Consider the following 61330-nt stretch of genomic DNA (forward strand, 5'->3'; position numbering starts at 1 on the left):
TATTATAGTTTTTATATATTTTTCCCCACCACCCCCTATTATTTTTTATCTTATAGAAGTAATTAGCCAGTCAAAACAATTTGTCAACATTAATGCCACTTTATTAGTAGCCTACTATCTTATATTCATTCATATCACTACAACCAACATCTTGAAGTGTGCCTGTTCCAACGTCTGCCTTGTCATTGGTTAACACTCTGGGGTCGACGGCGGCGCGGGCGCCGCAAACTCTTTATTTTTCAATCACTCCACAAAGAGACTTAAATTACTCTGCTGATTTTTGACATACAGATATGATTTATACATCATTTAAAACGTTACAGTGTCTAGTTTTTTTCTGTCCACTCCCAATAAAAACAGAATGTTGTGCTTTTCGCAAAATTATGAAAATAAACATGATGCGCGTTTTGTTCTCTCTCCCTCAGTGAAGTCCTTTCAGAAACGCGTCAGAAAAATAAACTGTAACTTAACGAATACTTGTCGTAGAGACAAAAGATAAATGTATACATAATGTTTGGAATGTCTCCTTTTAAATGATGTAAGTGAGATTGAAAACAGATATTGTCATTCGGTGTAAACTGTATGAGAAGGTGGAGAAGGACCGTATTTCTCCAGTTACCTCATTATCTGTAATGAGAAGAGATCGCCACACCCCCGCGCCATTGAAGTGAACGAGCAGAAACATCCATATGCATGACTCGTGCCTTCTGCAGTCAATGGTTACGCAATCCACAATCCAGTCTCTCCATTCCTTGTTGTTCCATCCGATTGCACCAAACATGACATCAAAATCCTTATTTACTTGCGTATGTGTGTCAGTATCTCCAGACGCGAGTGTTTTCTTTGTCTTCCGTCAAACAGTTGACGCGACGGGAACGCACATACACAAACACGCGAGTAAGGAAACTCGACGCGCTTTTTGGTATTCTTATAAAATACGCGATTACAAACAGTACAATCCTTATTTAGTTGCGTCTAAGCGCATATCTCCGCACGCATGTTTATTAAACACAGGATCACTCGCGTGTGCACACATTCACTGCATTCATGATCAACACGTGAGGTAATGGCGGCGACTGTAAACAAACATTGATAGGTTTATCACGCGTGTCCCTTGTTGTGTTTCTAATGATTACAAAAACACAAATAACAGTCCAGACACCGATAGGCAGTTGTTCTTTTGAGCTTTTTACTGCACAAAAGTAAACCCCTTTTGCTGGCCAACCAAACACTAACCCTGTGTTGAAGTGTGTTCACTTTACGATGGCCAAACAGTACCTTTACCATGATTAGGCTACTATGGTTTTTAAAAGGTTACTTATACTTGTGAAATTAATAGAAAATATTTCAATAGAAATATATATATAATGTGTGTGTGTATTTACATTATATTGAAAAGTAAACCTTATCATTACTACAGAGAAAGTTACATTCCTGTTGAACATCCCAACAAGGCTCATGTGGCTCATTATTCAACTCTTTTGTCTCTCAGCTGTCAATCACTGATTATTCAGGAGCTTTCCCGCCTCCACGAATACAGCCTTTCCCAAGCAAAAGTGTCTTAGAAATTGTAAATAAAAATCTTGCTTTATGTGAATGAGTAGGCCACATGATTTTCACATCATTTTGAAGAAAAAACTCTAGACTACTAGATCCTGTTTTGAAAAGTCTTGGGAAAACATGTTTAGAAGGAGTTTTGTGGAGTTATATCAGTGACTTAAAAATTTAGCTTTTTCAAAAACCACGCATTAACATTTTTCTCTCAAAAATACAAACATGTACATACATCAGAGCCGGACAGTAACGGAGTACATTTACTTGAGTACAGTACTTGAGTACAATTTTGAGGGATCTGTACTTTACTCGAGTATTATTTTTTTGGAGTACTCATGACTTTACTCAAGTACATTTGAGAAGCAAATATTTTACTCTTTACTCCACTACATTTCTATCCATAACCGTAAGTACCCGTTACTTTTTCTTAAAAAAAAATCTCAGAAACCCTCAATTTGTTGTTTACCTCTCTTAAACGTGATTGGATTGTGCAGGCGCAACTGATTGGGACAGCCTATCAGCAATCACCTTCAGCTTTCCGCCAAAGTCACCATGGTCAGATTTAGATAAGAGACGAAACCACTCACGAAACATTGGATGAAGACGCAGCAGGTCCATTCTGGGAATGTGTCAACCCGTGGCCCCACCTCGCCAGACTATTTAAATTTTCTGAACAAGTTAATGATTTTTTTCTTTTCTAGTGTTTGCTGTGTTTACCAAAACAAAACTTCAGCGGCCGGAATCACTGGTGAGCCCGGATTATTGTTGTTCAAAATGAATTACTCTTCAAAACATCACACTCTTACTTGATCTGGACAAACTCAGCATCACAAGACAGGTTTAAGACTCCAGTTTCGACATTTGACTACTGTTTATGATTAAACTGGTTTGCAATAACATTAATTTCTTAATTTATGCCAGGAGTCCAAAATAATGAATATGTAACGCTCGTTATTTTGAATAGAAATCATCATTCGTAAAACATTTATTCTGTTCTTCTCCGGTTTATTTGTGTTCAAATAGATAAAATATACAGAATCCGCCGGGGCTATTAGTACAATGGTGAGCATATTTGGGAAAATAATGATTAATTATCACATGTTAGTAAAATATTTAGTCTTAAAGAATAACAGTTCTATTAATTTTCCACTGATATGCGATCTGAAAAGCTCAAACAGTGAACAGAGCGATTTGTGTCTCCTCTTCCTGATTTGCATCAGAGCTCTATCATTTGCTGTACAGCTGTCAATCATCTCACATGGTTCAATGTGCACTGTGGCATTAGTAATGCAACATTTAGAAAATTTACTCTTGTACTCTTGATACTCAAGTACTTTTAAAAACAAGTACTTTTGTACTTTTACTTAAAGGGATACTTCACCGATTTAGCATTCAGCTTTGTATCTGTAGAAACCCGGCAGTATTACTGAATGACCATGTTTCCCTCCCTCATTTCCCCCTGAGAGGAGAGATATCTGCATTTTGGTTCTGCAAAAAAGTCCTCCGATGATGCAAAAATCGTCATATTACATCATCGGAGGACTTTTTTGCAGAACCAAAATGCAGATATCTCTCCTCTCAGGGGGAAATGAGGGAGGGAAACATGGTCATTCAGTAATACTGCCGGGTTTCTACAGATACAAAGCTGAATGCTAAATCGGTGAAGTATCCCTTTAAGTAGACCTGATTGATGACCTCAGAGCTCTATCATTTGCTGTACAGCTGTCAATCATCTCACATGGTTCAACGTGCACTGTGGCATTAGTAATGCAACATTTAGAAAATTTACTCTTGTACTCTTGATACTCAAGTACTTTTAAAAACAAGTACTTTTGTACTTTTACTTAAGTAGACATCTGACTATAGTACTTTTACTTTTACTTGAGTAAAATTTAGCAAGGGGTAACTGTACTTTTACTTAAGTACTGAAGCTGTGTACTCTGTCCGCCTCTGACATACATGTTGATTATATAATATTGTAGCCCAGTTTGTGATGAACACAGTGTTATGAGACGTTTGCCATTAATATGTTTTTAAGCAACTGAAAAAAGCACAAATGTCAGTGCATGTCAAAACTTCCCCAGGGCCCTAAAAACCCCTTAGACCCCAGAGGGTTAAGGTAAAGTTTTTCTATACATCTTAAGTGAATGGAGGACATATTTTAAAATTATTGTATTGATCCCAAGTTACAAATAACAAACAATTTAGGATTTGTTGTAAGAGAAAGGTTTCCAGAAAATATGCTTGGAAAATCATTGATAGGACTTAGCGGTGTAACGGTACACAAAATTCACGGTTCTGTATTTACTTCTGTACCGAAATTGTACAGAACCATAACTTAAATACAGTAACGGAGAACAAATGCAAATCATACAACCACTTGCAGTTTATTATTAACATTTGTAACATTAAGTGGCAGTTTCCCAGACAGGGCTTATCCTAGTCCCAGACTAAAATGTATGGTTGAGCTGTCTTAAAAATGTCAGTACAAGGTTTTTTTTTAAATGAACACATCAATGGCTTTGTTTTGTCTTAAGTTGCACACTGTAATATTTTTGTAAGGTATGTTTGTAAAAATTACTTTAATGTCCTGATATAACTAAGGCCAAGTCCTGGATTAATCTAAACCCTGTCCGGGAAACCCTGTTCCAAGAGTTTACATACATTACAAACAGATAACATGTTTTAAACACAATTTTAAAGGTGACGTAAAATGTAAAACTGTATTTACGTAGGCATAGATGAATAATAAGAGTTGTGTACATGGTAATGACATATCATGAGTAGGGTTGGGTATCGTTTGAATTTGAACGATTCCGATTCAAATTCCGATTCCTTGTTTCGATTCCGGTTCCTATCGATTCCGATTCTTTTAAGAGGCAGGGTCAAAAATGTTTAGGATATTTTAAATGAGCTAGCTAACCAATGGTCTTTCTGAAGGAAATAGTCTGACCTTCTCCATAAATTTTAATTTTATAAACTTTTGACTTTTTATGAACTTTACTATTAATTTCTCACATGGCTGTTTTCAACAATATAAATATCAAATCTATGAACTTGAATATAAATATTATGAATTATGAATATATTTTTACAGGGGTACACTTTCCACAAGAGAGCTTTATTTTTAAAAACCTCATGAAAACACATGAGTGTATGATGCTGCTGCAGGTACTTGAACATGTTACCGTGCTCCCACTGATGGGCTAACTAACATTCGCACTCTTAGCTCATAAATTGTCTATGAAAAAATAGATGGGCTAATTTGTTAGCTCAATGTTGGTGCAAGGCATTCTTTTCAGGGCTCGCAAAATCGCTAGCCCGACGTCCCGGGGCTATTGCGAATTCCTGTCGGGTTATCATCTTGCCAAATGCATCTTGCAAAATGCGGTGCCAAGCTGGGGGTCATAGACAGAGGAAGAGGCAGCGGAGGACGGTCGGCGCAGCGCGTCAAAGATGGGGCACACATTTATTTCTACTCAATGAACGAGGTGCTTTATTACGTTCAACGTGCACCCTCCTATGCACGAAACAGACGCTTCTTCATTGGTGTTCAGCGGTTTCTTTATCCGGTCGGCGGACTGTGAATCGAAACTAGGAATCGAATTTTAAACTTTTGAACGATTACGGGGAAAATCGCAAAGCTAGTCCCGGTTCCAATCGATTCTCGATTCCCAAGCCAGATCATGAGTGTCAAACACTTTTGTCAGGAGTTTATATTTTAGATAAAACCACACAAGCATGTTTAAATGATCTATTAGAGAATCTACATGAACTGAAAATATATTTGTAACAGTAAAAAAAAACCTATGTTGATATTGACATTGTATATGAAGGAAGCGAATGTCGTCTGGATGTGATGTCTATCTCTTTGTCTCTTCCATTAAATGGCTGCCCTGTGATTGGTAATGTTCAGATAAAGCAGCTGTATTATTAAGATTCCCTTCCTTCATCACATGGGGAACAAAATCTTCATTATCTATTTTTCACATGCTTGTAAAGAAAGACTTAAAGGAATGGTCTACTCATTTTCAATATTAAAATATGTTATTACCTTAACTAAGAATTGTTGATACATCCCTCTATCATCTGTGTGCGTGCACGTAAGCTCTGGAGCGCGCTGCGACGCTTCGATAACATTTAGCTTAGCCCCATTCATTCAATGGTACCATTTAGAGATAAAGTTAGAAGTGACCAAACACAGCAACGTTTTTCCTATTTAAGACGAGTAGTTTACGAGCAAGCTTGGTGGTACAAAACAAAACGCAGCGCTTTTCCAAGGGGATTCAAAAGAGGAGCTACACCCCATGGCGCAATAGCACTTTTGGGAGCACTTCGACTTGGCGCAGTAACACCCTCACTCTCCCATTATGAGAGTGAGAAGGGGAGCGGACTTTTCAGGCGAGTTGAAGTACTCCCCAAAGTGCCACCACGCCACAAAATATAGTTCCTCTTTTAAATCCACTTAGAAAAGCGTTACGTTTTATTTTGTACCACCAAACTTGCTCGTATAACTACTCGTCTTAAATAGGAAAAACGTTGATGTGTTTGGTCACTTCTAACTTTATCTCTAAATGGTACCATTGAATGAATGGGGCTAAGCTAAATGCTATCGAAGCGTCGCAGCCCGCTCCAGCGCTTACGTGCACTCACACAGATGATAGAGGGATGTATCAACAATTCTTAGTTAAGGTAATAACATATTTAAATATTGAAAATGAGTAGACTATTCCTTTAACAAAACAAAGTTACCGGGTTGTTCTGTTTCACGTTTTAAGTGGTGGGAGTTGCACTGGGGACTCTATTATAGCACTTCAACATCATTAAAGGGAGGGTTTTCATGATATGTCCTCTTAGAATTTTTATAGTGTGCTCTCTAAAACTCAAACTTTTTAATTCTGTGTATTTCATGACTTTTACCCTTATTATTGTTTTTTGTTTTAGATATTACATCACTGCTATGCTGTGATTAAATTTCCTGAAGATAACACTGTTGATGTTGTGCCTTCCACATGGCTTGATATTACAAATGAGGTACTACCTCTAACCCTTCTAATAGTTTAAACAATTGTAAATGTGTCATTAGTCGACAGTGTATGGCTGTTGAACTAAGCAGATACTATATATATATATATATATATATATATATATATATATATATATATATATATATATATATATATATTTTTTTTTTTTTAATTGAGTTCTTATTCTTAACAGACTGTATATTGTTTTTGGCCACGTAAAAACTTCACAGCCAAGGTAAAACGAAGAGATGTACCTGACACTAAACTTTGGTCGAAGCATGTTGCCTCTATTCTGGGATATGCAGGTAAAAAGTGTTTGTTTGTAGTTTGCTATACTTTTGTGGTTTATAAAATGATTAGGCTTTTACTGATGCTTTTTTATTTCCAGACACATATGAAGAAGCTAGGTGCAAAGCAAATCAAGCGACCGTGACTTCAAACTTAGAGAGTGAGGATGAAGATCTTTTTCATAGAAAAAGAAGACCACCATCACGATACCGGAGATCACTGACTAGTGGCAAGTACAATCTTTATTATTTTTAAATACAGTGTTATGATTATAGACTGTAAGAAATATGGATGTAGTGTCTGTGAAGTCACCTATAGGTTTGTGAAGAGCTTTTTTTAAACCAATAGTTGGGGGAGCCTGCTATTTTAAATTTTAAAAGCCCTTTTGTTAACTTCATTTAAAATGTTGGAAGTGCTATGATCTGCATGCAGCCTTTAGATATATTTGTAATAAGCTGTTATTTAAAACCCCCCAACCTAAAAAATGAACTAAGACCTGGTGTGTCCACATATGTGGACATCACATTTTTTGTTGTTTGCACCACAGTACTTAATTAGTGTAACTGGAACATGTTGTACACAAACGTGGACAATTACACTGCTGCATTTTCAAAGAAAAATATTTGGTTATTATATTTATCGGTTCTTCCTAACCCCAAATAGCTGGAAGAAAACTAAAATGCAAGCCAAACCACAGCTCAGGTCTTAGGAGGTTAAATGTGTTTCTATCAGAAAATGAGTTGCCAGTGTGTGCAGAAACATCCTGTAATTATACAAATCTATCTTTTGTTCTTTGTGTAATATCCTTTAAACTGCAACAGTCACACAAAACAGGCTGTTGGGGATCCCCTATCAATGTGATGTCACATTGATTACACCTGAACCATAACCACTAACAGACTCCACCTTATAAGTACGTAGTTCAGCCTTCTGCCAGAGACGCATGTTTTGATGTAGTCCAAAGCATATGTGTAAGCGCTACCCCATACTTTGCATACGGGTCGGGTAACAGAAACTTTCTTAGCAATTAAAGAAACAAACAAAAAAAAACAGCAAATTTTTTATTGCAGCCCCAAATACACATCGTATAATGAAAGATCTGTGGTGTATTTTGAGCGGAAACTTTAGAGACTAGGATTCCTTTAAAATTATATTTATCATAAAACTTTTTTTTAACTAGATGATGATGATGACGACGACAGTGTTCCACCTACACAAAAAATGGCACGTATTCCAAGCAGACCCACACGTGAGTTAATTGTTTTGATGAGCTTAGTTATCCATTGCATAATGTAAAGTGTCATTGACTTAAACCTATATGTTATGATTTTTTAACTAGATTATGAAGACACACCAACATCCAAGTCTTGCATTGCAAGCCCACCTATATGTAAGTAAATTGATAGGATGAGCTTAGTTTTTCACAGAATACTTTAAAGCGTAACTAAACCCCTGGTCAGAGCCTGATTCCACCCACTGGCAATATTTGAAAAATGCAAGAAAAGTGGGCAGATCCCAACGGAGATAGAGGGGACGAACTAAGCTCGTACCAAGTGTGTGGTGAGATCGTAACATGGGTGTGGTGAGCTTGAACCTGCTTACTTCACGAGATATGTTTTGGACCCAACATCCAATAGAAAAATTCAACTGCAGTAGCCACCGTTCAACCTAAAGAGGGCAGCACTCAGACGTTTATACACCATATTGTAGTATTGAAACACTTTATATCCAAATGTCAAAAAACTTACTAAAATCAATGAACAGCACTAATAAAGCATCATTCTTACAGATCATTAACTAAAAAAAGTTGGTTTAGGGTTTAGTTACTCTTTAAAAGAAACATTGACTTAAAATCTAATGTTACATTCCTACAATTTAGTCAAACCAAGAACCGAGTTATTCAGTGACAAAGGTAAACAAACAGAGGATTGTGAGTATACTTTAATTCTTTGCAAGCATATGTTGGCATTGCATCTCATGTACTGTAGTTGCTTGTAAACAATTTTTTTATATAGGTAGATTCACGGGTACCTCACAGACTGAGAATGAAGAGGATGTACATGTTCAAGGTAATAGAGAGATACATCTTAAGATTATAATAGCAATTTTAGTATATTGAGATGATTTTTATACACAACAAAGTGATGCATTTCATAATAGTTTAATGAGAGACAATAGCCGCTTTTGCACTATCGGGCATGTGCGAGCCAGGGCTTCAAACGGGCCTCACGGAGCCAATAGCCTCAGACCTCCAGCTGTGTAGCCAAAATCACGACGCGTTTGCATTGTCAAGCCAATAGCGCCGCAGCGCTTCAGAAAACCCAGCTTACCCCTTACTGGATGTAACGTCACACAACTCCGCCTGTTTTACCGTGAGGAAGTCACTTCAATCTGACAGGAGACGGGAGTTAGATCGCATCATCATACAACACACATAATGAAAAATGACTGAGGCGGCTGTTTGCACGGTGAAAGCCAAGATGAGAAGATAGAAATGTTTGCGTCATCCGCGGTGTTACTCTTGGAAGTTTATGTTGGCTGCATACGAGCGATCTCACGACGAGACAATATCAGATCAATAATCAATAGTAAACTATGAAGTGGTAATTACAAATAAAGCGTTCATCTACCTAATGTGCTATTATACTATAGCCTATACACAATATTTTAAAGAATATAACGAGTCCTAGTTTTACATTTATGTAAAATAATCTTATTTTAAAATATGCACGTGTCTAAATATGTAACGTTACGTTTGTAATTATAGTTCTATGGCGATGTAAATACTTACACATTATAAGAGGTGTGATATCTTTAATCATGAAAACATTAATAGTTGAGCATCACATGAAACACAAGGTAACTGTCTAATAGCTATTTCAATAATGTGTCAATCAATAAATACTTTTGTCTATAAGGAACTGCCTCGAATAGCTGAACATCACTTTACTTGCATCGCAAAAATCAAAACGTTTGAAAAATCATTAGAAAATGTACTCGTTAAGAATCAACTCTGAATATACACATGTATTCAGGTCCGTAGCCAGCCTATTGAAAGGGGGGGTTATTTTTTTCAAAAAGTTGACCTTTTTTGCAGTTTTTCACCTCCTTTTGTATTTAATTATAAGCAGGACCATACGCAGGATTTTAAAAATACTGAGGTCCATATATGTATTTTTCTAGGGCATGCACCCTAGGAAAAAATATTTCTCTGCTCTACATATATGAATTTCAAAAAACATCAGAAAACCAAAGAATCAAATAACACATGGTTTTGTGTATATAGATTTTAAACCATGTCAGTATGCAGAAGATTTGTGTTGGTCATTATAGGAATGCATTGTAATAATTATTTTACCATCCTGGGCACAATGGGCTGTCAGTAAAGTAAACATAGGCTTACTGAATATAGGATCATTTTAGTGAATTATCTGAAGGCCATCAATAATTAGTTTTTTAAATGAATTCAAAATATGCACACACTTATTATACACTTGATATGCTTAAATACAACATCAGTAATGCAGGAAACTAGAATTGTATAAATGGGTTGGCAGAGACTACTTTAGGGGGTCCTTATCCCATGAAAGAAAACTGTAATTATTAAAAAAAGCATAAATGAATCTACGATTACTTCATGTTACCCCACATTAGATAAATATTCTTCTTGCCCTGCATGCATTATACTAACTGTGTAAAATGTAAACATAATGCAAGCCTTAATTTTAAATTTCTCACATCTGATTTAATGTCTATTAATGAAGCAAAAGGCTTCTTGTTAACTGCAGTAACTTTAGTAAAAGTTGTTCAGAAAAATCAAAATTCCACGACAAACCTTAAACTTACTTTTAATAGCAGAGCTCAACACTATAGGTTACAGTCAGGACCAGTGAGTGACTTTCTCTTCTTTTGTTGTTTAATTAACTTTAATGACTTCAACAGGTACTGTTTATTGGGCTTAAAGACCGAATGCAATAAAATGTTTAAGCCAAAAGATGAATATGGGCTCATTTAAACTCCGTGCACGCGCATTACCGGTGGATGAAGCGTTGTACCGCACACGTGATGCGTCGCGTTTTCAAGTTCAAGCTTCGCAGCAGTTCAGTACAACAAAGTGAATCTAATCATACAGTAAAAAAGATATCTTATCGAATTAAAGAGTGGCGTTGAATTTTGTTAATAAACCCGCTGAATAATGGGAAGTGAATTACTGGAGGGAGTTAAAGCAACGCATTAAATTTGGACACCCATATGTGCTCAGCTGCAGTAATGTTTGTCACCTTGACAATCAGTGCGTTTCATGTTTCACATCATTAAACTGCTGTATAATAGTCAGCGTTTGATTACTTACATCTTTCTTGCACTTCCACTAACTGCGCATCTGACCCCTGTGTTGCACCTCTGTATGCCTGGTCTGATTTTATTGGTCATCTCGGAATAATTTTGACTTTATCTTACTTAATGGGATGCAGCTCAGACCAGTTGGCTTGTGACACCACACTACCGCGAGATCTATTTAAAAGCATACGGAGTCATTTACTATTGAATCAGTCTCGCGGTGCTAAGACGTCACATGCCGATCGGTCTGCGCAGCGCAGCCAGAAGTCAAGCGAGCGCTGAGCGTTGAGTCAAATAAAACGAGCATCAGAAAATGACAGAAATCATGCGTCCAGCTTCAATAATTTATCGAATTAATTTGAAACAGGAACCCAGAATATTTGTCACAAGCATTGATTTAAACAATGATGACAATAATCAAGCGAAAAAACAACTTAAATTCTGGACCTTTTGGCAGTGAGGGGGGGTTCGTTCGAACCACCCGAACCCCCCCTGCCTACGGGCTTGGTATTTAAAAAGCTATGTTACAGTGGTTAAGTTAATGATGGTTATATTTACCATTTTGTGGCATCTTACCAGTTCTGTGTTTCAGATGTGATTAATAAGCAATCATTTTCAATAAACTGACAAGCAGCCGTAGTAATAACGCGGTACTTTATTTACATATGAAGTTTATATCAGTGCACAAACAGTGTATTTAAAGACATCTCCTCTGGACTGATTTCAACATCCATGGCTCCTGTCGTCTCATCATCATCATCATCTTCGTTTCATCACCTACTCTTGCATTTGTTGCTGTGTCATCTCTCATATACAAAATAAAATCTCCTGGATGACAAACTGAAAGCTTTACGTTGGCATTTTTCTGTAAAACGGACACAAAAGAAAGCAGCACATGTGACGTTTTGTATAAAGGGTTTGTAAATACACATAGGCTACAGTATACCCACCTATAAAGTTTGCTACATTCATATAAGAGTTTAATTAATCTCCAAAATACCAGAAAGCATGACTATGACTATAATAAGACCATGGTTACTTTTTCTAAGGGCTGACTAAAAAATTCAACAGAGATGACACTATAACACAAAAAACACAACAAACACCCATGTAAGACACTTCTGCAATCGTTATTTGTATTTTAAGTGTTTTGTATGCAAACGTAATGTAGCATTTGTATTTGTATTTTAAGTGTTTTGTATGCAAACGTTATGTAGCATGTTAACTCACCGACTGTAGATACCATCGTGACTCGATCGCTTTAATACATGGAGTGATGGACGATGAAATGATGATTCAACACACATCTTTAATTTCTCAGCACTGTTGCACTTTAAACACTTTGTTCTGTGCCCGAAACTTTATAAACTTCACCCGAACCGGTAGCGGTGTGCGCCGGATCCTTAGCATGGCGAGTTCGGCGTTGTAACGCGTGTTTTTTTTTTTACATATGCAGATCATTTTCTTCAGTCCGAAGTACAAACATAGCAGGCATCTTCCGTGAAACAGTAAATTACTGGTGATCCCGGTTATTTTTAAAGTTTTAAATCTGCAGACAGATGGATGCGCATCTTGCCAGAGACTCAGATAAACTCCGCCTTTGACCTTTACCACTCCCCTAGCCCCGAGAAGCCCGCTTTGGCCCAACGATTTCGGCGGGCCAGAAAAGCGGGGCCTTAAGCACCAACGAAGCACCAGTGAAGCACGATCATGCCCCGGAAGTGACAATGCAAACGCGACAGGCCTTGGCAGGCACTGGCACGCCCGCTTGAAGCCCGATAGTGCAAACACGGCTAATCATTCTGAGTACACAAGCTCTGCACAAGTGTAAAGCATAAGAAAGTTTCATTGTCAATAAGGAATTACATATTTGGCTCACTTGTAGCCTCATAACTGGAAGTAGCTTATTCTCTCTAAAGACTAACTTATACAGGCAGAGAAGATTGTATTTATTTCGGGTCTTATGCCTAGCGTACACCAAAGGATTTTCACAGTCCCAGACTTAAGACCGGCAGTGTTTAGGAATCTAACTGGAGTCTTGGCGCGCTCCCGTCATCTCGATCGTTAACTGTGAGGTGAAAATCTGCAGTCGGCGACCCGATTTATGCCAGTCTTTCTTTAGTCTTTCATATCAAACATGTTTGATATTATCGCAAGTTCCAGCATAGTCTCATGACGTAAAACAATCAACAACCAATAAACTCGTTCTCTGGAAACAGGAAGCCATCAGTCACAACAAAGAAACATGTCGACGGACGTGGAAACACAAAGAGCACGAAGTAGGCGATAATGGCCCGTGGATAAAGAGGAGCGCATTTATGAGTGGTGGGCAGAGCAGCCGTGTCTTTTTGATGTAAACTGCCATTCATACCACGACAGAGTGGAAAAAGAAAAGAAGTGGAGCGATATTGCCTGTGTGTGTTAACATGCTAACTCTACAACTCTATTGAATGGCATAACGTGCTAATGTTTTCTGGTATGTGCTTACATTCTTCACACCGCAAGCATGAGCAACGCGTAAGCGGCGCGTGTTTTTTCCGGCGCCCATGTTAACAAGTTAAAGCACAAGCACGTACACCGCACGCGTGCGGCCATACATGTGACGCCATAAATGTCATAAATGTGTGTTTCAAACAGTCATGACTTTGAGCAATGTAAAAGAAAGCAATGAAATATTTAAAAACACCAGAAGACTGCGCTGTCATTCACTCTCTGCCCAGCAAATGAGTCCTCATATAGCTTAATACTGTTCAGAGAAACAGATAACGTACATTTAAATCTTATGCTTAAACTGTTGACGGGAAACACGATCGACTGCTTCATGCTATCACTGAGTGATTTTTTTTATTTTATCTTAAAACTTAAGAGAAACAGATTTAATAATGTGCCAAGGGCTTTTTATGTCTATAATTGTGTATTGTGTCTATATCTGTCATTACACGAACCAGAACAGCACGAAAACAACGTGGGCCAAACAAATCACAGCTACACAAACCACACTGACAGTCAAAAACCGTCCCGAAGAGGCCCCGCTCACCAATGCATACAAAACAAAGCAATGTGAACTTGAGATTTTTATACTGTTATTAAAGTTTTTCTCAGTCGCTTTGGTATATTACTCGAATCATACTCACAATTTGCAAAACAGTAAGTGCATTTCTCAAAACAATTCGGACAAGCAGCAAAACACCATGAACAACCCGCAAAAGCCACTCTCTTACTCAAAATTCATCTCTCAAATATCTGTGTCAATGAACATGTCATTGCCATCAGATGACAAGTCAATGTGTCATTGTGTATGGATAAGACAGTCAAATTGTTTAGTCACGTTGTCAATATAACAGTTTACTCTGAAGTGATTTCCTGATGTAAACTATCGCTAAAGTTTTGACGACAAGTATTGTAAATTGTAATTTACACCTTAGTGTAAGTTATGTGGGAGTTTGATTTCAAGAGACTAAACAAAATTTACATTTACGCTGTTACTGTTTGTACTGTAATTCATTGACAAACCATGTCATTGCCATACAGAAAGGAAAAGACAGCATTGCATAGCCCAAAGAAAAAAAGTACACTCTTAAAACGAATGTGTTAAATTAACACATCTTGTGTCTAGTTAAGGACAACACACCTAGTGTGTTGTCCTTAATTTAACACATCTCTGTGTTATTTTTAGAACACACTTTGTGTTGTTTTAACACATCTTGTGTTGTCCCTTTTATTTATATGAACTCTAAATCAGCAAGAAATGACACATAATGTGTTAAAAACAACACATAATGTGTTAAATAGTTTAACACAAAGCAATGTGTTAAAATTAAAACATCCACAATTTTGCAAGTAAAGACTTATACTATGAACTGATGCCTAAATGTTGTGGGGGGTAAGACTATTCAACAGAGACCCATTATAATACATTTTGATCAACATGACATAATCGATAATGTAGGAAAAAGCAGAGAATTGTACATAATCATTTGCATTGATGTACCAAAGCATTTGCAACTTGTTCAAAGAAATAAGAAACTGCTTTTTTGATGTGCACAAGTGACACAATGATGTGAGAAATGAAAAAGTAGTTTTGAGAATTTCAATTCTGATCTGAGAATTGTACCAAAGCGACTGAGAAAAACTGTAAATTGCACAGTATGCGCTGCAAACGCAGCTGGTGTGAAAGCACAATGGACATGCGCATAGATTTTTGTTAAATCACTGCTGAGCATGATGATAAAAAGCTAAAATAATCTTGTTGTAGTCTTGTAAATAGTGTCACTACAAGATTCAGTGTTTGTAAATTCTTTAGTCTGAGACTAAAAACTGTGAACCCAAGTCTTTAGATGTGAGCTGATAATCTTATAAAGTCTTTTCTAAATCTTTTCAAAGTCTTTAGGTGTACACAAAGCATTAAGCGGCACAGACAATGGTCTTTTAGGCACAGCTTACCTTACATCAGGGTATTGTAAAGTTCTCTCTATCAAAAAATACTGCCCCTGCTAAAAAAAAACAATAAAACCATTACAGAAAATTCTAATGGTTTCCATAAAAATACCAATAGGAACCATTAGCTTTTACTGTAGTGTGTTTTGGGCCATATTCCATTAGAACCAATAAAATTCAGAGTAAAACCATTAGAATTTTCTGTAATGGTGCCTATTGTTTTTTTTTCAGCAGGGGTCAAACAGTGTTTGAGGTCCTGTTTCATTTTTAAGTAATACCTGTGACGAGTCAGACAAGGTTGGATCCATTTGCAAATCTTTATTAGTATCACACAGCAGTTTAGACAAAGGCAATGCAATGTAGCGGTAAAACTGGTATGTAAACACAGATACGGCTTGGGGCAGGCAGATAGTAATCGTAATCGTTAACACAGTCCAGAATCGGGGCAGGCGGAAAGCAATCGTAAATGTAAACACAGTCCAATATCGGGGCAGGCAGAGATCATTCGTAAACGGGTAAACAGTCCAAGGTCAAGGCAGGCAGCTAAACATCAATAATCCAAAAGGCAGTCCAAAAGTAATCACCAGGGAAACAAACACAGGGAAAACAGGGAAATAACGCTCAGTAGTGCTGCACGGGGCAAAACAAGACTTCGCAAAGAGCGTTTGTGTGTGTCCCAGGTATATAGGCAGGATAATGAGTAACAGGTGGAGTGTAATCAGCGGAGCGTGGGGCATAGTGGGAAATGTAGTTCCAGTTAGAAGTCAGGTGAATGTAATGTTTGAACACCGGGGACGTTAGCGCTGACATCCGTAAAAGAACCCCCCCCTGCGAGCGGCTCCAGACGCGGGACGGGTTTTTCCTCGGACGGCCACGGGGGCGAGGGGCCGGCTTATCCGGATGAGACCTGTGGAAGACAGTTATGAGATTGGGATCCAGGATGTCCTTAGCGTCCTCCCACGATCTCTCCTCCGGGCCGCACCCCTCCCAGTCTACCAGGTACTGGATGTTGGATCCCCGGCGTCTGGAGTCTAAGAGCTCGTGTACCAGGAAGGCTTCCTCACCATCCACGATGAGTGGGGGGGGGTCTTGTTGAGCCGGACTCTACAGCCGTCCCTGGATTCTCGGCGGGTTTGAGCAGGGAAACATGAAAAGTGGGGGAGATACGATAATTAGCAGGCAGTTGGAGACGAAAAGACACAGGATTAATTTGTTTTATGATTTTGAATGGACCTACATACCTGGGACTTAGTTTCTTGCATGGTAGTCGAAGCCGGATGTCTTTGGTGGAGAGCCATGCGAATTGACCTGGTTTGTATGAAGGTTGTGGTCGTCTGGACTGATCTGCCTGTTCCTTGGATCTTCTGACTGCACGTGAAAGATGAACGTAGGCTTGTCTCCAGGTTTCTTGACTCTTGTTAAACCAATCATCCACAGCGGGGACTTCTGATGGCTTGTCATCCCACGGAAGCATAGGTGGTTGGAACCCCAGTATACATTGGAATGGAGAGAGACCTGTAGCAGTTTTAGGAATTCTGTGCGTACTCGGCCCAAGGTAAGAAGCGACACCACTCATTCTGATTTTGATGACAGTATAATCTGAGGAATTTGGTGAGTTCTTGGTTAGCACGTTCTGCCTGTCCATTAGACTGTGGATGATATCCGGATGTAAGGCTTATGTTGACGTTGAGTGTTTTAAAGAAGGCTTTCCATACCCTAGATGTGAATTGGGGTCCACGGTCCGACACAATGTCCTCAAGGAGTCCGTAATATCTGAAAACGTGACGTACCAGTTGTTCGGCTGTTTCTAGGGCTGACGGGAGTTTGGGCATGGGGACAAATCTGCAGGCTTTAGAAAAGCGGTCCACGACTGTAAGGATTATGGTATTACCTTTGGAGAGGGGTAAATCAGTGACGAAATCCACAGCAATATGAGACCAGGGCCTTTTGGGTATTTCCAGGGGCTGAAGAAGACCTGCCGGAGCTTGGTGGAGAGATTTATTAGCTGCGCATGTGATACAAGCATTGACAAACGTGGAAACATCCTCATGCATAGATTGCCACCAAAATTTGTTTCTCAGTTTTTGTAGTGTAGTGTTAATACCTGGATGTCCTGAGCTGGGAGAGGTGTGTACCCATTGGATGAGGTGTCGTCTGAATTTGGGTGGAACAAATGTTCGATCAACGGGGCACCCACTGGGTGGTGGTTTCTGAGCATTGGCTTGGTTAATTTCCTGAACTACATTCCAATGCACGGGTGCAACAATAAGGGTGGGTGGGATGATGGGCTCAGGTTTGGTGGGTTGTGGAACAGAGTCGTATTGACGAGACAGGGCATCAGCTTTCGAGTTCTTTCACCCTGGACGGTAAGTGATTATGAACCGAAAGCGAGTAAAGAACAGGGCCCACCTAGCCTGTCTGGTGTTGAGACGCTTTGCTGATTGCAGATATTCAAGGTTGCGATGGTCAGTAAAGATGGTGACTGTGTGTTTGGCACCCTCTAGCCAATGCCGCCATTCTTCTAGCGCTGCCTTCATCGCTAGAAGCTCACGATTACCCACATCATAATTGCGTTCAGCTGCATTCAGTTTTCTGGAAAAATATGCACAGGGAAAAAGTTTATTGGGTTCACCTTGCCTTTGTGATAGTATAGCGCCAATGCCTGAGTTGGATGCATCTACTTCCACAATGAACGGACGATCAGGATCAGGATGATGCAAGATGGGAGCTGACGTGAACATGAATTTAAGGTCTTCGAATGCTCTTTTTGCATCGGGACACCACGACAACTTGTGATTGGTTTTCCGTACCAGGGAAGTTAAAGGGGCTGCGATGGAACTGAAATTTCTGATAAAGCGTCTGTAGAAGTTTGCGAAGCCCAGGAAACGCTGGAGGTCTTTTACTGATTGGGGTTGCGGCCAGTTTAATACTGCATGTACCTTTCGTTCATCCATAGCTACCCCTTCGGGACTAATGACATACCCCAGAAATGAAATGGATGTGGAATGGAACTCACATTTCTCTGCCTTGGCGTAAAGTTGGTGTTGTATGAGTCGCTGTAGTACAGTTCTGACGTGTTGGATGTGTTGTTCTCTGGAATCGGAATAAATCAGTATGTCATCGATGTACACAATGACGAACTGGTTGAGCATGTCTCTGAACACGTCGTTTATGAAAGACTGGAACACGGAGGGACTGCTAGATAGGCCGAAGGGCATGACCAAATATTCATAGTGACCATTCGCCGTAGAGAATGCGGTCTTCCACTCATCACCTTCGCGGATGCGAATGAGGTTGTAAGCATTGCGCAGGTCGAGCTTATTGTAAATCTTGGCGTTGCGAAGCTGTTCTAGGGCTGCAGGGACTAAAGGAAGCGGGTATCTGAATTTAACTGTGATTTCGTTGAGTCCGCAGTAGTCAATACATGGACGTAGACCCCCATCCTTCTTCTCCACAAAAAAAAATCCTGCTGAGGCGGGTGATGTGGATTTACGAATAAACCCCTTGGATAGTTCTTCGTTAGGGTTAGGTTTAGGCTAGCAAGGCTTTAGTAGTTACAGTGTGACCATGAAATTTCAATGTACCAGGAATTTCGAGACAATCAAAAGTTCCCGTGGGGGAAAGAGCACTCACCCGGCCCAAACGGGACTGAGCAGGTCGAACAGGGCATGAAGCTATGACATGTCCGGGCTCGCCGCAATATAGACATAATCTCTCTCTGAATCGGCGATCTCTCTCCTCCACAGTTAATCGTGCACGACCCACTTGCATGGGTTCACATTCCTCGGTAGACGTAACAGGGGAGGTACTCACATAACGGGTGGGTCTTTGTGTCCGGACGAGATTGTCAATGCGAATGGCCAGATCCACAAACTCAGTAAAACTCTTCCCTTCGTCTCTGCAGGCCAATTCAGATTGAAGCTCACCACTTAATCCTTGCCTAAACATCGTCTTGAGGGTGGTTTCCAGCCAGTCTGTTTGTGCTGCTAACGTGCGAAATTCCAACGCGAATTCAGCCGCGGTGCGGCGACCTTGACGCAGCGCCAGCAGACGCTCACCCGGATCGCGTCCTCCAGCTGGGTGCTCGAACACCGCCTTCATGGTTTGTTGGAATTCGTCGTATGTGCTGTGATCAAAACCTCCCGAAGTCCATAATGCTGTTGCCCATTCTAAAGCCTTACCGGTGAGTAGCGTACAGACTAGCGAGATCTTGCCGATCTCGGTGGGGTAAACATGGGGTTGCTGAGCAATGAATAATGAGCACTGCATAAGAAATCCACGGCATCTTTCAGGTGTACCATCGAATTTCTCGGGGAAAGCCAGTCGTGGTGTAGTAGGAGCGACAGGATGTGGCTGTGGAGCTGGTGAAGGTGGCTGTGCAGTGGCTGCCGCGGAGGAAGCAGCGGCTGACGCGGCCGCGAGCCCGTGTAGGCTCTGAACGGAGCGCACGAGCTTCTCCGTCAGTGATGTTAGCCTCGCTAGCTGTTGTTGGTGAGCCATGAGGACGCCGGCTTGCGACGAGAGCTCTCCGGTGATCTGGGAAAGAGTTGCTGGATCCGTGGGCGGCGAAGTCTTCTGTGACGAGTCAGACAAGGTGGGATCCATTTGCAAATCTTTATTTGTATCACACAGCAGTTTAGACAAAGGCAATGCAATGTAGCGGTAAAACTGGTATGTAAACACAGATACGGCTTGGGGCAGGCAGATAGTAATCGTAATCGTTAACACAGTCCAGAATCGGGGCAGGCGGAAAGCAATCGTAAATGTAAACACAGTCCAATATCGGGGCAGGCAGAGATCATTCGTAAACGGGTAAACAGTCCAAGGTCGAGGCAGGCAGCTAAACATCAATAATCCAAAAGGCAGTCCAAAAGTAATCACCAGGGAAACAAACACAGGGAAAACAGGGAAATAACGCTCAGTAGTGCTGCACGGGGCAAAACAAGACTTCGCAAAGAGCGTTTGTGTGTGTCCCAGGTATATAGGCAGGATAATGAGTAACAGGTGGAGTGTAATCAGCGGAGCGTGGGGCATAGTGGGAAATGTAGTTCCAGTTAGAAGTCAGGTGAATGTGATGTTTGAACACCGGGGACGTTAGCGCTGACATCCGTAACAATACCAGCTCATTGTAATATTCTTTAATTTCAGTAGACAACATGTCACATGACACAGATGACACATCTACACCAGACAGAAGTCCCAGCACTAATGTGGGTGAGTAAGCATTTTGCTGTACTGTTTATTCAATTGAATAACATTTATTCAGTGTGGTATATTTAAGCAATATCGCTCGAGTAGGAGTGTGATATAGCTCTATATCATCACGGCTGTGATTAGGCCAGAGGCCTAATATATATTTTACCTTAAAAAAATATATATAAATGCATCGTCAGTTTTGTCTTCGTTCATCACTTGAAAGACAGTTTTGGTCACTTTAACAGAAAGTTGTTTATGTGTGCTGCTTTTTGTACCAATTTGTACCTGGTCTGGCCCCCTCCCAACCCATGCACACAAACATAGATGATTCGACTATCGGTCGACTATGGAAAGATTCGACAATTCTGATTCGAATATGTAAATCCTTAGTCGATGACACCCCTAGTGAGTTCAAATATCAACATTGGCTTTCAAACATCATGGACTCCGCCTTTAAAACATCACCCCTTAAAATGCTATTGGTCTCGCCTATTTACAATGTGTCAGTTAAAGGAATATGACTTGGCCTTAAATAATTTTCAGTCTGAATTTTTTTTTTTTAACTTAAATCCATGTAGGCTATCCCGCCTTTTACTCTGCTGCATAAGATATGAGTAAATTCTGGAAATACTGGTTTGAATGATGAGGAAAAAACTGTTTAATTATTTGTTCATTACAATCTCATATTTGTCTGCTGCATAAGATATGAGTAAATTCTGGTTTGAATGATGAGGAAAAACAGTTTAATTATTTGTTCATTACAATCTCATATTTGTTATTAATTAGGCACATTAATATTTTATTTATTAGTAATGGTAAACTGCACAAAATCACTCGCAGTAGCCATATGATTGTGTGTTATTATTTTAATGTCTATTTATTTAATGTATATAATTTCATGAAATTATATACAAGTTATTATGTATGTTTCATTTAACCATAAGTGTTCTTCTTTTAACCTTTTCTTTCCTTTATTGTTACTAGCACAAATGCCGGAGAACTCAGATCTGAAGAAACTGGAAAGGGCCGTATTTGTTCGACTGGACAAAGTGGACCAAACACTTTCAGATATTAAATCTTTGCTTTTAAGTCTGGTTCCACCAAGTAATTCTTCTGGTGACTTCCTGATAAACCCTTGTCAGAGCACAAATTAAATGGATGAGTTGTGCACAAAATTGAAATATGGAGAGTACAAGAATAAACTTGTAAGTAAATGAATTTAAATTAACTAATTAAGAATATGTCTTTTAAAGTTTTATTTGCATTTGGTCTACCGTAATTTTCATTCTCTTACTCTACATTGCAAGTAAATCACGTGCATATGTAGGGCCCTATGATTTCTACAATGCAGAAAACGCGGACAGAATCTCAGAATCCAAGCATCAAAATGGAAACGTGGAATGTCAAGGAATTTGACAAATTTTGTGATTAGTCATTTTTAAAACCCATTATAACTCATTTTCAAATGCTAGTTTTTTGTTTCATTGATCAGCAAAAGACAGAAATGCATGGAAACATTTTCATTTTGTGTATCGTTGGAAGTAAAAAAAGGTACTTCTGTTTCTCGTCATGCATTGCAAACAATGACAAGCGTGGCCTCTAGAGCGCAAGCAGGTTTCGTCAAAGCCCAGAACACAGCAGACTAAGGCCATGTTTACATTAGAGCATTTGCGTTTTAAAACGGCATTTTAAAATGAAAACGATCCTCATTTATACTGGCATTTTAAAAAGAATCTTCATCCACACTATACACCACCATAAACGCATGAAACATGACCAATCACGTAACTGGGCATGCGCATAAAAGTGTAAAATAACTTATTACTCTAATAATAGCTTACCTTTGCACGTTTACGCAGCCTAGGGGGTGTGCGATATTGACAAAAATTCATACATGGGTCCTTTGCTGGCAACTATAACAGACACTATTTTTGAACCTATAAAAATGTGTTTGGGAAAGTCTTATACTGTTCTATTTCCCCCCTACAACATATTAATATGATTAATAGGTTAATTTTGAGTAAAAGGTCTTTATTATTTAAAAAGAAAGCATTCAAGTGAACAGTACTAAACAGTAGCGAACTTGAAGCAAAAAAAATTTCAGCAAATGCAAACTTCAATCAAACAAAGTAAGAAGTGAAGTATTGCTTTAGACTACCAGAAATGCTTATCGCATTAATTTTTAAAAGTGTGCGAGGTCCGTGCACGTCCTCCGCTAGCAACACACAAATAGCTAAAAGCCAAGCGCCTAACCGAGCAATATAATAATGACGTTGAGTTTATTGTTTTTATTAATTTATATTCACAAAACTTATCAACAAAACATCGATTAAAATTAAGAGACAAATTAACTGAAACGAAATTCATTTTAAAGTAGCAAACAAAACTTACATTAAACTGGAAAATAATGTCTGACCCATTACAATTCTCCCTTCATATTGGCCTTTGCAACGCCTATATGGCATTTAAAATTACAGTCTATCTTTCGTAAGCTAACTAAATTTAAACAAAACATAAACACTTATACTGTTCTAGCTCCCCCTACAACATATTAATATGATTAATAGGTTAATTTTAATTTTATAACTAAACAGAAAGGTCTTTATGATTTAAAAAGAAAGCATTCAAGTGAACAGTAAACAGTACCGAACTTGAAGCAAAAATAAATGTCAGCAAATGCAAACTTCAATCAAACATAGTAAGAAGTGAAGTATTGCTTTAGCCTACCAGAAATGCTTATTGCATTAATTTTTAAAAGTGTGCGAGGTCCGTGCACGTCCTCCGCTAGCAACACACAAATAGCTAAAAGCCAAAGCGCCTAAACGAGCATTATATTAATGACGTTGAGTTTATTGTTTTTATTAATTTATATTCACAAAACTTATCAACAAAACATCGATTAAAATTAAGAGACAAGTTAACTGAAACGAAATTCATTTTAAAGAAGCAAACAAAACTTACATTAAACTGGAAAATAATGTCTGACCCATTACAATTCTCCCTTCATATTGGCCTTTGCAACGCCTATATGGCGCTTAAATTACAGTCTATCTTTCGTAAGCTAACTAAATTTAAACAAAACATAAACACATTAAACCCAACAATACTCAAACATTAATATAAAACAGACATCTAAAAGGATACATGTTAAAACAATCCGATATAGCGTTTATAATAGCTGGTTGGTAGATGTTTACTATTTTTAGCAAAACCTCCGTTGCAAACCAATATTTACATGAATAAAATAATTTTTACTTTGAAAATGATGCGCTGTCACGTTAACATCAGCTGTTCGTTTACATAAGACTCCGTCTACGTTCATTTACACTCAGAGCAATGTCTGAGTTCTCAAACTAAAACAGGGTCTTCAGCGTTTGCGAACGAATCCGTTTATGAGGGTCGAAAACGATGATGTAGTGTAGATGAAAGGCGTAAACGTAGCAAAAGTAACGCGTTTTAAAGCATAAACGCATTAATGTAAACATAGTCTAAAGGTACACATTCTTTCTCCCTGCGTCCACCTCGCTTGTGCACACATCCCCACAATGCTCTTGACATCTATTTTACCAGCGTGTATAGCTTGTATATGTTCCTCAGACATGAGGGCTCACATCCGAACAGTGCATAAAATAGCATCACCACTGGCAGTCAACATCACTGATCTAAGTTTTCTTTTTTGTTTAAGTAAACATAAACAGCTAGATGTTTATCACTATTGAAACAGAGTCCTGAAGCGGTCTTGAGTCTTAAAGTGACAGAAGCCTGCTGCTTTCTATATTAGAAATGAAAATCTATTTTGAGCTGAAACTTTACAGACACATTCTGGGGATACCAGAGGTTATTTTTTATATTGCTGAAAACATACAACACTAGAGCAGACAAACACATGTAGGGTGGTGCACATCCATTGAGAACAACAGATAGCTTGATGGAGAGCTGAATCCAAGTTAGATAGTTAAACTAAATCTTCACACTAACTCATACTTAGCCACTTAATTTTTGTGTGTTTCTTTAACCCTCTGGGGTCCGACCATTTTGGGACACTGTCAGAGGTTCTGACATGCTCTTACATTTGGTCTTTTTTCAGTTGCTTTTAAACATAAAAATGGCAAGTGTCTCATACCACTGTGTTCAGCACAAACTGGGCTAAAATATTATATGAGCTACATGTATGTACATGTTTGTATTTTTGAGAGAAAAAGGTTTATGTGTGGTTTTTAAAAAAGCTTAAATTTTAAGTCACTGATATAATTTCACAAAACCCATACTAAACATGTTTTAACAAGACTTTCCTAAACAGAATCTAGTAGTTTAGAGTTTTTTCTTTAAAATGATGTGAAAATCATCCTGCCTACTGATTCACATAAACCAATATATTGATTTAGAAATTGTAAGACAGTTTTTGTTTAGAGTGGCCGTATGCGAGAAGGATTGATTGACAGCTAGCAAACAAAGGCTCGCATAATGAGCTGCATAATAAGGCAGGAGGGAACTACAGTAAAGAATGTGAGGACAAATGTACATGTTTGTTTGAGGTTTATTAAGAAGTTAACAATATAATCAAAATAGAAATGAAGGTCAGTAGGACATTATCAGTTGATTTGGAAACGAATCCTATTCAAAAAACTTAACTTGTATAAGAAACTGATAAACAACAGAGCTGTAAACTTCATGTGGCTCATGTTACCATATAACTTTATGTCCAAAGAGTGTGAATATGTTTTTCCACTTCATAGTTTTGTACCGATGAGAGGGATGCAGACATGTAAGAGAGTTATAAACAGCTGTCAGCATAAATTGTCCACAGAAATACCCTAACATACATAACTGATGGGTAAATGATAGCACTACTTTCAGATAAACTATCATAAACTAAATTAGTATCTCAGATAAACATCTGCAATGATTAGTTATATAAAAAGACTGTTTTCAGATGCCCATCCCCTTATCGTCTAGCTTCTGTTTTAAACGCGTTTCTGTAAGCGAGTATGAACTTTAAGAGGCCAGAATTTTGTGACCACAATGCACGTGATGGATTGTATTCTGATAATAATTCTCTAAGATATGAGGATGCTAGAGGAATAGGCCACAAAGACATGGAGCTGGGTTCCTCTATGGCCATCTCTTGGAAGAGAACTGTAGTATATTGAAACTATAACTGTTTTGGTTCTATTTGTGGTTATACAGAGCCATCTAGTGGTGACTTAATTATGCAGTAATACCCGGATGTTGTACTGGGAAATGCAGTCTAAGAGTTGCAATAAAAGGTGACTGAGTGTAAAAGTCGGTCTCCGTCATTCTTAGCTGTTATGGATATATTAACAGTGTAAGATAAATATGAATATATTACAGTGGCGACGAGGATCGGATGCCTTTTAAGTGGACAGGAAATCCCAGTTGCAGAGGCAGTAAATTAAAGAGTTTATACGAAGGTAACGGAACGCTATAAGATAGCCGTCTGCTAAAGCTAACGTAAACTGAGTGGCGTGCATTAAACGGAACAACATGGCATTTTTCATCGGAAACATTGGCGAGTACAAGGAAGGTCAAGAAGACTTTGAATCATACCTCGAGAGGTTTGAGCAATGGATGATCGTCAATGAAGTGGAGCAAGGTAAACAGGCCAACGTTTTCCTATCAGTAATAGGCGCTGAAGCTTATGGACTGTTAAAAAACCTCTGCATACCAGATAAACCCAGTAGCCTCTCATATGAAGTACTGAGCGGAAAACTAACGTCTCATTATAAGCCCAAGCCACTAGTGATAGCTGAAAGGTTTAAATTTCAAAAAAGGAATCAGCAAGAAAATGAGTCCGTGTCGGATTATGTGGTGGCGTTAAAGCACCTGTCCACACATTGTGACTTCGGTCCCCATTTAGATGAAGCATTAAGGGACAGATTTGTTAGTGGTTTGAGGGTGGAGGCTATACAGAGAAAGTTGCTTACGGAACAAAATCTGACATTTGCAAAAGCATGTGAACTGTCTTTATCAATGGAAATGGCATCGAAAAATACGATGGAGTTTGCCAGTAAAATGAAAGGACCTGCGATTGTAAACAAGATAGACAAGAAGAGAGAAAATAAAGGTGCGTGGAAAAACAAACCCGCCACCAGTGAGTGGAAAAGAAAGACCACAAGTGAAAATTTCAGACCACAGAGACCAGAAACACACCAGTCCTGTTACCGATGTGGTGGTAACAATCATGCAGCGCCAGTATGCAGATATAGGACAGAGACATGCCACAAGTGTTCAAAGGTAGGACACATAGCCAGGATGTGTAAAACTAAAACTAGGCAGGGACATACACAGTATGTAGCGGAAAACAGCAGTGAAAATGACACAGCTGGAAATGAAAATAATGAGGATCTGTTCGGTTTGTATTACATGAATACAGTAAACCCCACAAATATAGTTGGAAATGGAAAAAAGGACATTTGTGTAAATGTCAAGTTAGAAGGAACCCCGGTAGAAATGCAGCTTGACACGGGAGCCGCTGTAACACTTGTTTCTGACAAAGTGTATAAGAAACATCTCTCTCATCTGCCACTGAAAACTAAAGTGCGGCTGTCAACTTTTTCTGGTGAGAACATTCCGTTGATGGGACAAGTGACTGTCAATGCAAAATATAGAAACCAGAGTGGTGATTTACCCCTTGTGATAGTAAAAGGTGACAGACCAGCCCTCCTTGGTCGTAACTGGCTAGCAAACTTCAAACTGGACTGGGCAAGCATATTCTCAGTAATACCAGAAGGGGGCAGCAGTGACACAGATGTAGAGGCAGTGTTGCAGAGACACAAAGCAGTGTTTTCTGAGGAGCCTGGCACTATTCGTGAGTTTAAAGCCAGCATCACAGTAAAACCAGAAACCAAACCGGTTTTCAGAAAGGCAAGACCGGTGCCATATGCACTAAAAGATGCCGTCGAAAAAGAGTTAGACAGGTTAGAAAAAGCAGGTATTATATCAAAGATAGAACATAGTCAGTGGGCTGCCCCGATAGTTGTTGTACCCAAATCAGACAAGTCAATTCGGATCTGTGGAGACTATAAGGTCACGGTAAATCAGAGTGTGGAGGAGGAGAATTATCCACTACCAAATGCCGAAGATCTTTTTGCCACACTGGCTGGTGGCACTCTTTTTAGCAAATTAGACCTGTCACATGCCTACCAACAGCTGGAGTTAGAGAAGGATTCAGAGAAGTATTTAGTAATAAATACTCACAAAGGACTGTATGTTTATCATAGACTTTCATATGGAGTGTCAAGTGCGCCTTCTATGTTCCAGAATGTAATGGACCAGATCCTACAGGGCTTGGAACATGTGACCAGTGTTCATTTTGACAAGAAATTTTAATTTAGTTTTAGTCTTAGTCTTTTGACTATAATTATTTTTAGTTTTAGTCAAGTTTTAGTCATCTGATTTGTTTTAATTTTAGTTTTATTTTAGTCGACTAAAATTGCTTGGTATTTTAGTTGACTAAAATCGCTTGGTATTTTAGTCGACTAAAATCGCTTGGTATTTTAGCCGACTAAAATAAGACTAAAATCAGTAACAGATTTATTAGATTTATTGTTTCCGCTGGTATAGGAAACAAACTTAACCAAAATATATAAAACACAAATAAAACACAAATTTTACTATTTCAACACATCCGTGTCTTTATTTTAAAACAACTGTGTGTTTATTTTAAATTAAAAAGCTTTTATGCAGCAACAAACACTGTCATGGTAATGTAAACAATACCTAGCTGCCAGTTCACCATTAATAAAAAAAAATAAAGTTAGGTCCAGGACCTTAAAGCTTACAGCTGAGCTGAACAATAAGTGCAAACATCTTTAATTTGAATCTAAAGTGCACTGAACGACATTTTCTTCTTGCTACCACAATGCTGGCAATTCAACCACAGAATACTTACAGTGTAGCCTTACACTTATTTACCTCTATTCATTTTCAAGACAGCACTTCGTGCTAAAGTGACTTTTGCTCTGTTACGCTTTCCCCTGGTTAGATCACCTGTGACACTAAAAACTCTCTCAGCAAAAGCTTGTGAAGCCGGCATTGCTAACAGATCTAATGCTAATGGTTTCAAGCTGTGATAAAATGTGTCACATTTCCCAAGCCAAAACTGGATTCCTGAATCACAAGTAATAGGCTGTGAGAGCTCCTCTTTGTATTTGCTTAGTTGCTGCCTAATGCTACATGTGGAGGGCTTTGGTTTAGGCTTTGCATGGCATTTGAACAGAAATCTGAAGACTGGCTGCTTTGAGGAAGAGGGTGGTGGTCCTGGGTCAGGCTCTGGTCCATTCAGTTCCTCCACATCATCATCATCAGGGTGAGTCTCTTGACTCTGAGTGCACTGGACCACATACCTCTCTGCCTGCTTGAAAAGTTCCTGAACACTGTCATCAGCCACATCAAGGAGTATCACACACAGTAGGATTGAGAAAGAAAGCAGCTGCAACTAGTGGAGAGAACTTTTCATCTGATGGATCCAATACCCAGGCAAAGCGCTGGTTCAAATTGACTTTCATTTTTCGTGCTAGAGTGGCAAAATCCCGATGATTTGTGTTTTCTTCAAAATCAGTAAGGTGGCTATGCAAGTCTAAGAGGGCAGGGACGATCAGTGACATAGACATCGTGTCACTCTGAAGAGTCTGTGTGTGTTTGGCAAAAGGCAATATGAGTTCATGCAATGAGGTGAGCTTCTGCCACTCACTAGAGAGTAAGTTGTCCCACCCCATCTCATTCGCTATTTCACAAAGAGGATCTTTAACTTTGAGTAGTCGTGCAATCATGTAATATGTACTTGACCATCGCGTGGGACAATCATTCACAACAATTAGGCCACACTTATCCAAAATCTTCTGTGTTGCAACAGATGACTTGCGAAAGAGCTTCACAATTGATTGTGCTTTGTCAAGGATTCGCTTCACACTTGCCTCCTTGTTTAGCATGTGGACCACAAGCTGCAGCGTGTGAACCACACATGGCATCCGCTCCATATCCATCTCCACGTTTTGATAGCTACCAAAAAGAAAGTAAATACATATCAGGTAAATGAGGTAATACATTAACTTACTGTCAAATGAAATTATGAATTAAAGTGGCTTACCGATGGTCTTCAATCTCCTCCTCTGAATCACTTTCACCTCGGGGGGACTCCTCTTGATCATCTGAGCTAGCATCTTCTTCTTCTTGAGTACTGTGTTTAAATGCTGCTACCATATTGCTACCATTGTCCGTTATTACAGTCACAATTTTGTCATTTGAAATGCCCCATTCCTGCATGCACTTATCCACGCAGTGTCACGATACAATTAAGGATGAGAGAACCCACACGCAGACACGACTAAAATAATAAATAAACTGAAAGTTTATTTAATGAATAAACACAAAAACCCACGTGGGGGTAAAACAGGTCATAAACACGATGATGAACACAGACTCAGAAACAAACACTGGAACAAATAAACACTAATCCAGGAACAGATCTTCAGTAACACAGAGAACATGAAACACTGAAGCAAGACAACTTTAGACAACAAACGCGCACACGACAGAGAACGAGAGGGCAATATAAAGACACGACATCAATGGGGAACAGGTGAACATGATTAATTACATAAGGCACGAGTACATAAGGGAGTAGGGTGAAAGTGACAAGACACTGGGAACACGTGACACAAATACATAATGTGAAACACGTGTCCCCACACAGAACACAATGCTGCCATAATCTTGCCCTCTGAAATAAGACCTGAATCTACCCAAAGGTCTTGCAAGACCATGACAGCGACAAGACACTGGGAACACGTGGAAGCCACACACACAATATGACTTCACATTTCCACACACAGAACATAGTACTGTCATGGTCTTGCCAGATACACTCAGACCTGAGTCTAGTACCAAAAGGTCTGGCAAGCCCATGACACGCAGGCCTTAATGGATTGGGCAGTGTGTGGATGGGCAACTTGTTCAAGAGCGAGCAGGATGTGTTCTGAACTGTTTTTAACAACACAAAAAAGCAGCAACTTATGCCAAGGAATGATGCAGACAGTCCCTTTTTAGTCCATAGGTCAATTCCAATTGACACTTTACGAGCACCACACAGTCGTTTCTTAAACTTTGTCATTTCATCCTCATAGTGTTTTTCACTCAGTTTGCTTATCTTTGTTTTCTTTGGAACTGTCAGCTTTTTATCAAATGTTTCTATCATGAGAATAAAGTCCTCATCTTCTACTGTAGTGAGTGGTAACCCTGAACGCCCAATCCATTTAGCTATAGCCTCCTCTTTTACTTGCTGTTCTCTGTCATTGCTTTTGTACTTTGTAGTACCTAACAGTGCTTCTGCAATGTTTTGATGGGATATTTTTGCCTTTTTTGCGCTTGGTGCACCGCCTTCATCAGGATACTTCTGTAGCTGTGAAATTAAACAGGAAAATAGTTTAAATAGGTTTATATTATTTATTCCTTGCAATCACTTTATTTTCGCAAGCAGTAAATATTAAAGCACTAAACACAAATAAAAGAGTGAAAAAATTAAATATTTACTACGTTGGCAACTAGGTGGATAAAAAAATGTAACAAGATTTTATAAGGTATTCCCTTGTCTAACAATATTGTATGTTTAAATACCACAACATTGCTACATTAGTATGTCCCTTACGAAAATTAACCATGGTTTTACTACAGTTTAAACAAAAAAAAAACATGGTTACTGTAGTAAAACCATAGTAACTACAAAATAACCATGGTTTTGACAATCATGGTGTTCAAAAACCATAGTTAAACCATAGGTAGTGTAGTAAAACCATGGTTTTGCTGATAATAATCAATAGACCAAAAAACATGGTTACTACACTTTTACCACAATAAACCCATGGTTCATTTTCGTAAGGGGTATAATGATAGGATGTGAACAGTCACGTTTCACATGACTAATATAGAAATATGTGTGATATTGTCATCAAGTAGAACATTACGAAATATACTTAAACATTAGCATTAATCAAATGCATGTAGCATAATTTTACGTATGCGTATTGTGCTCTCATCTAACTTGAAGAAGGGGCTATTTTACAGGACTTTTCAGTTCGTAATATTTAATGCTACAACAATTTGTAAAGTCAATTTTGTTTAGCTCAATAAACAAAAGCACATCGCTGTGAACTTACCTTTGAGAAAATGTCCGGGTGGCTCATCTGTAAATGTCTTTTCAAATTGGTTGTGTTCTTGCCACGAATGACCGCTCCACATGCTTTACACTTTGTTTTGTTTTGTTCGTCATCAAACGTGAAGTGTGCCCACAAGTCTTCCCTTCTTTTTCTCCCGGCTGTGGACATTTTGTAGCTCTTCTAAACATCGTCTCTTCGAATGCCGTCTTCCCGCCCGGGATTGAATACCTTCGCTCATGTCTTAGTTAGTCAGGCTGTGATTGGTTCTCTTCTCATGCAGTCTAACCTGTTACGTGTTGCCGATTAATTATTTTGTTCATTCCGCACATCTCTCCCGTCTGCTGATTGGATTTTCGTCACAGTCTATTTTCGTCTCGTTCTTTATTCGTTGACAATAATGTCAATCAATTTAGTCATAGTTTAAGTCTCCATCAGTGACTTCTTTTTTAGTTTTCGATTAGTTTTAGTCCGCAAAAATATATTTGTGACGAAAATAATGACGAAAATATTTAGTCAACGAAATTAACACTGCATGTGACCTGTTTCCTAGATGACATACTGGTCACGGGCAGAACAAGAAAGGAGCACCTGAGGAACCTAGAGGAAGTTTTGAGCCGGCTAGAGAGCTACGGGGTGAGAGTAAAAAGGGTACTTTCATGCAGGAGAAAGTAGAGTATCTGGGGCATCTGATAGATAGAGAGGGACTTCACCCCACTGAGACAAAGATTGCTGCTATAGTAAATGCACCCCAGCCCACAAATGTCACAGAGCTACGGTCATTTCTAGGACTGTTAAATTATTATGGCCGGTTCATGAAAGACCTATCGACCATACTGCAGCCGCTACACCAACTTCTAAAGAAAGAAGCCAACTGGAAATGGACACCAGAGTGCACTGCAGCATTTAATAATGCAAAAGAACAGTTAGTAAAGAGCTCAGTAGTGGTTCATTATGATTCAAAGAAACCCTTGAGATTAGCTTGTGACGCATCCCCTTATGGCATAGGTGCGGTCATGTCACACATAATGGAAAATGGGTATGAAAAACTCTCCTTTGTGTCACGCACCCTGACCGAGGCAGAAAGTAAATATAGTCAGATAGAGAAGGAGGCCTTAGCCATAATATTTGGTGTGACCAAATTTCACAAATACCTGTATGGCCGAAAGTTCAGTCTAATAACTGATCACAAACCCCTCCTTGCCATCTTAGGACCAAAATCTGAAATTCCCACACTAGCAGCTTTGCGTATGCAACGATGGGCGCTGAGATTGATGGCTTATGACTACAGTATAGAGTACTGAACGTCAGCAGAAAATGTGATGCTTGTCAGAGTGTGAGAAAACTACCAGCAGCAGCACCACTACACTGTTGGCAGTGGCCTACTAGAGTGTGGCAGAGGCTACATATTGACTTTGCAGAGAAGGATCAGTTCCATTTCTTAGTGTTAGTGGACAGATTGTTTCGGTCCTCAATTTACCTCTCAGGAGTATAAGACATTCCTGCAAAGCAACGGTATAAAGCAGACCTTGGTACCTGCCTACCATCCCGCTTCCAATGGAGCTGCAGAGCGAGCAGTCCAGACATGATCGAACCGCCTCCAAGCTGAGACATCTGTCTGTAGGTGATTCAGTTCTGATCAGAAATTTTCGAGGAGGAAAGGAGAGGTGGACGAAAGGAACGGTGGAGAAAAGACTTGGACCAGTAACATATATGGTGTGGAATGGAGTGAATCGACGCACAGTACACATTGACCATCTGCTGTACAATTGGCCGTCCAGTCCAACAAATACCCTGCAGTGGTTCATGCGGATTTGGGGGGGAAAGGCACACCTGGAGCAGTAGGTGGTAGCCCGTACTTACCTGAAGATTCACCTTTGCCACAGATTCCAGTTAAGGAGACGCTTGCAACATCCTTACTAGGCTCAGTGGCCTGTGACAAGCAAGTGACACCTGCAAACCGAGCAGCCACGTCCCCTGAGGTGTTTGTATGCAGGTACCCTCAGAGAGAGAGAGCACCTCCTAAAAGACTGAACTTGTAAGCAGTCAGTTTTCCTGAGGAATATTGTTCCTGAAAAACAAAAGAGTTCCTGTTCATACAAAAATGTGAAACTGAGACTGAAATGTAAAAGGGAAATTAAGGGTACAAAGTATTTCTGTTGGCCGTATTGATTTAGTTTAAATTCTTTGACTGTGATTTGTTAGAGCAAAGGTTTTTGTTTAAGGGTGAATTATTATTAGTAGCACGTCATAGTTTAACTCTTTCCCCGTCATTGACGAGTTATCTAGTCAATCTGCAATACCGCTATTATCCACCAGGTATTCCACAACTTATAAAAAATGGAAGTATTGCCCGAGGGCAAACAGCTATATGTCCGTGTATGTTTTAAAGATCGCTCTGCATCTGATCTCTATCAAAAGTCCTTCACAAAAATGGAATTATCTCAGCTTTTTGCTCAAAATTTGGTGTTTTTGATGAAACCTACACATATTTGAGAGGTGATAAAACAGAATACATGAAGGTAGGATGAAACAGATTTTTTTGTTTGAAAAGAGGGTCTGTTCTTTTATTTCATATATTATATGTTTATATATTTAAAAAGGAGCATTTCCTGGAAGGCATTAAACTTTTGTGAAAATCATGAAAAATGCTGGCGGTGAAAGAGTTAAAGGGAAGGAGTGTAGTATATTGAAACTATAACTGTTTTGGTTCTATTTGTGGTTATACAGAGCCATCTAGTGGTGACTTAATTATGCAGTAATACCCGGATGTTGTACTGGAAAAATAGAGTAACAGAGTGTGGAAGTCGTTCTTCGTCATTCTTAGCTGTTATGGATATATTAACAGTGTAAGATTAATATAAATATTTACAAGGATGTCACGTGGAATATGGAGGGTACCACCACAGATTGGCTGGCAAAAGGCTGAGTTGGCCAAAGTCCCACCATTGCTTGTCCTCCCATATGCCTCAACATCAATTATCTGAAAGCAATACCTTGCATCTACAACAGCAAGGAGAACTAAAGAAAAACTTCCCTATTAGTTAAAGAACTGGGAAATGGTGATGAGGGGTGCCTTTATTAGGACGTGCTTCACAGCAGAGCGGGACGTTCCACCTCTCCGTGAAACCCTCTACAATGGACCTCCATTCATCTGCAAAGGCCACAGCCAAAAACTCCTCCACTAAGCAGTCCCAGATTGCAGTTACCACATCTGGGACAATCTTGTAGACTGTGGAGACATCAACAGAGAAGCTGCTGGCAATGGACCTGAAGAAAACATATCTAGTTTTAACAAACATGCCTTACTAAAAACATTACTTGTGTGCATTTTGAGACGAAACAAAGACTCAGTTATTTTAAGATATGGCAGTGCAGGTTGTTTTAAGTTTGGACAGCTCTGACATTTATTTTAGCCCAGGACTTATGAAAATTAACCATGGTTTTTACTACAGTAAAATACACATGAATTATGTAGTAATTCCATAGTTACCACACAGAATATTCAATGATTTACTGACCAGGGACAGATAGACAGGTGCTCTGCATGTGGAATACAGCACCTACAATACAGAAAAATCCTCCCACCGACACGGGACAACAGGTCATCACGTTGTGATTGGTTGAGACGGAAGTATTGCTGGAAGCGACTATCATCCAGGGGGAGCTCCTGGAGGAGTTGGTGAAACTCACCAAGCTGGGTGTGCCTCACGAACGAGTTTCGGCTTCCAAATTACATAAAACACAGATGATAAGACTGGATGATTTACCTCAAAATTAGAGCCATTCATTTGGAGGACATAATTAGGGAAAATGGCAATTAATCATTATCAGGCGACATGTGAACCCCAGAGTCAAATAAAAAAGTTAATTTACAAGAAACTATGACAGATGCACTTACCATACTATGAGTCACACTTTTTTCATAGTTTGGCGGGTCCTGAAGCACTAGTCAGGTGCGACTTATACGTCAAAATTATTTCATATGAACCAACAGAAACCATTACCATCTACAGCCGCGAGAGTCCGCTCTATGCTGCTTCTGTATTTATGTAATTTAATGGATTTAGTGATGTGAAATGACTTTGGGACCTTTTTGAACTTTATTTGGCTTGTCGTGTTTATTTAGCCTATTTAGCCTCCCAGCTATGTTCTGTAATGCTATGTGTGCTATGTGTATCGTGTAAATAACTGTTTATGTTACTTTAACATGTACAGACACCTATTCAGCCTGCTGTTCTGTGCTATTGTTTAAATGAATAACTTGCCTTTCAAGATTAAATGTCTGTTCTTCGGCTTGGATTTTGTGAAATTGTTTTCTAAATAAACGCAATGTATAATCCAGTGCGACTTATATATGTTTTTTCAACTTCATGACGCATTTTTGACTTGATGCGACTTAAAGTCCGGAAGATACGGTACATGGTTTTGCATCTAAGCTCATCATTTACAAATATCTAAAAAGGAAAATGTGAAAAAGGCAACATTATAACCATCAAAAAACAATGTTGCATCAGAGTGGGTGGTGAATGGGTTGGCCAGTTTGATTCAGATACTGTATAAATGAAAGAACAGTAAGGAGATCACATCAAACTCTTAACAGGAGGAGAATAGAACTGATGACCTATGAGACAGAAGATCATGAGACTCAATACTGCTTTCCTGCCATTAACTCATCATGCATCAAGACAAAACGTTCCACATATGAATACAATATCATGTATGTGTTTTTTTCATTGCTGTCAGTATGGACTGTGTTTCTAAATTTGCTGGTGATCATCTCCATCTCTCACTTCAAGAAACTTCACACTCCAACGAACATGCTCATTCTCTCTCTGGCTGTGGCAGACCTGTTCGTAGGACTTATTATCATGCCATTGGAGGCGATTAGGTTGATTGAAACATGTTGGTACCTTGGAGACACTATCTGTAGACTGTTTTTAATAATCTTGGACATGTTCCTCTGTACATCTTTGAGTAATTTAGTTGTAATAGCTGTTGATCGTTATGTGGCTGTGTGTCACCCTCTGCTGTACCCACAGAAAATAACAACAACTAGAACAATAATTATTATCTGTGTTTGCTGGTTCTACAATTCAGTTTATGCCATTTCAATTTTTATAACTACTTCACAAAGAAATTACACATGTTTTGGTGAATGTATACTTATGCCTACTTTTGCACTGGAAATCATCGACCTGTTCCTGTCTTTCCTGTTTCCTTGTACCATCATTATAACTTTATATTTGAGAATCTTTTATGTGGCACATCAGCAGGTTAAAGTTATAAACTCTCTGTTGAGGAGTGGAAAACATCTAACAGAAGGTTCAGTGAAGACGAAATCTGAGAGTAAAGCCGCTCTGACATTAGGCATCATTGTGACAGTTTATTTGTTTTGCTGGATTCCCTATTATAGCTTAAATTTAACACCAATCACAAGAATGACTTCTGTTATATCCTATTTCATGTTATGGATGTTGTATATTAATTCAGCTCTGAATCCTCTCATCTATGCTATATTTTACCCCTGGTTTAGAACGTCAGTTAAACACATCCTAAATCTCTCCAAAATATTTAAAACAGCATAACTGCTATTGGACTTGTTCATTATAATAATAATTAAGGTTCTGGATTTACTAGCATTGTTTAAAACAATCAATGATGGGGTTCAATACAAAATATTATGCTCACATTTGGGAGAGTGCTTTGCCATATTACTAATAAATCTATAATTAAGTTCATGCAAATGTCAACCTAATAAAATATATATCAAATGTTCTTTAAAAAGCCATCCTTTTTTTGTTTGCTGGATATTATTGAATATGGTTTGTGCCTCCATAATGTTTCTCTCATCTAAAATAGAAAACATTTGTATAGACTTATATTTTTCTGATGTCTTTCAGGGGTTTAGGAAAAAATAAACAGATGGTTTAATTTATTGGTGAAAAAGGCATTCTTTGTGAATTTATGTTAATGTCATATCCATAATGTTCTATCATTCCATAAAAATGTAGTTTTTAATTTGGCTAAAATAATTAATACACTTTTACTTATTAATTATTTTTATGTGCATAACTATGTGGCTAACTGAACATTTCTCACATGACCTTGCAAGACATGACACTGACCTGCATAAAGAGCAACTATTGCATCAGTCTGTCAATCTACTTACATGTGAATTTGTTTCACACTTTTAATGATGCTTTGGGGGATTATCTTTGTGAATTGCAAAGCATCACAAAAACATTGGCCTTCAGAGTTTACTGTAATTGATTTCTCAGGTAATTTATGTCTTGATCCTGTCAGTATATGAGTAAATAACTAAGAGGTCAAAGAAGCAAAGATATTGTTATAGCGTTTATGATGAATAAGCCCATGCTACTTTTCTTTTGAGGAGGAATTTTTATTAATAAGATCAAAATCCTGCCTCATTTCTCTATCAGACTGACTACATGTATAAAACATAAGCATTAAACATTAAGATTAGAAAAATGAAATTTGCCAGCCTAAAACAAATGGGGGAAAAAACGTTAAGTTAAACACATTATAGACCCCTTCACGGTTCACGTCACAGGCGGTTCCCACTGCGCATGTCGGGGTCAGAAAAGTCATTACAGCAGACTGAGTTGCGTATTACTCGGTATCGTCAAAAATGCCTACTTACGTCGTGGGCTGTGAAAATCGCACCAAGTCTTCCGTTAAGTTTTCGCGATTAATGCAGAATCCCAAAAACAAAAAATTACAACATCTGCAGCTGCAAGTAATTAACGTGCAGAGTGGAACAATGCAAATATCAAAGAGGCTTGTGTTTGTTGTGCTCACTTCATTTGAGGTAAGTCATCATTTTTCAGCCCTGTTAGATTAAATTATAAAGCCTGGATGGTATAAACAGTGTGACCCCATGCTGCGCGCCCACCCGATAGTCATTCAATGTTTACAAACCTTGAAGGGGTCTATAATGTCTGTAAGTCAGCAAATTTTTTCCCTGACATAAAAAGTTAAATAAATGTAAAATTAGAGCAAGTTGTCGACCTTTGTGTGAACAGTTATGACACATGCATTCATGTGCAAAACCAGAGGTGGAAAAAGTAATAAAATATTGTACTCAAGAAAAAGTAAAGTTACTTTAATAATATTTTACTTAAGTAAAAGTAAAGTTACTGGTCTAAAAATCTACTCAATTAAAAGTAAAAAGTAATTTTTTAAGTTAAAGTTACTTTTTTTACAACAGGGAGAGGTGGAGGATTTTATAGTTCAAAAACGACATGGGAATATAAATCTCAAATGAGTTATTTATTTTTAATTGAAGAAACATCTTTACAATTAAAGTGCAATAACAAAAAGTTAATAAAATAAAAAGCTTTTTTAAGAAACATTTATGGAATTGTTTAATGATTTTTACATGTGAGTTATGCAATTTTGAAGGTGGTCAGCAGCTAGTAAATACAATCACTATAGTAAGGTTGTAATTGATGTATTGCTGGTAACACATCATTTTATTAAACTATATATAGTTTAAATGAGCATATAATTAGATGAGGCGGGTCTGCATTAGTGCGGCTGTCTCGTCCGTCTCCATGGTTCTTTTTACGCGCCGTCAATCATCAGTTGCGCGTCTTTTCACCTTGCTTTTTAAAAAAAAAATTTTACTCAGTAACGGATATGATTTATAAAGTAGCGAAGTAAAATACTTTAAACAAAACATACTTAAGTAAAAGTACAGATTTTAAAAACTACTCAAAAAAGTAAAAGTACACAAAAAACTACTCAATTACAGTAACGTGAGTAAATGTAATTTGTTACTTTCCACCTCTGTGCAAAACATACAATGAACCTGTATTTCCACTGGCTTAAAGTAAAAAAGATCCCACCTCGTACTTGCATGTTGCCAAGAATATTTGTAAATCTGCTATTGATATTAAAATTTCACTAGATGTTTGTAAAAACTCGTGCAATACACACATGCAAAGAAATCAAATCATAGATGTTGTCATAATACTCACTGAGGGCGAAGATGAAGTGAAGACCCAAGTGCGGTTTATTAAACAAAACCATGTAACACGCACAAACATAAAAAAATGGCATTGCATGATAACAGGAACCAACAGTAAGTACAATAACATTTAAACAAAGCTTGACCTAAAATGGACCTAGCAGCTTTGATTTTTAAAATTCACCAGGGCACACGCCCCATTGAGGATTATGTCCAGGACTTCCTGTGTTTGAGCAACAAGTTGGACTTAAATGATGCTCCTTTCAAAGACATTTTCCCTTATGGACTTAATGAGAAGATTTCCTGTTTGATGCCATGAGGCTTTGAGGTAAAGACTTTGTTGGAATTTATAGACACTGCATTATTGCTAGGTGGTTCTCGTTTTACTGTTGGAACTGTGGATGAGGAGCCCCACAGTCCCACCGTGAGTTCCACCTCTGAGCCTCCACTTGTAGTGAGTGTTCAGCCAGAGCCCACAACAAGACAGCTGAAGAGACATCACCCGAGCCAGTTCACGAGATTGTTGCCTCTACAGAGTCTCTGGTGAACTTCAGGACCAGACTGAAAATTTTTAGTCTGGCAGACACTCCTCTACTGTCATTGTGGGCAGCTGGAGTTCCTAAACCAATTGTCTCCAGTTCTGTGGTTTCAATGGTGCCCGAGGTATGTCCGCTGTCTGATGTGCTTCCTGTATTTGCCATGGCTCTGTGGTGTGGTGTGTTTAGGCCACATACTGCTCAGACTTTACTGCAGCCCAGAAACCTGAGTCTCCTAAGCCATCCGCCATGCCTGTACCTGTTCACAAGATGGCTGACGCACTCAAGCCTGTTCACAAGATGGCCAACACCATGCCTGAGCTGCTTCACAAGATGGCAACGCCATGCCTGAGCTGCTTCACAAGATGGCCACCGCCACGCCTGAAGCCACAGCCAAGATGGCTGCTGCCACGTCTACAGCCTAAGCCATGATGGCCGCTGCCATATCCACGTTCCTTACTCTGGTCAGACTCCTAAGTATTTTTTTGGGGGGGTAGGAAGGGACGAGGCAGAGAGCAACACCCAAGGCCCTCTGCTGCTCCACTGTCCCGGTCCGCCTCTGCACCATGGCCCCTTGCTACTCCACTGCCCCGGTCCGCCTCTGCACCACGGCTGAGGCCTCTTGCTACTTCCTGGTCCATGCCCGCCATTGCCCCTCGGCCGAGGCCTGCCATGGTTTCATGGTCCTGGCCCACCCACAGTTGGGATCTAGGTTTCACAGTCCTGGCTCAACATTTTTCTACATTCTCTGTAGAAAAGTAAAGGTCATATATCTCTCTTGATTGCAAATTCCTTGTTGGATGTAATTATGTATAATACTGCAACTGCAGTGTGTGTGATCCTAGTAAAAAAGGGAAGCATTAGATTACGATTCAGACTGAAACTGAAGTAACAAACACAGTTGGTTATTGCCTGGATTTATAATGGGAATCACATAGCTCTCATTTTCATATTGCAGAAACAACCTCTGTGTAAGATAGGCTACAACACGCATATAGATTAGACATACACTAAAGATGAGACTTTGATGACATTGATGAGATACAGAATATGATTTCTGTATTTTCTGCATTATTTAAACCTCTGCGTGTTGTCTTTATAGTTTATCATGTTTCTACCTGTATTTCTCGATGACTGTGAAACAAAAGGTTATGTCTGCCAACAGGGCCACGCACAGGGGGGTGCCAGAGCCGGTGCCCGTCTCCCCCCCCCCACCACTTCGCTCAAAGCATTCTGCTGATTCCAATAATCTGCTCCAGGTTTTCCCGCTCGCTCTGCAGGCGCAGCATCACTCACAGTATGTGTCTGCGGCACAGGCTTGTGCACAATTCAGAATTGGCCTCCATACAATTCATAAATTGGAATTGAATGGACTCTGCCCTACTAGAAGTTGAATTGGAATGACAGGAAGTGGAATTAAATTTAAGGCAATTCAAAAATTCCACAGTCACACAACAGAAAGAATCATCATCATCATGTTTATTCATCTAAGCATCTAAGTTACACAAAAATCAACATAATAACAAGTTTCTATTCAATATAAGTGTAACCCAGTAGAGTAAATGGCTACTAGTTATGGATTTATTGCAATGGTTCTAGCACAGAGATAAATGTATAAATGGGTATACTGCTTATTGCTGTATAAACTGAGTGGGGTATACCTTTACGAACATGACCATGTATCAAGTAAGACTGTTTTACACATGTAGAAAACGTGGTGTTAACCTACTGTCACGGTAGGAAATCCTATGTTTCCTCCGTGTCATGTTTTGTGTTTGTACTCACGTTGTCTCCATGTGCTCGTTTGATTAAGTGTTGTCACCTGTGTAGTGATTGACTCGCTCCAGCTGATCCTCATCACCCATCAGCTACATATACTCACTCATCTCTCTTCCTGTTGTCAGATTCTCATTCATGTTCCAGCCTACCACTTGGATTATCATTTCTCGTCTTCGTGTGCTTTGGATCAGTGTTTCATGTTGTCGTCTCCGTGTGAGTGTTTGGGTCCGTTCCTGGTTTCATCCATTGGCCATCATCACTAGTGATGGCCAAATGAAGCGTTTCGAAGCATTATTGCTTTCCGATACAATTGTGTCGAAAATGGTTCATTACTCGAAGCTTCATTCAAACAGAAAATGCACACCACCATCTGCTGGTGAAGTAAATGTAATGCAACAAAGCTGACAATGCGAGTAGGTTAATGTACCCGCCCCATTTGGGCTGTCAGAGCTTTGACACTGTGTTCATGTTTCAAACCCTCAATAAAACATTGAACATGAGATGTGTTTGTGTGTGAATATTTAGCCGTAGAATACAGCACTCTACAACTTACTATAACTGGACATTTATGTATTTAAAAATGTATTTATAATGTGGCAGAGGGCAACTGGACAGGGCTTGGACAATGTGGAGGAGGGTATTCATTAAATGTTGTGGTTTTATTCAGAAATATAATTTTATATTAATTATAATATAATTTTATATTTTTTAATAATTTTATAATATAGCCTAATAGGATATACATTTGGTGATGTGGGCGATTTCTTTCTTTTTTTTAACAAATTCACCAGCTTTGGAGAATATTCTCTCACATGAAACAGATGATGCTGGAGTACACAAAAATTGTTTAGAAAGCTTTTCTATGGTTTGGCTTCAGTTGTGTGGAAAATAAAGCCGCCAGTTTCAAACCTGTCAACGCCGGATTGGGCTATCAAAGCAGTCGTGTGGTTCACTAGAGAAATGAACCAGTGTGTTTGCTTCAGACGTCGTATTTCACGTGACTAGTGACGTAACGATACAAGCTCCGAAGCAGTGGTTCATTGCAAGGACTTTTCGAGTCTGAAGCAAGCATCGAAGCTTCGGTGTCAAATGTAACATCACTAATCATCACACTCTTCACTGACTTCACGCTTCAACACTCTTCACGCCACCGTAGACCTTCGATCACCATCGCCAACATCCTGGACTCAGTCACATATTCTGTTGTTTCACTGTCTTTACCATCATTTATAATAAACCTGTGTTGATCGCCTGCACTTGCTTCCTCCTCTTTAATTGTATCGTAACACCTACAAGTTAGGTCTGTCTTTGTTTTATTGGTTCATGAGAGTTATGTCCCGCCCTCAACTATGTGTTCTGTATTTTGAGTGGTGGTTTAAGGAAAAAAACAAACAAGAGTGGAGAGACGGGCATGTAAAATTTTTGAACTGTTTATTATAGCGTGTGAAACACAGGATTATCTGTTTAATTTTGTGTTTACTTTGAGTTAATGTTGAGTGTTTACTCAACCTTCTAGTGATGTCAATCGAGTCTAGAGTGACAACGACCAGTTTGTTCTCCACTCATACTTCTTAATGGTACTCATCTGAACTACGGGTAAGTGAAACCTTTAAACAGAGGTCGTCAGCGTGTGTAACAGTCGTGTACTGCATGAAGAGAGAGACATTGAAGACGATCATATAGCGCCCTAAATGACGTGATATTTGGAGTTACTTCGGCTACGTGGGAGGTGCCATCTCGTCGGCTGGCAAGGTTAACGAGACCGAAGTACAGAATTTCCGTGACTCCGTTTGCGCCGCACATGAAATTAAGGTAGCTTACTGTTGTGTTATGTGTTTGTGCTCCGGAGAGTGAAGGGGCAGTTTTCCGGCCTCCACGTACACGAGCTACGATTCAGGCCTGCAACGGGTTTTTTGTGAAAGACTGGTGTGTGTGTGTGTGGGCCCACAGTGTTAATTATACTTTGTGTCATTCACCCTGTTTCAAAACTGTGATTAGTCAAGGTAATGTGTTGATTCCCAAAGTAAATACTTACCTTTTATTTACATGCAAAAAAAGTTTCCTTGTTTAACCCCCTGTGGTCCAAAAACGCAGCGCCACGTTTTGACGTGTTTTTTCCTGATTATGCCAGAATCAACTTAAAATACTCCATCATTAATAATCATACACTTACGTGTTTGACATAATTTGAAACGGTAAAGGGTCTTCTTTAATATGTGTTCATTCACAATAACAACAGATCTTTGTGTTTTTGTCAAGTAAAGAAAATAAACAGGGTGTGCTTTTGAGCTGTCTCTCAAAACACGTTACAAAAATTTGCTTTACAGAAACTCTGCAAATGCTTGTCACACAAACATGATACACATATCCAAAGAAAGCCTGAAATGTCTACTTTTAAACAAGCTAAATATAATCGAAAACAAATAATGCCTGTTTATATAATCTGCTTTGAAGTAAAGAGAGTACCGTTTTTCTGGCTGACATCATTATCTTTAATTCGGTCACGCCCACAGGTGATACCCACTGTTGACATGGAAATCAACAGACGAGTGGTTCAAACCATAATAAAGCATAAAGTTTATCAGATTTAAAGACTTTACCACATGTTTGGATTATAAACTTTATACACACGTGAGGAATATCTTCATTTATGTCCGGGCAAGAGAAGCATTTATCTTTAACGTTACCTTAGAACAGTGGTTTTCAATTCCAGTCCTCGGGCCCCCCCTCCCAGAACATTTTGGGCCCTATTTTAACGATCTGAAACGCAAGTCCAAAGCGCAAATCGCAAGTGACTTTGTGGGCGGAGCTTGGGCGCTGTTGCTATTTTCACGGCGGGAGAAATAAGTCTTGCGCCGGGCGCAAATCAATAAGGGGTTGGTCTGAAGTAGGTTCATTATTTATAGGTGTGGTTTGGGCGTAACGTCAAATAAACCAATCAGAACGCTATCCAACATTCCCTTTAAATGCAAGGGCGCAAGTTCCAGGGCGGGTTGCTATTATTATGACGGATTTGACAGGCGCACGCCAGGAGCGGTTCACTGCCGAGGAGACCCACGTTCTTGTAAGAGCAGTCACAGAAAGAGAAGTTGTTTTGTATGGGGATGGGAGAAACCCGCCCAAATCAGCGTCGGTTAAACAGGCGTGAGAGGAAATAGCCGCAATTGTCTCATCAGCTGCGCCAAGCACTACAATGATGTCAGGAGACGGGGGGATCCCAAGCTTGCCAGCATAAATCGGGCACGCCGGGCACACAGGAGGACATCACTGCGTCCACCCTCACCACTGAAAGGGTTAGGGGGCTTTGAAATCGGACACAAGAAACGCAAGCAAGGTTCAACCCCAAAGTACACTTACAAATCAAGTTCACAAACATGAAGGTTTCTTATGAAAACATTTTAATTATTATTTAGATCAAATAAACGTAATAAAGCCACACAACAAACTCATGAAAATATTTTAATCGTTATTTGCATGATAATTGTTTAACGCTGCCACACAAAATAAATAAAAACTATCACCACAATGCTCACCACAATGATTTCCCTTATCTCATGTATTAATATTTTTTATTGTTACAATTTATGATTTAATGATTTCCCTTATCTTATATTTTTTATTGTAACAATTTATGATTTGCAAAAATAACTGTTGCATCTGTGTAGATTAGATAAGCAATGCGCGTTGTGCACGCTATACATTATGGTCAAGCATGCGCCCTTAAAATAGCATAATGAACCACGCGCAACGCGCCACTGACTTTAGACTAGTTTTTTTTGGTTAGTAGCGCAATTGTTTTTTGAAACTGCAAAATAGCATAAGACATGGTTTGCGCCGGAGCACGCCTCCTTTTTTGCGCTGAACCGCCCAGACGTGCGTCTGTGAAGGGAAAAACCCGCTGTGCGCCAGTGCAAAATACGAAATGATACATGCGTCACTGACAAAGTCAATTGCGCTGGGTGCAAGATAGGGCCCTATAGATGTCTCCATATATAAAAACACCTGATTCTGATCATCAGCTCGTTAGTGTGTTAATTAAGGAGCCGATGAGTGAAATCAGGTGTTTCATATAAGGAGACATCTAAAACATTCTGGGAGGGGGGGCCTGAGGACTGGAATTCAAAACCACTGCCTTAGAAGAACAATGGAGGACGCACTGGAGGTGGATGAGGATATTAGAAGTAAGTAACAGTTAATTTATACCATTTATATTTGCCATCATGTATAATGCTCATGGCTTGTGCAGTTCAGCCTACATACAATAAGCAACCTCAGCAGACTGCAGGCTTCGGATTGAAAAACTTTCACATTGTTTACAAACGAGGACGCGATCTCACGTAATGGCGGATTTTACTGTTGCATGCTGTAACAGTATTAAACACAATTATTTACTTATATCCTTCATGGCAACTTTCAGTAAGCCTGAACTGCTGTATCTTTTAAGTGTGTACTGTAATATGATTCCATGTTTACATGCTTATTTACAAACAAATTCGCGTGACCTCCCATAATGGCGGATATCTTTTACATGTTTTACAGTGTTAGACAGAGTTATTCACTTTCGTATCCTTCATGGCAACTTTGAGTAATGCTGCACTGCGGGATTTGCTGTAAAATGATTCCATATTGTTTACATGCAAGGTAATTCCACACATTGCGCTTTACACGCGACACCGTTTTTATGAGCGCCCGCGTTACACGGAGACGCAAGCTCGCGCACATGGACGCCATATGCAATGTGTTTTTAAAGTTCATACACACTTACAGAAACGCGTTTAAAACAGAAACTAGACGATAAGGGGATGGGCATCTGAAAACAGTCATCTGAAAACAGCTTTTATATAACTAATCTGCAGATGTTTATTTGAGATGCTGTGAATTTAGTTTATGTACATGATCGTTTATGAATGTACTATGAACGATATTTACCCATCAGTTATATATGTAAGGGTATTTCTGTGGACAATTTATGCTAACAGCTGTTTATAACTCTCTTACAGGTCTGCATCCCTCTTATCAGTACAAAACTATGAAGTGGAAAAACACCTTTTGGACATAAAGTTATATGGTAACATGAGTCACATGAAGTTTACAGCTCTGTTGTTTATCAGTTTCTTATACAAGTTAAGTTTTTGAATAGAGTTTGTTTCCAAATAAACTGAAAATATCCTACTGAACTTCATTTCTATTTTGATTATATTGTTAACTTCTTAATAAACCTCGAACAAACATGTATACATTTGTCCTCCCATTCTTTACTGTAGTTCCCAACATTCCTGCCTCATTATGCAGCTCATTATGCGAGTCTTTGTTTGCTAACTGTCAATCAATCCTTCTCGCATACAGCCCCTCTAAACAAAAAGTGTCTTACAATTTCTAAATCAATATATTGTTTTATGTGAATAAGTAGGCAGGATGAAAGTCTTGTTAAAACATGTTTAGTATGGGTTTTGTGGATCAGTGACTTAAAAATTTAGCTTTTTTTAAAAAACCACGCATAAACGTTTTTCTCTCAAAAATACAAACATGTACAAACATGTAGCTCATATAATATTTTAGCCCAGTTTGTGCTGAACACAGTGGTATGAGACACTTGCCATTATTATGTTTTAAAGCAACTGAAAAAAGACCTAAGGTAAGAGCATGTCAGAACCTCTGACAGTGTCCCAAAATGGTCGGACCCCAGAGGGTTAACTGATTTGTGAGTACAGATACCACATTTGGGCATTTTTACTTGAGATAATGTTTTTTTATGTGTTAAAGGGTCAGATTATCACTGTGATTGTGTCAATACATTACCTGGTCAAGTTTAATACTTTGAACCGTTTTGACATTGTGGTTTCTGTTATCATTAAATCCTTTTGTAGTTTGTTACTCATCTAAGAGTTTATCACTTCAAAAGGTGTTTATTTTGTACCTTGTAATTATATTGGAGTATGAGTCTTAATTAAGAGTCTTTCTAAAGTAGAATAAGATAATTGTAATACCAGAGGGGCCTAATTTCAACATCTGTTGGCATATAGCAAATGAATGCCCTATTTATTTAACGTAACTACAGGTAGGGGGCGCTACATAAGAAAGGAAAAAAATTGTAACTGAGTTAGTAATTGCGTTACATCATTATAAAAGTAACAAATTACCAGGAAAAGTAACTATTGCATTACTTAAAAAAGTTCAAATATTTTCAACTAACTTAGATGCCCCCAAAGAGAAACCACTAATTGTGTTTCAGCATGTGATGATGTGAGGTGCTTTATTAGATCAGAATTAAAGACATGGAGATACTCTTTCTTACTTGGCATAAGTTGCATGTTACATAAGTTGCACGAAACATAAACATTCTTGCTTTTTTACATAACATTCTTGTATAAAAGTAGTGCTTATTATAGTGTGTTTGCGACTGCTACCCCTGAGCATGTGTACTTGCATCGCTCTGTCATTGCATGTGTGTGGGACTCGGGCGGACTGCACGTAAGGACCGGGCTACCTGTGATTGTCTAGCAGCAACACCCGCTGCTCTTTGAGAGACAGAACGATACATGCTCTTGCATCAGTCTCTAACCACGTCAGAAAAGATTGCTAGATTTGTCCTAGTCGCTTTTTTAAAGTCGCTGAAAGGGTTTAGAAAGTTACTAAATCTAGCGTCAAAGTCACCAAGTTGACAACACTGCACTACTTGGACTGTGCATGTGTTTGTGTATGAACTCTGTCTGCCTCTGGTTGGCTAAAAATTCAGCCAATCATCATTGGTTATGTGGTTGTCTCACCCCCTCTAACACACAGTAACCAATCATCATCAGTTATGTGTCTCCCACCCCTCAACACACACAAAAGAAAAACATTGCCTGTCTGGATGAGAGCCTACTTGCTTCAGTAAGATTAATTATAGTAACGCAGAGCATTTTAATGTAAGTAATAAAACGGCGTTATAATGGGGAAACAGTCATTTATTTGATTACTCATTACTGAAAAAAGAACGCCATTAGTAATGGCATTTATTCCCATCACAGTACTAATTACTCAAAAGAACAGCACAAAACAAACTCGTAAGGAACACCAAACTCAAGGACTTTAAATAGGGAGAACTAATGAGGAGAACAGGTGAGAATAATAATAAGTACAATAATAAGACCACATCTTCCCACACAAAACATTGTACTGTCAGAACCCTGCCATACTCAACCAGATACAGAGATGCAAACACATGCATGGTCAAAAAAGAGAGAGGTTATCAAAGCCCTGGCTCCACGGCAAATATCCAGATACTTACATTTCCACAGACCCCTGCCATCCCCGGCCCACCACATAGGCATATATAGTAAAATGAAATTCTAAAAATCAAAATACGCCAACACTATTTTGGAAAATTCAATTTCATTTTTCATTAATTAAACAAACTCTTACTGAAATACAGTGCCCTCCATAATTGGCTTAAAGTGCACACTCTCAGCTTTATTTTGAGGGTATTCACATCCAAATTGGCTGAAGGATTTAGGAATTACAGCTGTTTTATATGTAGCTACCCCTTTTTGAAGGGGTCAAAACTAATGGAAAAGTTGACTTAAAAGCTGTTTTATGGATAGGTATTGTCTATTTGTTAAATAACTTCTTCATGAATGACAGATGTTAAAGGTCTGGAGTGTGGTATTTGCATTTGGAAGCTGTGGCTGTGAACCCAAATTATTCAGTTCAGAGACATCTCCATGCAAGTGATACAGACCATATTTAGGTTTCAAAAACACAACCAATCCATCAGAGAGATAGCAGGAACATTAAGAGTGACCAGATCAACAATTTGGTACATCCGGATTAAAAAGAAGAACACACTGGTGAGCTCAGCAAAATTAAAATCTTGTACGTCTATATAGGATAAAATCCTGTTGGAGAGAAGCTGCCCACTCTGCAGCTTTTTTATCAAGTCCTGTAATAATACATGTATATTTAATATGGATTTAACCAGGCTGAAGTTAATGTATTATTATTAAATTGAATTTATGCAATAAAACTTAGGGCGCTATTTTAACGATCTAAGCGCATTGTCTAAAGCGCACAGCGCGACGTCTAAATGGGCGGGTCCGAATCCACTTTTGCTAATTTAACAACGGGAAAAATCGTTTTTGCGCCGAGCGCATGGTCGAAAAGGGTAGGTCCTATTGTAATGGGAGTATTTTGGGCGTAACGTGCAGTAAACCAATGAGAGTCACAGCTCTCATTCCCTTTAAAAGCAAGTTGCGCTGGCGCTATAATCCCTATTTAGATGACGGACTTTGTAAACTGAAAAACTAAACGGAGGTAAAAGATCCCCAGTTTAAGATTAATGTTAAATAATTGTGTTGTTTTTCCCTTATATTGAAATTGTTATTTTTTTATTAAAACCTTTAAAACCCGTTTTCTTTTAGTCATGGAAGTAAGAAGCTGGATTGTAATTGCTTTAAATGTATGGCTATCCAATATCAACAAAAACTAATTTAAATGTATTTAATATACGGTTTGTACTCTAAAAATACTTTATTTGTAACAAACAGGAGATAAAGAAATTACAAACGGCTCTCCTCACGTTTCAGCACTTTGGACAGCGTTTTTTTTAACAAAGAGTTTTTTTAAGCATTACTTACAAATGTTTCTCATCTCGCCATATCCACAGGTACATCATATACAATAAATCTGTGAGGTAGCATTAAAAAAAAAAACATTTAAAAACAGACGCATTTGTTCAAAGCAAAGCATTTATTTACTTATCAGGCTGCAGGTAAAGCAGCTCTTTGCGCCTTCTAACGTCTCATAATCAGTCCTCATTTATAAATATGTCCAAGAGACTCAATAATAATCTCTTAAATTCAATCCTTTAATCTTTCATATTTAAAAGCATTTTTGTGCTGCTGCGCATTTATGTACTTTGTGATAAGCAAACCCGTGTTGTCCTCCCGTTTATAGGCGCATATTACTAATGTGCTCTTTAAATAACATAAAACATATTGCGCCATTGACTTTAGACTTTAGACCAGGTTTTTGTTGGTGAATGGCGTAGTCTATTTTAGTTGCCTCAAAATAGCAACGCGCCAACAATGCGCCTGAACACACCTTGTTTTTCAGACCAGAACGCCCATGGGCGCAAAGGGGGCGCAAATGCATTTGCTATTTAAACAACGCGGCGCTAAACGTGAAAATTAGGGTGGAAACTAGCGAAAGACACTTGTGTCGCGCATTGCGCTGCATTGCGCCGGGTGTAAGATAGAGCCCTTAGAAATTTTTTTTACACCTACCTGGTATAAAGGCAACTTGTAGTATAAACATTTAATAAAACATCATAATTTTGTACAACATTACTCTTACAATTCAGGAGTCATGTTGCAGCCACAAAAAAGTCCTTGGGCATAAAAAAAAGTTTGGTTCCGGTTGGTTGTCAGTTTAGGTCATGGGTCGGTAGGGAATTTATTTTATTTTTTTTTTTTTACAGTGGCAGCAAGGGATAGGTAGGAAATTGTTACATATTTAAATTGAATAGCGGATATATTTGAGGTGACTTTGGCCATATTGCGTGTTTGTCTCACGCAGCGCAGAACCACGGATCTCCACGGATTATCTCTTTTTAATTGTGTGTGTGTGTGTGAGAGAGAGAGAGAGAGAGAGAGAACAGTAAATGCAGCTGAACGAATACACTGCGTGTTTTAAAGTAAAAAAATAAATAAATAACGAAACGCAATATGTGGAGGCCGCGGTGTTGAATCTGTCTGTATGATATGAAAAATATCTTACGTGAGCCTGTGGCTAAAGTATAAAAGTGGAACTCTTTGTAGCATAATCAGGGCTTGACATTAACTTTTTTGCTCACCAGCCTGTTTTTCAAAGGTACTAGCCAAAGTTAAATTGTATATGATTAAATTTGACTTTGGCATTCTAAAATTACTTTAATTCAAGCAAATTTACTTGCTAAATTAGATGCAGACTGAATTTCAAATGCAGTCTGACTACCCGAATTAAGACAACATTTAGCTGGTATATAGCTGGTATATCAGTATAGATCATATAAGATGCATGAAAAACATGCTAGTAAGTAAGGCATAAATAGATTAACTTTGAATGAATATATTAAAAGTAGAACAGGGGTGTAGAAGAAACACTAATTCTAAACTGAAAAGATAAACACAAAACCCATCGATAACCACTGCGTCCTCTTGTGCATTCGCAAATCCATCAGCTCTCGCGCGCTCTCTGGAAGGTGACGCTTTGGTCCGCAACGCCCCGCTGATCGCGTGCGCGTCTCTCAACAGATCTCTGTGCGTTGCTCTGAGTGCAGAATGGAAGTTGTAGTTTCCCAGTGTCGCATTGCGTATTGTTTATCATTTCGCATAACTTTTAAGAAAACAGACCCGCCTTACGGCCGAAATCTTACCCGCGTTTGGCGGTGTTAATGTCAAGCCCTGGTCATAATACCATAAATTCAAATATTATAATTCACTTACTGCCAGCAAAAATGAGCCTTGGTTTGTGCTCTCTGGAAGAGAAAAGCCCACTTGCATATCGTTGTTCAGCTCGTCTTTTTTTGTCTGTAATTTACAACTTTCGGCGGGGCAAAAGATCACGTTGCTGTGCACGAAACAGCTCGAATGCACACCAAAAATTACCACTTTACCAGTGCTTTTGTAAGTGGCGACAACGATCTGTGAACTATTGTGTTAACGACTGTGTAGCTGCTTTGTTTGTTGCTGGAGGACGCGTGCTTTACAAAAACGGTGCTGTACTAAAAGGTAAATTATAGTTCGCCTCAAAATTTTTTTTGTTTGTGTATTTATTTAATCTGTATTATTTCTTCCCCAAGCTCATAAAATAAATTTGGGTCGCACATAAATTGGCAGGGTCGGTCGGAAACCGGAACCAAACAAAATTTTTTTTTAGGCCTTGTCTGTCCAGTCCCCTTCAACCCCAGCACACTGAAAATGGAGCCAGTTTTCACAAGCCGTGCACTGCACCCACTGATATTGTCTGATGTGGTCATGGAAAACCCTGTTAGAAAACCGAAGTGGGTCAACTTTAACAAGCTGAGAACAAACTGCGTTCAGTGTACTTTGTCACTGTATATTCTAGCTTTCCTTTAAAAAAAAGTTAACTTATAATCGTGATTCACTTTTCTGTTGTTTGAATACTCACCTGGATTATTTTCAATATTTAGTAAACCTTTGTTTGATTCAGTAAACTTGTTTCTCTCAGTCTGTTGCGTGTGTAAAGATAACTCATCTTGTCATTTTTGTTGTATGTAAAGTGATGTAAAAATAAATTAATTCGTTAGTTCTACTGTACATACCTTGTTTTTCCAGTTGCTCGCTGGAACACACATGTTTTATCTTCCATGCCATGCACTGGCTGCTGGAGTCTTTCGACTTCGACTCTTCTTGCTGAAGTCTAAGTTCTTCCCTTTCCTTTTTCAGCCTTTCTGCACTTGTAGGTGGGAAGTCCTGTGTAACAAATACATCTGCTGTAAAACTGTGTTTCTCTTATAATCAGCACATATTTTGACAAAGTGATTAGTCTAACCTCAGGATTCATATTTTTAATCATTTGAGTGGCGTGGTACAGACGGAGACTTCTGCACTGATTTAGTTTCAAAGTCTCTGCAGTGACCTCACGGCGAAAGATTTCATTTTCAGCCGCCTAGTGGTAAGAAATAGATTTAAAAACAAAAGGTCACATATGCCCTGAAGAGTTAGTTCACAGGCAACTCACAGCACACACTAAAAAGCCACAATTGACTGGATCCTGCTGTCTCCACTGAACAGGATAATATACCATCCAATCTTCAAGACCTCCAGAAAATCTGAAGACATTTCTAAAAAAGAATATGTAAACAATAGTTTAGTATATACACATACTCTCACAGTATATATTACCAAACCATGATAATTCTAGGATGCAGTAAGATGCTTTGACTCTAAAAAGGGCTGGCTTATGTTTGACCAATAATAGGTAAATATTGGACAGAACACATGCTGGGTTAAAAATGACAGAATGATGGGTTGTTATGATGCAACCATTGGGTATAATATCCCAGCATTGTTTTTTTTAACCCAACATGTGTTTTGTCCAATATTTACCCATTATGAGTTAAAAATAACCCAGTCCTTTTTAGAGTTTTCCTTACCTGAGGATGTCCATGTCAAAGTCGGAAATTGTCTTATAAATCCCAAGTGGATCATACACCCGAATCTGTTTCTCAGGGAAGTCAAACACCTGCAAATAAACACATCAGTCATCAATCCACTCCAAAACATTTAATAAAGTTTTTTGTCCACTTAAAACAATTACATGCAAATATGCATTTTGGACATGGCCTCTGATGAATCTGCATCATTTAACGTAGGCTGTTGAACAAAAACAGACATCCATGCAATTATATTCAGGACAAACAAAAGACTACACCTCCAAATAAAGGTGCTTACCCAAAGAATGAAATGGTTCCCCCTCTCTGGATTGACATCACCAGTAACTCTGGTGAGGAATATTTTGTCTGAGACCTACAAAACCATAATAACATCAGGTAGAAAAACGTGTGTTTTGTTCTACACTTTGCTACAATATATAAACATAATATATAATATATTTAAAAAGAAAGTAATGTAAGACCTACAGGGATGCGTCGCACAACCTTGTCACTGACTGTCATGGTCTTGCCAGACCTTTGTGCTAGATTCAGGTCTGAGTTCATATGGCAAGACCATGACAGTACTGTGTTCTGTTTAGGGACACGTGGAGTCATATTGTGTGTGTGGCTTCCACGAGTTCCCAGTGTCTTGTGTTGGACTTTAAGGGTCCATTGCATGTTCGTAATTAGAGGAAAGACACGGTATTAAAATTTAAGTAATTTATTGATCAGATATGAAAAAGTTTTACGGCGCGCCGGGTCATCTCAAGCAATGAACAACCAGCTCAAAAGGTAACATGCATATTTATAAAATATATGACGTCGATCTTTCTTCAGAAAATCTCCTCTCCAACTGGTCTTTCTGTTTATCTGACTCCATTACCCCACCCAATCTGTTAGGGAAGAATACACACACAAAGAACAAACACAGGAGGTTCTGTTCTTCAAGGTTAAGCTGTCATGTCTCCATTAGGTTATTCTGTATACAACCTTCATTTCATTGGTTAATACACATTTATCAAAGACAACATTTTATATTTATTACATCAATTATGCAATGATTAATACTGATTAAGTAGGGAATATATTGCATATTTTATCCTGTGAATATTAAAGCATTGGTTAATAACATGGTTATTTGTCTGCTTTTCTTCTATAAGCCTCGCTCTTTATCTCGACCGTTGCCAGCTGCAAATTCCTCACTAATCCAACCACGACCTTGAAACTTTTGCAAACACAGAGGCTGCTTCCTCTCAGTAACTTTCCACTCTCTCAGACAAACACAAACAATCTTTTACTTCAGCATACTGTAATGATTATTGAAAACACTTCTAAATACAATATTAATAAAACATATGACATTAAAATCCCACACTTGTCACTGTCATGGTCTTGCCAGACCTTTGTGCTAGATTCAGGGGCCTCATTTATAAAAGTGCGACGTAGGAACTGTCCTACATTTCATTTAAGACCATGTCTGAAATGATCGTAAGTGTGATTCAGAGAAAATGAGCTTACGCACAAAAAACCGTGCGTACGCCTCTTTTCCAGATGTGCGGTTTATAAATCACAAATGATCTTAAAATTGTGCGCAGTTGAATGCTCTTAGAACTCCGCCTTCTAAATGCCCCTAATTTAATTAATTAGCATATAAATATTACATTTTCAAAGGCCAAATTCTTTGACTGCTACAATGGCGAGTGGTAAGAAAACATATTTGTTGTCGTTTGCTTAAGTTTTTAATATTTCTAAATTCTAACATGGAAACTTTATTGACATCTTTCAATTCACGGGTTTCATTTAAATATAGTTTTACACGTAGGTTAAATGTAATATTTGTGTCTTTAAAGTTTTGTTTTAGTTTGCCATGCCTCCTGCGCGTCGGTGTTAAAATAAGATATTTTCGGCTTTAAAATTCAAAGATCGTACCTTAAATTGTCGGAATATATTCCATATGGATTCATTTGGATTTACAGATGTTTGACATTAAAATGGATGCATGGGAATAACATATTAATTTTTGATCACTCTTAAATGTCGAATGTCCCTTATTGTAGGATACATCAAGGCTTCACAATGTAGTTCCTTTCACGTCGTTTTAATCGTTAAATTCGATCGGTTTTACTTTCATTCAATAAAGCACATGTTCTGTAACATTTACATGTGCGTTAAACACCGCGAAACAATTTTGCTATATTTTTAAATATTTTTTGAAAAGATGACGAACTAGAAAATCGTTTCATGAACATATAGCTTGCGCCACCTTTTTTGCATTAGAATAGGCCTACATTTTAAAATATCAAAATAGGCCAACATATTTTGTTTTAAAATATATTCTAAAACCTGGTTAAATTATTTTGGAGTAGCCTAGTAGGCCTTCTCCACAGTTCATTCTTGTTCATTTTCTTTGTGCATCATTGTTGCCTGTTTTTACGTTTCTATTCTGAATAAACAAACAGCGCAGTTTACATGCTGTCGTCCTTGTTGCATTAGTTCATTAAGATAATTCCAAACAGATTTCTGTAATTCAAACAACTCTGAATTGTAGTTGAGAACGTCACGGCGCACTATTAAAACATTGTCGATAATGTGTCGATCGGGCCGGGCTCGGACACAACGTGCAGGGGCTTCGGTTATGGTTTTTGTGCCCGATCTAAGCTCTAATACAGATGATGTTGACGCTGTAAAAGTTTCGAATATGTAGCCTATTTATTTTTTATCAAACATATTCAACACTTTTTTACATTAGCCAGGGGATGAAAGAGAAAAAAAACCAAACAAAAACACGGAAATGCTGCCATACATTAGCTTTCTTGTCTATCAGACTACTAATAGATTTTAGGTAGCCTATTCCTTAACTTCTAATAGAAAAATACGGAATAATGGTTTATAATCCCCAGATTTACATTTATTAATAATAAACGTTGCAAACAAAAGTAACACATTAATCAAATAATATTTCTTATGTAATAAGATATCATAATAGAAAAAACTAATTAAATATTTTCCAAACAAAGTCTTAAGCAAAATATATGAATTCTAACAAAAGAGCACAAATCAAACCAATTTTTTTTTTGAATAAGGACAACTCAAAAACAACTGAAAAAATGTTTCTGTATGTTGACCACAAAAGGTACAAAACAAAAAGTTTTGAATATGCCTACTTGCAATACTGCAATATTGCCACAAGGAAACGTGCGTACGTCAAGTCGGAACCTGACGTGGAGGTAAGTACTTTTCCACGTCAAAGACGAAGTTTATAAATCTGAGCGTTTGAGTGAATTTGAGCGTACGCACGGTCTAAGATCAAATCTGTGCGTAAAAACGCTTTATAAATGAGGCCCCTGGTCTGATTTCAGATGGCAAGATCATGGCAGTACTGTGTTTTGTGTGGGGACACGTGTAGTCGCATCATGTGTTGGTGTCACGTGTTCCCAGTGTCTTGTCACTTTTACCCCACTCCCTTGTGTGCTCCTACTTTAATTATGTAATGATTTGCACCTGTTCCCCATTTGAGTTGTTGTCTTTATAAGCCCTCTCGTCCTCTGTCTTGTGCTCGTTCGTTCGTCTAGATTCAGTGTACTAGTTCATGTCCTTCGTGTTCCCTGAATCTTATCCTCAGAGTCTGTGTTATTTTGGTATTCAGTGTTGTTTCCTGGTTTTGTTATCTACATTGTTATTTATCACCTGTTTTACCCCCTCGTGGATATTTGTGTTTTGTGATTTAAATAAACCTTCAGTTTATTTTTACGTTTGTCTGCGTTTGGGTTCTCTCCGTATTCCTACCGTGACAGAACGAACGAGCCAAACTGAACCCAGCAGACAGACCGTCATGCAGTGTGCGTCAGACCCAGAGTGGTGGTCCTCCATTTCCACCCAGACGCTCTCCGGCAGTGGGCCCTTCCCACCGCAGAGAGGGCTTCCTCTCAGAAACTATGCCCTGGCAGTGGAGAGGAGTAAGGGAATTTAGGGGGTTTGTGGGATTTTCGCCCATTCAAATAAATTGCCATTGTCTACTTAGTGGGTCCGTTGGCTTGCTCCCCTTTCGTGGTCACCCGTTTGCCCATTAACTTGATGGCTACGTGTCATTTTTCCCTTACTCGCCAGGAAGGACCCCAAGACCCCCACTATTGGGGAAATGGACACCACCAGGGGCACCCTTGAGCCGTGGGCTACGTAGTGGCAGACCACCAAGCCCTTTTTTGTCCATGGGGGCTTTATTTGCATTGGAGGTCTTGTCTCCCTGCCCACCAAAGCATTATTTTACCCACTTACCTATTGTTGTTCATTGAGGCCATAAAAGCCCTATTATGCCCAGATGCCAATTAAATCTTCTTCATAGTCTTCCTCATTGCCCACAGAGCCACTATAATGCCCCCTTACCCATTAGTGGCCCTCAGACAGACCACCAAGCCCTTTTTTGTCCATGGGTGCTTTTTTTGCATTGGGGGTCTTCTCTCCCTGCCCGCCAAAGCATTATTTTACCCACTTACCTATTATTGTTTTTCATTGAGGCTGTAAAAGCCCTATTATGCCCAGATGCCAATTAAACCTTCTTCATAGTCTTTCTCATCACCCACAGAGCCACTATAATGCCCACTGACCCATTAGTAGTCTTCATCATTCCCACAGACCAAGTGTTCCACCCTGTTGCCATTTAACCTTACTCGGCGGCCTGTGCAACGGCGCGGTGCACCCGTTCCGGCGACGACCGCGGGGCCTGTACAAAAATAACATTGATTTAATAGGAAACTGTTCAATCTCCCGTACGCCCTGGGAATATGCCCCGTGTTCGGGACTTTGCTTTTCGTGACGTGTGAAAAATCGTCTCTCGTCGCCCCGGGGCACGGGCCTCTGGGTCTTTCTGGGGCCAAGTTTGGCAGGACGCGGCCCTGGATCTGAACGCCTCCGGACGGTCGTTTGAGGGCCCGAACGTTACCTCTGCGTCCGTTTTTGGTGCCCGGGAGGCTCCCGGGGCAGCTCGACAAATGAAAATCTGTGAAAATGGCGAACAAGTGTAAATGCCGATCGGGCACAATAGCGACTTAACGGACACGGCAAGGAAAAGTCCGACGGTCTCGATCTTTTGGTACGTCACGCGGGGAGCGAGGAAGGGTTGGCGCGTGACGGTCCGCACTCCCACGTGATTCGAAAGCGCACAACTCTCCGATTCGAAGCCTCGTCAAAAGGGTCTAGGCATGTAAGAGCACAAGACAGCTTTGAAGAGTTTTTTTGCCTGAAATGTTGCAACATCCCCTTTTCGGCACCTGGCGTCAATATGTCGCCCGGTGACCCGGGACGTGCCGAGTCGTGCGATTTGGGGCCTGCGGAACCTTCCCGGAAAAAGGCCGTGTTCAATTTACGGCCATTCTTTTCCGTAGCGGTTACGCTGACACGCTCCGATCATTACGATTTTTTGAGTATGATTATCGTCAATAGTCCCTGATGCGCCCCATGCGACGGCGTTATCCTGCGACCCTGTTTAGGCGCCGCTATGGCCGAAAAGGTTGGCAAAGACCGCGAAGGCACACTGTGATAAATCTGAGTTGGGCGATTTCCCACGCAGGCTAGAAAGGCCACTCGACTCCGAAACTCCGCCCTCCCATTACGTGTCCCGCCACTGTCTACATGTCGAAATTGCATCGCTGCGGTGTTTACCCGAGCCGAGTTGCCAACCCTGGCACTGTTTTCAATGCCCATAGCTCCGCCCCCGAGAGGCCCATGTCCTAGACCTTGGAGTTGTTGGAAAGGTCTGGTTCGGGCGAGAAAATGAGCTCATTTCACAAATTTTCTAAAGTGGAAAACGCCATCTCGGCCAAGGAACTTCGTAGAGACGTAACCCTAACCTTCACATTTAAGAGTCTCAGATGTTGAAGCATGTGTTTGCAGTCTCACTCTTGTCTTTTACACCATCTGTTGTAGGCCTTGCATCCATGTGAGCTGACTTTGACCTTTGGCCTTTGCATTGTAACTATGTGCTTGTGTGTTTTGCAGGTTTCATTCAAATGTAACACTCTCAGATGTTGAAGCACGTGTGTTTGCAGTCTCACATTTGTCTTTTACACCATCTGTTGTAGGCCTTGCATCCATGTGAGCTGACTTTGACCTTTGGCCTTTGCATTGTAGCTATGTGCTTGTGTGTTTTGCAGGTTTCATTCACATTTAACACTCTCAGATGTTAAAGCATGTGTGTTTGCAGTCTCACTCTTGTCTTTTACACCATCTGTTGTAGGCCTTGCATCCATGTGAGTTGACTTTGACCTTTGGCCTTTGCGTTGTAACTATGTGCTTGTGTGTTTTGCAGGTTTCATTCACATTTAATACTCTCAGATGTTGAAGCATGTGTGTTTGCAGTCTCACTTTTGTCTTTTACACCATCTGTTGTAGGCCTTGCGTCCATGTGAGCTGTCTTTGACCTTTGGCCTTTGCATTGTAGCTATGTGCTTCTGTGTTTTGCAGGTTTCATTCACATTTAACCACATTTACTTTGACCTTTGCACTCTCAGATCTTAGGACTTTTTGTTACCACGTAGGCCACAAACAGATTTTTTGTTACCATGTAGGCCACAAAAAGGATTTTTCTACCACTTAGGCCACAAAAGGATTTTTCTACCACGTAGGCCACGAAATGAATTTTTATACCACATAGGCCAGGAAAATGATTTTTTTTACCACGTAGGCCACAAACCATGTTTAGCTGCCCATTGTCCCATTAGATAGAGCATTTGCCATTTTCCCTCAGATTTGACCATCTCCCCATTAGCTCAACGTCACGACTCTGAATCTCCATCTTACGACTACATTTACGATCAGCGTCGACCTGTGTCCCCTGTGCCACAAGAACTACGCACAGCTCAGCCAGCACCTGCGGGTAA

The 61330-nt window shown here is 39.2% G+C and overlaps 2 protein-coding genes and 3 long non-coding RNA genes across 5 annotated transcripts; 2 read left to right on the forward strand and 3 right to left on the reverse strand.

Moving 5' to 3' along the window:
* The first annotated feature begins 6317 nt into the window (after positions 1-6317).
* Positions 6318-7092, forward strand: LOC141368933 (uncharacterized). The gene is made up of 3 exons (XR_012372341.1): positions 6318-6588; positions 6775-6886; positions 6970-7092. It is a non-coding gene; the product is annotated as an uncharacterized lncRNA (long non-coding RNA).
* Positions 7093-28734: 21642 nt separating this feature from the next.
* On the reverse strand, positions 28735-30135 carry LOC141368929 (zinc finger BED domain-containing protein 4-like). Its single transcript, XM_073873776.1, has 2 exons — positions 29950-30135; positions 28735-29861 (listed from the first exon to the last, which is right to left on the reverse strand). The coding sequence occupies exons 1-2, from the start codon at positions 30123-30125 to the stop codon at positions 29252-29254; spliced, it is 786 nt and encodes a 261-aa protein (XP_073729877.1). The 5' UTR covers positions 30126-30135; the 3' UTR covers positions 28735-29251.
* Positions 30136-36729: 6594 nt separating this feature from the next.
* LOC129446047 (trace amine-associated receptor 9-like) lies at positions 36730-38001 on the forward strand. The gene has a single exon (XM_055207003.2). The coding sequence runs from the start codon at positions 36730-36732 to the stop codon at positions 37597-37599; it is 870 nt and encodes a 289-aa protein (XP_055062978.2). The 3' UTR covers positions 37600-38001.
* A 15212-nt stretch (positions 38002-53213) lies between these two features.
* LOC141368937 (uncharacterized) lies at positions 53214-53983 on the reverse strand. Its single transcript, XR_012372344.1, has 3 exons — positions 53852-53983; positions 53622-53772; positions 53214-53323 (listed from the first exon to the last, which is right to left on the reverse strand). It is a non-coding gene; the product is annotated as an uncharacterized lncRNA (long non-coding RNA).
* A 54-nt stretch (positions 53984-54037) lies between these two features.
* On the reverse strand, positions 54038-55102 carry LOC129423979 (uncharacterized). The gene is made up of 3 exons (XR_012372345.1): positions 54754-55102; positions 54456-54544; positions 54038-54143 (listed from the first exon to the last, which is right to left on the reverse strand). It is a non-coding gene; the product is annotated as an uncharacterized lncRNA (long non-coding RNA).
* Positions 55103-61330: the final 6228 nt, after the last annotated feature.

Source organism: Misgurnus anguillicaudatus, chromosome 12 (assembly GCF_027580225.2).
Source record: "Misgurnus anguillicaudatus chromosome 12, ASM2758022v2, whole genome shotgun sequence".
Classification (NCBI taxonomy): Eukaryota; Metazoa; Chordata; class Actinopteri; order Cypriniformes; family Cobitidae; genus Misgurnus; species Misgurnus anguillicaudatus.

What these genes read in the sequence shown, in the direction of transcription:
- LOC129446047 (XM_055207003.2), top strand. Translation starts at nt 36,730, where the DNA reads ATGTATGTGTTTTTTTCATTGCTGTCAGTATGGACTGTGTTTCTAAAT.
- LOC141368929 (XM_073873776.1), bottom strand. Translation starts at nt 30,125, where the DNA reads ATGCAGGAATGGGGCATTTCAAATGACAAAATTGTGACTGTAATAACG. An exon ending in GAGGAGATTGAAGACCATCG is followed by an intron (nt 29,862 to 29,949) that starts GTAAGCCACTTT and finishes TCTTTTTGGTAG; the next exon opens with CTATCAAAACGTGGAGATGG.